The 72,089-nt window shown below is 46.0% G+C and overlaps 1 protein-coding gene across 1 annotated transcript; it reads right to left on the reverse strand.

The window, feature by feature from the left end:
* Positions 1 to 12,702: 12,702 nt before the first annotated feature.
* On the reverse strand, positions 12,703 to 44,161 carry LOC112899225 (nephrocystin-3). The gene is made up of 18 exons (XM_025967608.1): positions 43,675 to 44,161; positions 43,130 to 43,213; positions 42,824 to 43,014; positions 42,079 to 42,183; positions 41,488 to 41,588; positions 40,178 to 40,256; positions 33,514 to 33,525; positions 33,060 to 33,125; positions 32,203 to 32,271; positions 32,064 to 32,120; positions 26,409 to 26,486; positions 18,438 to 18,535; positions 18,307 to 18,352; positions 15,666 to 15,796; positions 14,880 to 14,979; positions 14,022 to 14,084; positions 13,502 to 13,561; positions 12,703 to 13,402 (listed from the first exon to the last, which is right to left on the reverse strand). Exons 1-18 carry the CDS (start codon positions 43,850 to 43,852, stop codon positions 13,232 to 13,234), a joined length of 1,689 nt encoding a protein of 562 aa, XP_025823393.1. The 5' UTR covers positions 43,853 to 44,161; the 3' UTR covers positions 12,703 to 13,231.
* Positions 44,162 to 72,089: the final 27,928 nt, after the last annotated feature.

The raw sequence follows: 72,089 nt of genomic DNA on the forward strand, positions 1-72,089 counted from the left end.
AAATTTAACATCTCCAAATAGTTTCATAATTTTAGAACATCCAGAACTACGGATATTAAATATACAAGGTTAAGTGGGCATTATTCATGATTAAATCCATTCATTATGAAAATATTACACAACAGTAGGTTAATTATTTTTCCTAAGTACTACATGCCCAAGCAAAACTAACACAATTGGTTTTACATTTTTACCATTTTTCTATTATTTACTATGCATTTTTGAAGATCCCAACTACTTAAACTTAACCTTTAAATTAGAGCATACACTACATAGAAATTGAAAGTCAACCTGTAAGGAAAGTTGTAGATCTTAAAATAAGGAATCCAACAAAATTTAGTTTGCATTTTTATGATTTTTTCTTGAATTATTACGGAATTTCAAATTCTGCAGCAGAAATAACAAAGGGGTCCCTATATGGCACTATTCATCTGAGTCACAGGTTTCACAGACAGCCCCCTGGGCTTTTGCATCTTCCAGTCCGAGGTCCCTGGCCGTGGTCAGAGAGGGAGGTGCAGGGTTGACCGGCCAGTTCCGGCGACGGCGATCGCCGACGGCGAGGGTGGAGGGGCGGGGAAGCATCACAAGGTTCTTGCGCACCTGTGGACGCTCGGGATCGGGTCGGAGTGGGCTGTAGCGGCGGGAGCAGTGCGGCCGGTGGCGGAGGTGAACGGTGGGGGCGGTGCTCCGGTGGTCGGGGGCGACGAGGAAGAGGTCGGGCAACTTTAGGGTGGTGTGGGGAAGCTCGGTGTGGGGCCAATTGGGGTCGAGAAGGGCTGGAGAGGGGTGCTCCACGGCGAGCAGGAAGCCACGGCGAACGGCGGTCAGAGAGCGAGGTGCGGGGTTGACTGGCCAGTTCCGGCGACGGTGATCGCCGGCGGCGAGGGTGGAGGGGCGGGGAAGCATCAAAAGGTTCTTGCGCACCTGTGGACGCTCGGGATTGGGTCGGAGTGGGCTCTAGCGGCGGCGCGGCGGGAGTAGTGCGGCCGGCGGCGGAGGTGAACGGTGGGGGCGGTGCTCCGGTGGTCGGGGGCGATGAGGAAGAGGTCGGGTAGTTTCAGGGCGGTGTGGGGAAGCTCGGTGTGGGGCCAATTGGGGTCGAGGAGGGCTGGAGAGGGGTGCTCCACGGCGAGCAGGAAGCGGCGGCGGACGGCGGTCGTCGGCAACTGTGCTCCGGCCGAAATTGGAGGGCGGCTGGGTGCTGGGGAGCACGAGCAGAGGTTGGGGAAGCTAGCTAGGGGGTTGGTGGGAGCAATGGGCGGTCGACAGTGGCTGTCCACGGCGGCCCGTAGTTCACCGAAATGGAAAAGCGGGCGGCGGAGGTGATCAGGGCTCGGAGTGCACACGGCAAGGGGGAAAAGAGATGCAAATGGATCAAATATGAGCTGCTGGTGTTGCTGAGCAGAAGGGGGATGGAAATAGAGCAAGCACGCGCGCGGAACACGACGGCGGCAAGGTGGCAGCCGGCGGAGGCTTGGGTGATCGTGGCGCGTGCAAAAGAGGACAGCGGAGAGGGGAAATAGGACCGGGACCGGGGGAGAGTGACGCGTGGAGGCCGACCAAGCAGGAGGTCGAGCGGCAGCGGCGGCAAAGCGGTGGCTGGGGGAGCTGCACTGCGCCGGCGGCAGAGGGGGGCAGAGCAGGGGAGCAGAAGATGCCAGAGGAAGAAGAAGGAAAGGGGGGTCCGGGGGGCCTGTTTGGAAATTTCAAAAACCTCAGGGACCTCTCGGTAAAGTAAAATTTCCTGCTAATCTAAAACCCTAATGAGGAAATGCCCAAAATAGAAGTTGGAGAGTTTTCCAAATTCTACAACATTGCTTTAGGGTTCAAGTTCAAAAACCCAAAGTATGCAGCTTTACATTTTAAATTTCAAACAAAGGTTGTATTTGAGTTACTTTTGTCCTTACTGAAGTAGATTTTATATAATTTTGGACACCATTGCAAGTTTTCATGCAATGTCATGATGACTTGCATTCTTACATTTTGGCCCTAAGTAAACTTTGGAAGTTACTTTTATACTTCAATTATTTTGCATAAAAGGATCCATACTTTTGCATTAATCACATCTAGGTCCCTGTTTTCACATAAAGTCCCATCTTTTTTAGAATTTAACATATCTATTGCACTTTCCTTCCTATGGTGATGTAAATTTGACATCTAGTGTCACATTTTTCCTAGGTTTTGACGCTACCTCCCATTCTTACCCAAGTAGCACTAAAGGGCCCATATTTTTAAAAAATTACATAAATGTCCTTTCTCCTTTTGCACTTAAATTTGGCACACATACACAATAACAAACATACACACCTCACATAAAATCTAATGTTTATAATCCTAATTACCTGAATGTCACAAGTCTTACTCTGAAAGATGACCAGATTCATTCGCTTGGACAAGGGATTGCAGGAAGGGATACTACCATTGGACATTTAGAGGTGCAGATCTTGGAGGGTGATGCTCAAATTCTCCAGCACAACACCGTAATTGACTTTTGCAGGAGCAAGTCCATGACTTGAACCAAGAATTAGGAGATGCCCTTGGACATATTGAGATGCTCCAAGAACAGCAAATGCCTCCTCTTGTGCGAAATGAGTTAGAAGAAGAAGAAGAAAATTCAGAAGAAGAACCTGAGGAAATTGAAGGCGTGTCTGAGATAGACTCAGAACTTGGAGACCCAGAACCAAATCATCAGCTCAATCATTCTTCATCCAGCAGCCATTCTTCATCTGGCAGCCAGTCTTTAGTGGGCAACCTCGACGACTTCTAATTCATCTTTGTCGTTGATATGTTAGATGTGTTTAGTGTACCATGTTGTGACATAGGAAGTGTGTAAACTAGCTTGACCTAAGGGCCACTTGTTGTACTATATGTGGCAAGAGTAGGTATGTTTGAATGGTAATGGGTAGATTACCAAGTTGTAATATACAGGCCACCAGTTATGATCTATAAACTTAAGTTTCTGTTCAGCTATCTATCGATCTGTCAATCTGTTGTGCTATCTTCATATGTTTTCTCTCTATGCGGTATATTCTGAAAATGGAAGCAAGGATAACTTGATGTAATGGACATCTTCCATGTTTTTCAGATGGTTGGCGCTACGCGTGGAACTCCTGAAGGTTTCAGGCCAGACCAGGCTAGCGGTTTCCAACAGCCGCCACCACCACCCCTAAATCTCACCGAGGTTAAGGCTCGGCAGACCGAGCTTCTCAATCTACTAGTACAGGCACAACAGAACCAGCCTCGTCAGCAATCACGAGGAGGTCGTGATGATCTTAATCCCCAAGTAGCAAGTTATCAGGATTTCCTTAGTACTCAGCCCCCATTTTTCAGTAAGGCTGAAGAACCTTTGGATGCCGATGCCTGGCTTCATACTATTGAGTCGAAGTTCGCTCTCCTTACTATACCTTGTGCGGACTCAAGTAAGGCTCACTTCGCCGCCCAGCAACTTCGCGGTGCTGCCCGCATATGGTGGGATAATTTTTGCGCCATGCAGCTCGCAGGACATGTTATCTCCTAGGAAGAATTTCGGACTGCCTTCAGGGCACGTTACATTCTGGAAGGACTGCTGGAGCGGAAGTTGAATGAATTCTTGGCACTCACCCAAGGCACTCGCACGGTACTGCAGTATGCACAGATTTTTAATCATCTGTGCCAATATGCAGGCTATCATGCGGACAATGATGCCAAGAAACAGGATCGTTTCCGTCGTGGCCTCAGTACCAAGCTCAAGGAACGCCTGAACTTTGTGAAGGCTACTACTTTCAGCGAGCTGGTTAATATGGCCTTAACTCAGGAAGATTGCATCATAGCACATCGTGCCGAGAAGAAACGAAAGACCCCCGTTGGACCCTCGAGTGCTCAGTCACCGAGGTACTATCTGGTTTCCAACGCACCGATCAGAGCACCGCAGCGGAATACCCCACCTGGCAGATTTGTCTTCCGGCCGCCCCAACCGCAAGGAGGATATAGACCTCCCATGCCTCCGCAACAGCAGCAACAGTTTGGCCCACGGCCAAATAATCAATTATTTCAGCAAAGGAGCAGCACCAATTGCTGTTTCAATTGCGGTAGTGCGGACCATTTTATCAAAGATTGTCCTCGGCCTAGGAAGCCTAATCAAGGGTAGATTTCTAATCAGAACAATCAGGGCAAGGGAAAGAAGCGAGTAATGCAAGTCCGGCAAGGGCGAGTTAACTTCACCACCCTTGCAGAACTTCCAGAAGGAGCCCCCATCATGACGGGTACATTTTCTATCGACTATAAACCCGTTATTATCTTGTTTGATTCCGGTACAACTCATAGCTTCATTAGTGACAAATGTGTTGCCCGAGTGGGACTCGATTCTTATCAAGCTAAGGGGTCGTACATGATTTCAACCCCTGGGGGAAAGATTGGTTCCAATCAATTGATTAGATTTGTGCCAATACAGATGGGTAGTAAGGAAATAAAAACTGATTGGTTTTACTCCCTTTAGAGGGTATGGATATCATACTTGGGATGGATTGGATGACAAAACATAAGGTGTTGTTAGATATCGCCTCCCGAGTTGTTGAGATTGATTCACCGTATAATGGAGCCACTACCCTCTATCTACCCCAACAAGAGTATTTTTACTCTTGCGTTTATGCAACCACAGATATCAAATTAGAAGACATTCCTATAGTCTGTGAGTATCCCGATGTCTTTCCAGACGATTTGCCTGGAATGCCACCAGATCGGGATATCGAGTTCATTATTGAGCTCCAACCTGGCACAGCTCCTATTTCCAAGAGACCATATCTAATGCCGCTCAATGAATTGGCCGAGCTAAAAATCCAACTTCAAGATCTTTTGGACAAGGGTTTCATTAGCCCAAGTGCTTCACCTTGGGGATGCCCCGCTCTCTTTGTAAAGAAAAAGGATAATAGCTTAAGGTTATGTGTCGACTATCATCCACTCAATGCGGTCACTATCAAGAATAAATATCCTCTTCCCCGCATTGACATCTTGTTCGACCAACTAGCTGGAGCCAAAGTCTTTTCAAAGATTGATCTATGCTCTGGTTACCACCAAATCAAAATCAAGCCTAGTGATATTCCAAAAACAGCTTTCTCGACCAGATATGGACTATATGAATATCTAGTTATGTCTTTTGGACTCACTAATGCACCGGCATACTTTATGTATCTTATGAATTCAGTCTTTATGCCGGAGCTTGATAAATTCGTCGTGGTTTTCATCGACGATATTCTAATATACTCTAAGACTGAAGAAGACCATGCTGATCATTTACGTGTCGTTCTTCAACGGCTACGTGATCACCGTCTTTATGCCAAATTCTCTAAATGCGAGTTCTGGCTTGATAATGTGAAATTTCTAGGACATACTATCTCCAGTGAGGGCATATCGGTTGATCCCACTAAAGTTCAAGAAGTTATGGATTGGAAGCCTCCAACTTTGGTCCATCAAATCCGTAGTTTCCTTGGATTGGCAGGATATTATCACCGATTCATTCCAGACTTCTCCAAAATAGCCAAACCCATGACTGAGCTACTTAAGAAAGAGATTAAATTCCATTGGGATGATAAGTGTGAAGAAGCATTTCACACATTGAGAAAGCTTCTAACCACTGCTCCAGTATTAGCTCAGCCAGATTGTACCAAACCTTTTGATATCTATTGTGATGCTTCCAGAATTGGACTTGGTTGTGTGCTTATGCAAAACAACCGGGTTATTGCTTATGCTTCCAGAGCACTCCGGAATCATGAACAAAATTATCCAACCCATGATCTTGAGTTAGCAGCTGTTATTCATGCTCTCAAGATTTGGAGACATCATCTTATGGGCGCCAAGTGTAATATTTACACTGACTATAAGAGCCTCAAATACATCTTTACTCAAGCTGATCTAAATATGAGGCAAAGGCGTTGGTTAGAACTAATTAAGGACTACGATCCTGAGGTGCACTACCATCCCGGCAAGGCCAATGTGGTTGCGGATGCACTTAGCCGCAAGGCATATTGTCATTGCTTATCCATAGGAATCTTTAGTGAAACTCTCTATTATCAGATGAGAAATCTCAATCTAGAGATTATTCCTCAAGGTAGCCTGAATCTCATATCTATCGAATCTACTCTTCAAGATAGAGTCATCATGTCACAATTGCATGATGAAGGTATCAAAATTATCAAACGGAAACTATCACAGGGAGCAGCAAAATATAGATGTTTCCACACGGATCATCAAGGAACTCTATGGTTCAACAACCGTATTGTTGTACCTAAGAATCATCAACTTCGTAAACAAATCCTTGATGAAGCACAGCTATCCAATTTTCTATTCATCCTGGTAATACTAAAATGTACCAAGACCTTAGGCGAAATTTTTGGTGGACCAGGATGAAACAGGAAATTGCTAAGTATGTATCCGAGTGTGATATATGCCAGAGGGTCAAAGCTAGTCACCTAAAGGTATCCGGTACACTCCAGCCATTACCCATTCCATCATGGAAGTGGGAAGACATCAGTATGGATTTTATCGTTGGTCTTCCCAACACATCTCAGAAACATGATTCCATCTGGGTAATCATTGATAGACTTATACTGCTAAGAAGTATGCCGAAGTCTATCTCGATCAAATTATTCGTTTGCATGGTGTCCCTAGGACAATCATTTCTGATCGAGGGGCACAATTCATTGCACGCTTTTGGGAGCAATTGCAGTCTTCTCTCGGAACCAAGCTTATTCGAAGCTCTGCATACCATCCACAAACTGATGGACAGACTGAGCAGGTTAATCATATTCTTGAAGACATGCTCCGAGCTTGTATCATTCATTATGGTACAAACTGGGACAAATGTCTCGCCTTGGCTGAATTTTCTTACAACAACAGCTATCAGTCCAGTATCCAAATGGCTCCATTCGAGGTGTTGTACGGTCGAAGATGTCAAACTCCTTTGAGTTGGTCTGAGACCGGTGAACGCCAAATCTTCGGACCAGATTTAGTTACCGATGCCGAAGATAAGATCAAGATTATCCAAGCCAACCTTAAGGCAGCCCAGTCTAGACAGAAAAGTTATGCAGACCAAAGAAGAAAATCCTTACAATTCCAAATAGGGGATCATGTTTATCTTCGAGTATCTCCTACTAAGAGTGTTCAATGTTTCGGCATAAAGGGAAAATTGGCACCCCGATATGTCGGAACTTTCGAAATCACCGAAGCCTGTGGCCCAGTGGCTTACAGACTTCATCTTCCTTCTCAGTTGGCCACCATTCATGATGTCTTTCATATATCTCAACTCAAGAAATGCATCAAAGTGCCTACTGAGATCATTGAACAACAAGCCATCGAGATCGAGCCTGATGTATCTTATGTCGAACGGCCCATTCAAATTCTAGATACCAAAGAAAGAGTCACTAGGAGAAAGAAGATTAAGATGTATAAAATCTTGTGGGACCACCATACTACTGATGAAGCTACCTAGGAAATGAAATACTATCTTCAGAAGAATTTTCCCGATTTTCTTAAAACTCCTTAGGTATCCATTTTCTTTTCCAAGCTGTATTATTCCTGTAATCTCGGGACGAGATTCCTTTTAGGGGGGAAGGTTGTGACACCCTAGGTGTCAAAATTGCAAAATACAAGGAAAGAATGTGTAATATATATATTGAATTGAGTGAAATTGGATGAATGTGTGGAAATAAGGACTTGTGTGTAATTATTTCAAAAATATGAGTCCTTTTGTGTAAAATGTTTGAATTACAAAGGTAACTCTTAAATTTCACTAGGGGTCAAAGTGTAAAAATGTTGTCATCATTACATTACCTGAACTTGCAATTAAGTCCAAAAATACATGTAATTTATCTAACTTAGGACAAAAACTTTGAAAAGTTTAAGTTGAGTCCAAAGTTTTAAAATAAAGCTCCATCCCTTGAGTTTTTGAAGTTGAACCCTAAATAGAAGTTGTAGGGTTTGAAAAGTGCTACAACTTTTATTTTGACCATTTTCTCATTGGAGCTTTAGAACAGTGGGAAATTTAGGTTTACAGTGAGGTCCCTCAAATTTCTAAAATCTCACAACAGCCCCTGGCCCCCCCCCTGTTCTTCCTCCTCTGCTTTCCCTCTGCCGCGCGACTGCACCGCCGCAGGCCGTCGTGCCGCGCCGCCCGAGGCCAGCCACTGCTCCAGCGCTGCTCCATGCGTCACCCCCGAGCTCGCCCGCCGCCTTAGCTCCTCTCTGCTGGCCCTTCCCAAGCACGCCACGATGCCCTACCGTCCTCCCGAGCTGCCTTCTCTCTGCCGTCGCAGGCCGCCGCCGCTCATCGTCACTGCCGCTCTGCCGGTGCCATTCTCTACCACTCTAGCTCCTCGCCTCTGGTTCTCTTCCGAGCGCGCCACGCCGCCCCGCCTCTGCCCGAGCGCCGCCCGGCCGCCACGATGCGCCGCCGACCGCCAACAGCAGCTACTGCGGGCCGTGCCACTTCTTAACCCCACAGCATGACTAGGAGCTTTCCTTCAACTACTTATATCTACTCGCATGGCCATTGTTTGCCTTTCTCGACTTCGTCTCCACTGGATCACCACCGCGCTCACCTTCTGCCGTCGACCGCCGCGCCGTCGTTAGCTTGCCCCGCTCCTTCTCAGACCACGACAGCCCCTGCAATAGCTTCGCCTTGATCCTTTGAAGCTCACCCACCCTTCAATTGACTTCCTTGAGCTCCAATTTAGCTGTCCCGACGATCGCCGGTGAGCTTCTCTTCCGCCATTGTCACGGTCGCCGTTGGTCACCTCCGGCCCATAGCGGTTAGCTTCAATTGTATGCGGCAATGCATCCCTTGTGGCTCACTAATGCTCATGTGCAGGACCTTTGCCACTTTGATCACCGGAGCATCACCATCGCCGTTGACCTCTCCGCCGCCACCTCGGTCTACCGTGGAGATCTACTTTCTCGACCACCCCGACCCTCGCCAAGGTGCTTAACCGAACCATCTTGCTTCCCTTGACCTCATGCCCAACCTCCGGTCCACCGCCGGTGAGCCATCACGCCGGAACACCGCCGCCATGGTTGAGCTCCATCGCCGCCGCCTCGGTTCACCGCCGTTCCACCCCCTCCGGCCAACCTCGACCTGCACATCACCCCTAGCAAGGACCGCCCTAATCCCCTAATCCTCCCCGACCGGTTCCCCCTCGCCACCGGCGACCATCGTCGCCGGAATTTGGCCAGCGAGTTGCAACCTCTCTGTCCTGATGAGCAAGGACCCAATTGCTTTGATTCAATTCTTTCTGAGGGCCTGGCTGCAAGATTCAAGTCCCTCCCCTCTTTTTAAAATTAGTGATCTTTAGAAATTTTTAGAAATTTGTAGAAAATTCAAAAAAATGTCAAACTAGTTTTGTTTGAATCCTTGAAGTAAATTCTACAACTTTTGTTACTAGAGTTTGGTTTGAAACCAAATACTTTTTGGGTTATTCTAAAGTTTAGCAAAAGGGTATCTTGTGTGTAACTTGTGCATTTTAGCTTACTTTCATGTGATTTTTGGTATGCAGCATGTTTAAGGTATATGTAAGATTGTGTAAAAATTTCACCTTAATTTATGCACTCTAGCTTGAACTAATTTGAATTTATACAAATCAAGCTTGAATTGGTTAAAGTTTATTTAAACATGTTACTAAGGTTTTCATGCCTAGATCTTTTTATCATGTAATGTTCTCTGTTTAAGTAGTTCATAATAAATATTTTAAGAATTTATGGCACTATTTTACCTAGGATTTGAATTCAAACTTGACATTTGAACTAAATTCAAATGCTTTAGTGTTTGTTTTTAGAAAATTATGAAAACTTCATAGTAAACTCCTCTATTAGAAACAAGTTTACCCACAAAAATTCAAGACCAGAACTTTTATAGATTTTAGAATAAAAATCCATCTTGTTAATTTCATTCAATTAACTCCATTGGTTAGGATAATTGAATGGAGATACAAATAATAGGTTTGAATGCAAATTTCTTATTTTATGACATTGTGTGCATCAAATTGTTGGATTACAACTTTATCGTGAATTAAAACTCTTAACTCAAGAACCTTCTAAATCAAATCATTGCATATCATGTAGATTCGACTACACTCGCTGACGGAACCTACGAGTTGATCCCGGAACCCGAGCAGGACATTTTGAAAAATCAAGTAAACGTCACCGAGGAATTAACTGAAGCCCGGAACCAAAGTTCGGGAGATATTGACATCTCTGACACCAGCCCCACCAACGAAGGCAAGCCCCGGACATAAACCGCTATTTTATTAAACTGCCATTTATATATATCTATATATATATATATACTTTTGCATTTAAGTTCTAGGAATTGTAATGAAACCCTAGTTGCATAATCCTAGGAATCTATGTGTTGAATTCTAGAACCAGAGTCCGACTAGCTGCTAAGCTAATAGGACCGGTAGAAGTCGAGTAATTTCCTGTCACTCGCGAGCTTTATAGGACTTGTAATGTTTACATTCCTGCAACCACTATAAGGATGATGGACGGGGTTGTGATTATGATTCATGACCTAGGCAGAAACCCCGTCTGTGTTGATGAAAATTTGATAAGGTCATAGTGTGTGGTAGCGGTGGTTAAGCATTTGAAAGTACTAGCCACATGCTGCGAAATATGGTAAGCGGCAAGCCTAGTAACCGATCGGCCCGAGGAGTGGACATACCCCCCACCACTCATAATTTGGTTTTTTGCACACGCACCGACGTGCGGGAGTACGTTCCGCAGCGGATGAGAGTACGTCCTACAGTCACGCACACTATAGGAGTACGTTTCGCATAGGTGGACAGGAGTACGATCATGTAGTCGCGCTACATACGTACGTCCTGCACATTGGATGTGCGTATGGTCCTACAGTCGCTTGTGGTGGCACTGATCCACGAGTCGGAATGAAAGGCAAACGGTTGCTTCGGAACTATCATTGGATGTTCCAAGCGTGTGAGTTAGGTTTGCCTTGCAAGGTTGTGAAATTCGATTCAGAATTGTCCGTTTCTCACCGGAGATTGAGACTGCTTGATCCCTTTGCCACATAGAGTAACAAGAGAAACCTTATGGTTATCAAAGATGATGTTTGTTTAAAGGATTATACCATGCTTGAATAGTTATAGTTGCTTACCTAGAATGGATAATCAACAAGAACCTGAAAGCTAAAATTTGAAATTAAGGACCTACTCTTTGTTGCTTTTCAGCTGAAACTCTACCTAGAACCATTAAAGCCTTCATAAGTCTAGCTACATGGAGTATACCATGAAATGGGTAAGCCTTGCTGAGTATTAGCATACTCAGCCTTGCATTGTGACTTTTGTTCCAGGTAATCCCCCTGAGGACTCTACTCTGCTTGTGCCATGGCCCTATGCTCTTCCCGATTGTTGGTCTGTGGAGTGGGATCCATCCCCGGCCAACACAGGTCCCTCCGAATGATGTTGAGCTTGGGCTTAGCTCCACATCCGTTCCGCGACGTCTGGTAGTATCGCGTCTTAAATTCCGCTGTAGATTCCCAAAACTTTGAACAGTTTGTATAAATTTGTACTAGTTAGGTTTGGCTACTTTATAAGTTGAAATACTTATGTAATATTATGCTTATGATGTAAAAATTGTAGGCGCTTGTATCTCTGGACTCGCCTTCGTGCGAGGTACCTTGTTTTGATCCTGAATTAGATGGTTTTATCGAAACTTTACCCGACAGACCACGGGATTATACCATTTGAAGTGCAGTCGAGCCTTTACTGACTTCCGAGAAAAAATCAGTGCACTTGAACCGGTGTAATTCAGGATGGTTCTGCTACAGTTACAAAGGATAAGCCTCCGCAGAAACCAAGGAAGATCTCTTCCAAAGCGGTAAATGCAAACCAACATCAAGTTGATTGACACCAATTGGATATTAATCCAAATAATATGGATGATCATCAGATACATCTCATACCCAGCATAAGTGCGCACAAAAATATAAGTGCTGGGACATCGGAAAACCCTGGCTCTAGTCTTTTGGAAATTGTGAAGAGTTACAATGGGTAGATAAAATTTCCATCAACTATACCAACTCTAGAGAATCATTCAATAGAAAGACTACAATTGATGACATTTATTTCTGCTCAAAGATTGCAAGTGACCTTCAACTTGATGCAGCCTAGTGGTGACGTGTCTATCTAATCCATGATAAAAATCTATCTCAAGTTAATCTAGGACGCTCAATACATGATGAATCTGAAAAATGTCGCACACCTCTTTGTGATGGATTTACAGTGATTTGTGATGGAATTTACTCTTCATGGATTACATGATTTGTTGTAGCGTATAACTTTTATATTGCTATAATTTTTATAGTATGAGAGATATTAAGAGTCAAATGTTAGTAGGGGAGACTGTACCAATTTGAACCCACCTTATATTTTGGGATTGATGGAATAAAATTCTACTACCCAAACAATCAAAGTATCGATTATTAAGATCCAATTATAAGAAATAAAGATGTGCAATATGAATTGTGAAAAAAGAATCAAATTATAAATTGGAGAAATAATCTTCCATCCGATTATAAAAAAAAGACAAGAAAAGGACAAGAAAACGAGGAAGGAAAGGAATAAAAAAAGGAAAACAAAAGAAAAGAAAAAAAAGAAATACTATCGACGGAAGGTGCTCTGTTGCGCCGGCAGCACTGCAGGCTGTGTCATCGCGGGACGGATATTTATGTGGAAAGAAATTGAAATCGAAAAGTACCTATTGCTGTGAGGCCGCGTCCTCCCTTCGTGGGCTGAGATGCTGGCCCACCCGAGATCCTTCAGGTGATCGATAGAAAGTTATCACCTGAGACAGTCTTCCGGAAGCTCGATGCCTCTATGATGAATAATGGCTCTCCAGGTGATCGATAGAAAATTATCACCTGAGCAACATATAGCCTTCCGGAAGCTCGATGCCTTTAGGATGAATAGTGGCTCGATGTTTTGCGTATCACTGGGCAAGTGATTATCTCTTGCAACCTTCAAACTCGTAGAAAATGTACATGCCATTGGGCTCTAACAAGTTGAAGTCTGAGGAAGCCCTTTCATGGTGATTAGATGACTGACTCCTGGCTGGACACACGGCATTCATGGTAATATGTGCCGTGATAGATACTAGAATATATCAGCAAAATGACATGGATACTAGCTGTCAATCTGATTTTCCTAATGTCCACATGTAACATGGTTTTCCCAGATAACAGTACTTACTACTTCTAACTCTCTTCTACCAACTCTTCTATTATTAATCGCGCCTCACCAAGCAACTCCTGCAACTCCATCGTCTGCTGCATGAGCAAATGGTCCTCAACTATATTTATGAGTAGCCTCAGGCACCTCATGTAGTCCTGCTTGACAATCTTTGTCACTAACCTCCGTGTACCAGGCTGCAAGAACAAATTTCGTATTAAAATCAAATCATTTCATTATGAAACTCGTGCTGGCAGACCGCTCAAATAAGCATGAATGAAGTGTCTAATTAATACCTTTCTGTAAAGTGAAATACATTTATTCACAGCGCCCTCAATAGATCTATAATCTTGATCCTGAAATAGAATAAACTTTGGTCAAGTAAGTCCTGAAGAATTTTGTTACATTCCATGGAACATGACAGTACCTTTCAGACACAACTATTTTGTCTGATTAATGACATCTATTATTACAACCATAGTTAAATCAAACGAACATCTGTGTCTAGTCAAGTTACAAGACGTGTAGAACTGTGCCAGACATTTCCAAACTTATTTTTAAAATAGATTCATAGTGTGGTATATCAGACACATGAGATTTTTGCCGGGCAATATAAATGACCGAGATGTGCATGATATGTTTGTATAGCATCAATTTTGAAGGATCCATGCTTCAAATGTTCCAGTGGAAACCTTAGCAAGAGTGACAACTACTACTAAAGAGACCACAGTATATTAGCAAGAAATTAACTTGCTTATAACAGGTATAACTCAGTAGTTGCCAGTGCACAAATGAATTCTACAAATAGAAAATTACCCCTTGCCCTAGCACATGTTTTCCTGCAATATCAATAAGTCCAACAACTTCGAGTGCTTGCAACTGCATGCATAACACAGTATTATCAGCTAAAAATCAATATATACAAATAGAGAAAGGTGAAAACATTTAGCACAAACAAAGCACAATGATACTTATTTCAACTACCATTTTCTTTTTTATTTTTTTCATGGGTAAACATATTAGTGCATGGTACATAACTATTCAGACACCCCTGATTTCACGTCCCCACACAATTAGCTTGTTGCAACAGAAGGCATCCACAAGTCAACTTCTCCTAATTTCTCCTCACCCTGCCCCTGCCTAATTTGACATGCCATGTGCGAACCATACTGGATCCAGTTAAGGAAACCCTGGTCCTAGGAGTCCACTATGTTCTGTGTTATTTATTTATATCTGCTTTATATGTACAGATCAGAGGTATAATCAAATTATCCACAATATAATCCTAATGAGTAAGTTCTTACCCAGTTTGTTAACATGTAATCTCCTCAACTTTTTTCAATCTAGTGTATCATTTGCCACTGGAAACAATGGGATTCAAGCCTTGAATAACTTTTATGGAACATAGGGTGGACTCCCTCTACTAACAAACTCTTGACAATTTTAACCAGGTAATCCAACTTCTCTGCACCAAATGTCTAAAACCCTGCATTGGGCATGGCAAGAGGCTATCTATTTTGGTTATACCCAAAACGGCTGCACATGCTGGCTAAGTACAATTAAAGCAGGAGCAGGAATATGGGAATGATAAAAAAAAGGTGTTGAAGATGCATAATAATAAAACAGAATAAAGAAAAATAGACCTCATACTCGTTAGCATGAGTAGAAACATACAAGAATAGCTGTTGCAGCAATCTTATCTCTATCTGTAGCAGAAGTGCTGTCAAGTTTGTTCTGGTCTTTGCTTGAAGAATTTAGAATTCCTTCTGTAATCCTGCAATACAAGTATTCAAGGCCTGTTAGTTATCAGCAATCCAACTTGAACATTTAATGCATGCCAATTTGGTTTTATAGATACATGATAAGAAAAGGTGGCGGTGTACAACAATATAAAAGCTAAGTAGCTAACCATCAGTGAAATAGATCATGGCCAGGCTTTGAAATCCTGACAGTAACCAGATTCCAGTTGAAGAAGTAAAATGGAATATCAAAATGGAAAAATATTAAGAAAATTGAATTAAAATTTCACTGGAAACAGTTTAGATTATCAGCCTTCATCATGTGTGTACAAAATAGTATAAACTACAATCATATTTTAACTATATACAACCAAAGGTGTCTCTTGAATAGAATAAGAGATATCAGTTGTCACTACATGCACCCATTTTGTTTCATAGCACAACTGGCTCACTATGACATTCATACTAGAGACAAGTAACCAGGAAGACCAATTGAATGTCTCTATAGCTTATCAGCTGTGCTTCCAGTAGAATCTCATCGAAACAAAGGTAGTGCAGTTTCTAGGCTATAGTGCTGAACTAAGAGCAGTCATTGGGCTCAATATAACTAACATATCAAAATACAAGAACTTTGCAAACGAAATTATCAAGATTCAAGAAGTGAAAACTAATAACTCAAAAAAAATGAAAGAAGAGGAATGAGGAATGAGGAATGAAAAACCTGATCGAATCATTGCTGTGCTGTTTTGCCCTAGCAAAGCAACGTGTAGCTACATCACTGTCTATGTTCTTCAGATCACTAGCAAATTTGTGCAATATTAACCTCGCCAAGTATACCAAACTAACGGCTACCTGCAATGAAATCAAGAAAGCAGCCACTGATCAATGTAAAAATACTTCAAATGTTAAGCAGGGTTTCTAAAATCTAGTTCAGGACTTGTCCCCTGCTAACTGGCACATACAAGATTCTGGTCCAGGATAAACTATATTAAATGAACCTCCAAGAAACATGGTTCTTGATTTTTCTCTATAAGGCACAGTTCAAAACATCAAATTTTATTTATTAGGATATGTACAAGGATGCGATGACTTGTGTTCGAACATGTGATGGCGATACCAGTGACTTTCCAATTTGAAATAGGACTACATCAGGGATCAGCATTGAGCCCTTATCTATTTGCTTTGGTGATGGATGAGGTCACAAGGGACATACAGGGTGATATCCCTTGGTGTATGCTCTTTGCTGATGATGTGGTGCTAGTGGACGAGAGTAGGACAGGGGTTAATATGAAGTTAGAGCTGTGGAGACACACGTTAGAGTCGAGGGGGTTCAGACTGAGTAGGACCAAGACCGAGTATATGATGTGCGACTTTAGCCCGACAAGGCAGGAGGATGGGGACGTTAGCCTCGAAGGTCAAGTGGTGGCCAAGAAGGATACTTTTCGGTATCTAGAACCAATGCTTTAGAAAGATGGAGACATTGATGAAGATGTTAAGCATAGAATTTCAGCCGGTTGGTTGAAGTGGCGGCAGGCTTCTGGCGTCCTCTGTGACAAGAAGGTGCCACAGAGGCTAAAAGTAAGTTCTATAGGACGGCGCTTTGCCCGGTGATGCTATACGGTGCTAAATGTTGGCCTACAAAAAGGCGACATGTCCAGCAACTGATTGTAGCAGAGATGCGTATGCTGCGTTGGTTCTGCGGGCATACAAGAAGGGATAGAGTCCGGAACGAAGACATTCGAGATTGGGTCGGGGTGGCACCTATCAAGGAGAAGTTGATTCAACATCGGCTGAGATGGTTTGGACATGTACAACGGAGGCCTCCCGAGGCGCAGGTGCGTAGTGGAGTTTTAAAGCAGGGCGATAATGTAAAGAGAGGTAGAGGTAGACCTAGACTAACTTGGAACGAGACGGTTAAGAGAGACCTTAAGGAGTGGAATATCGCTAAGGAATTAGGTATGGATAGGAGCGCCTAGAGATTAGCAATTAACGTACCTGAACTGTGACCTTTGTTACTTTTTATTTAACCACTAACTCTTCCTTTAGCTTGTGCCCTTTTTGTGTTTCTTATTCTTGTTTTCTGTGGGTTTCATCTCTAGCCTACCCCAACTTACTTGGGACAAAAGGCTAAGCTGTTGTTGTTGTTGTTGTTGTTGTTGTAGTGTTGTGGCAGCCTGAAGATGGAATCACCATTGAGGAAGAAAGAGTGTGTGCACTGGTTGAAGGAGCCAAGATGGCAAGGTGTCTTGGGGGTAAGCATTCCTTTCCAGATCTTGCAGCGGAGCTTTTGTTAGATCATCAATTTATTCAGAGTTTTTTCACAGTTACTATTGCAAATACCTTGTTTCCTTTTTTAAAAAAAAATCCCTTTATCAGTGGCTCGTGTTTGGTTTCATCTCTAGTCTACCCCTAGCTTGTTCGGTACTAAAAAGTCATTGCGGTTGTGCTTGATCTTTCCTGAGTCCTGACTGCATCATAAAGAGAATATGAATATGATGCCAAGGAGAGTTGTTAAGCGTCTAGTGTTTGGTGACAACGAATCGATGCATGAGCATTTGACAAGGAAACACTAACAAGCATAGATGGACAAGAGTCGTCACTGATCTAGAGTTACTCCCATATCCACATAAAGATTATGCGGGAAAAACATTATTAGAGATGAGGCTACTGCTACAGGTGAATGGTACAGAAACCACTGAAGCTGGGCCCACACAGTCATGAAGATGCCTCAAGGAACTTACAATGATCCATGCCAGCCAACCTATAAGTCACCTCAAGCATTGCCACATAGGATTTTAGGTGATGTGATGGAGGGTGAGAAAAGTTTCTTTTATAAGCACAATTGAGGGCTATGAAACTAGGGACACACTATGTACCACATCTCATTTCAATTGAGATTCCTTCTTGCACCAATATATAAATTAAGGACCTGTAGAGTTACTTAAAGACCACTACAGGAAAGAAAACTCAACCGACCTAGGAACAACTAGGCGGCTTTTTATTTAGGAAGAAATAGCCACCCAAATTTGGCTCAATGAGGACTTGAACTTGTGTGTTCTGGGCTTACATGCATGCCCTACACCAACTGAGCAAGGCTCAGTTCCTAAAGACAACTATGGAAACAGACCATTGCAAGAATTGTTATAAGTGATTAAGTTGTCTCAATATTGTGTGGACTAAGAGATTACACCATTATACATGTCCTAACATAGAAAACTCAAAATACAAAGTGATCAAGATGGAGCAATAACCATGCAAGGGAGCTTGTTACAGTACTTTCATTTGGTAACTCAAGAATATAGCTTATAAATATATTTCAACTAAGATAAGCTCAAGAAATAAAGTAGAGGCAAAGAACAAACCAGAAAATGACCTTCAGGAAGAACCTTTTTCCTGGCTGCCAGGCATCTAGAAAATCAACCATAGAAAAGATTAAGCAACAAAATTAAAACGATGGAAATGGACATACAGACAGCTGTCCGTCGAGTATCACCTTTCAAATAGCTCTTCTGATTCCTTCAACTTCTCCAAGGCTTGAAGAGTTAAACTTAGGACTTCAGCTGCATGTACAGTATGCAATGAATCCCATCCCTGTCATTACATTAAAAAGGTAAAAAGGGGTAAGAACCCTTACAACAGAACCAAAGAACTAACACACTCACACCCTGTTTTTGCAGGGATGAACCTCAGTAAGCTTTGCAGGGATTGTTAGGAAATAGATCTCCTATATCTCCTATTCCTATTCTGTTAGGATTCCTTGCCGTGGCTGGTCACCTGCCTTGCAGCTCACGCTTGGACCAAGTCGGCATCTCCCCCTGATTCTGTTTCTATAAGTCAGGGAGGTTGAGATTGCCTTGACTTGGGTCCTATATATTGTAATCCTAATCCCTCAGTTGAATACAATCCGATATTGCGTGAATTCATCCGCTATCATGGTATCAAGAGACCGTCACGATCCGTGACCTATTGCTTCCGCTACCCTAGCTGTGCGTGCCGCCGCCATTGTGCCAATCGCGCCGGAGCTCCCTCCCCTCGTCGATCGAGCCACTGCTGAACAGCAGCGCGCGAAGGAGGCCGCCGACGCCGAGCAGCGTGCGACCGACCTGGAGAAGGAGCGCCGGGCCCTTGCCGAGGCTGCCAACGCCGCTGCCAAGGCTGCCTCCGCCACGCAAGATCAGATGCGCTCTACCCTCGACGCCCTGGAGTAGGAATGCCGCGCCGATGCCGATCTCGAGCACAAGGTGGCCGAGGCCCGTAACCGGGCCAACCCGCCTGTCAAGCCCGACGCCCACAACGACGGCCAGGACTCCCACGACGCTGCCACCTACGAAGTTGTCGTCGTCGCCAACTTTCACGCGCAAGCTGCCGATGTCCAGAACATCCAGGCACCTGTGCCCATCATCCTCGTCCTCCTCACCCTCGAGCGCTACGCCCTCACCTCGCATGTTGTCTACAATGCAGCCCACCCTGACGACCCTGCCTGGCTGCATGGAAGCCGTCGTCCTCTCCTGGTTGTTCGATGCGGTCACCACCGAGCTTATGGAGACCGTCCACGTTCGCGACGGGACAGATCGCCACGCCTGGCTCGGAATTGAGGCGCAATTCCTTGTCAACCGCGAGACACGGGCTCTCCATCTCGACGCCGAGTTTGACGTCTTCGTCCAGGGCAAACTCTCCATCAACGACTACTGCTGCAAGATGAAGGCCATGGCGGATTCCCTCGGGGATCTTGGCGAGGTCGTCCACGACCGCACCCTCGTCCTCAACGTCATCCACGGCTTGAACGAGAAGTTTGCGCACATGCGCATCCACTTCCAGTGCGCTTGCCCATACCCAACCTTCAGCAAGGTGCGCAACGATCTTCTACTCGAGGAAATCTACATCGACTGAACTGAGATCGTGCCATCCACCGCACTCGTCGAGACGTCCAGGGGTTCCGTCGCCCCGAGCTCATCCACCTTCGATACTCCTGCAGGGGGCTCCTCGTCGGCCTCATCGGGCATCTGCAGGCTCCTCCAGCGGCTCGGGACATCATCGCTGGCGTAAAGGCGGCAACGGCGCAAACTGGCCTTCCTTCTACAACCCCTAGACGGGCAAGATCACCATGTGGCCCGACCAGGGGGCGGCCAGCAGCAGGGCCAACAGCAATGGGGGCAGGCTCCAGGCTTCCAGCAATGCTGCAGGCAGCAGCAGCAAGCTTTTCAGCAAGCCCTGCTAGCTGCCTCGCTGCCTTACTTCGCGCCGCCTCTTCCGCAGCAGTTCCTGCTGCCGATGCAGCTTCCTCCACAGGTGTTGCAGCCACCTGTCTAGCAGCAGATGCAGCCCCCCGTGCCTCAGAAGCAGCAGAACTGGACCCCTTGGTCTGGTTCATGGGATCAGCAGTCATTGGCTAATAATTTTAGCATCATGACTCTGGAAACAACCCCCCCCCCCCCCCGTTACTAATTGGGTTGTCGACTCTGATGCCTCAACACACATGACTCCCGACACCGGTAACATCTCCTTGTTGCATCCGGTCATTCAGTTCTTCCTAGCCCCTTTTATCTTAATAATATTTTTGTCGCTCCTGATATTATTAAGAATCTTATTTCTGTTCGCCAGTTTACCACTGATAACTATCAAGTTTGACCCCCTTGGCCTTTCTGTGAAGGATCTTCGTTCCAGGAACGTGATCGTCAGGTGCAATAGTGCTGGTCCCCTCTACTCCTTGCGGTTCCCGGCGCCCTCCACCTCGTCATGTGCTCTCGTCGCTGCTACTCCCACTTCTGTTTGGCAGTGCCGCCTTGGCCACCCCGGTCTCGAGGCGCTGTCCAAACTCATTAGCACTTCTGCCATTATTTGTAATAAAAGCATTGGAAACTCCGTTTGCCATGCTTGCCAACTTTGTCCTCATGTTTGGTTACCGTTTCATGCTTCATCTTCTAGAGCTGTTAAGAATTTCGACTTAATTCATTGTGATCTATGGACCTCCCCTGTGGAGGGTGTGACTGGTTACAAATACTATCTAGTCATTCTTGATGATTGCTCTCATTTTCTGTGGATGTTCCCCTTGAAACTGAAGTCTGAAACTTTTCCAACATTGGCTAATTTCTTCTCTTATGTGATGACCCAGTTTGGCTGCCCCATTAAGAGTGTCCAGTGCGACAATAGCCGTGAGTTTGACAACTCGTTAGCTCAGACCTTCTTCCTCACCCATGGCGCCCTCATCCGCATGTCGTGCCCTTACACGTCCGCGCAGAATGGTAAAGCTGAGTGCATGATTCGTTCCATTAATAACATTGTGCGCTCTACGCTCTTCCAGGCATCCCTTCCTGCGTCCTACTGGGTCGAAGGTTTGCACGCCACCACATACCTCCTAAACTGCCTGCCCACCAAAACCCTCAACTTTGGGACGCCGCACTTCTCTCTGTTCGGTACGCACCCCACATATGAGCACCTTCGGGTTTTTGGCTGTGCTTGCTACCCGAACCTTTCCGCCACCGCTCCTCACAAACTCTCACCATGTTCCACCCTTTGTGTGTTTCTCGGGTATTCTTCCAATCACAAGGGTTACCGGTGTCTGGACCTGTCCACAAATCGAGTTCTCATCTCGCGACATGTTGTCTTCGATGAGGCCTCGTTTCCCATGTCCTCAACCCCATGACTGGCTAATGAGTTTGACTTCTTATCTGAGTTTGAGGCTTAGGTTCCACCCATTGGATCTCGAGCTTTCCCTACAGGACCGACGACTCCGGCTTCTCCCTTGCCACGTGCGACCACGGCGCCAGCTCCATCGACGGCAGCATCACCGCCCATGCCCGCACCACGTGCGGACACGGCGCCAGCCCCGTCGACCGCGGCCTCGCCCCCGCTCACGATGCACGCGCCCACGGCCCTGGCTCCTTCCACGCCACGCGCAGCACGACTCCGGTCACGTTACCGCTCGCGCCACGCGCTGCCCCAACTTCCTCGCCTGCCAATGCGCCGACCCTCGGCACTGCTCCAGTGCCGATCTCATCAGCGACGAGCAGCCCCAGCGCCGCCGCCGCCGCACCCTAGGCTGATGGTACCCCCGCTGGCGCGTACCTATGTACGTCGCCCACGACCGACTGCTGCACCAACGTCAACTCCTCCGACACCAGCTCCTCCGAATCTTTCCCCGGGTGCAGTCCCGAATGCTCCCGTCATGAACCAGCACTCCATGGCCACTCGTGGGAAGCTAGGATTCCGACAGCCAGCTAGGTAATAGATCTCCTATATCTCACTCCTATTCTGTTAGGATTCCTTGCCATGGCTGGTCATCTGCCTTGAGGCTCACGCCTGGACCAAGTCGGCATCTCCCCTGATTCTATTTCTATAAGTTAGGGAGGTTGAGATTGCCTTGACTTGGGTCCTATATATTGTAATCCTAATCCCTCAGTTGAATACAATCCGATATTGCATGAATTCATCCGCTATCAGGTAAAAAGGGGTAAGAACCCTTACAACAGAACCAAAGAACTAACACACTCACACCTTGTTTTTGCAGGGATGAACCTCCGTAAGCTTTGCAGGGATTGTTAGGAAATAGATCTCCTATATCTCCTATTCCTATTCTGTTAGGATTCCTTGCCGTGGCTGGTCACCTACCTTGCGGCTCACGCTTGGACCAAGTCGGCATCTCCCCCTGATTCTGTTTCTTTAAGTCAGGGAGGTTGAGATTGCCTTGACTTGGGTCCTATATATTGTAATCCTAATCCCTCAGTTGAATACAATCCGATATTGCATGAATTCATCCGCTATCATGGATGATTCATGATAGGGGTGATCAAGAGAGCTTTGTCAATTAAAATTAATAGTGCCTGCACCTCATTCTTTATCTTTTCTTATCCAACATCATCATCTCTACCCCTATAAATCCACCTAACTTTTCTTTCCTACATCCACAACAACAAATGTCCCACACAGAGATACATTTTCCTCCATACACCCCAATCTATACACCGAGAAATCAAACTTCATTAGATTCAATCGTTCAGATTTGTTCTCACCTCTTCTCTCTCCTTACTCAAATCCAACGATCCACGTTCTTTGGATCATCTTTGTGTTCTTCTTTTTCTTGTGTTCATGTGTGTTAGATCCTGGTGAAAAGCCAACGGTGGTATCAAGAGCTTGGTGACGAGAAGATGACGGGCACGTCAGGCACGGTGGCAATAAAGGAGAGTTTGCTGGTGTTGCTGCACTATCCGATGCTCACGAGGAGTAACTACACAACCTGGGCGATCAAGATGAAGGTGTTCATGCATGCGCAAGGTGTTTGGGACTCCGTCAAATCTGATGACTCAAACGACAAGCTTGACGTGAAGAAGGATCAGACGGCGCTCGCTGCCATCTATCAAGGCATTCCAAATGAGACGCTGCAGGTGGTGTCTGAGAAGAAAACTGCAAAAGAGGCATGGGAGTGCATCAGGACAATGTACCAAGGTGCACAACATGTCAAGGATGCCCGTATTCAAACCCTCAGAGAAGAGCTAGATGCCCTGCGGATGAAGAGTACAGATTCAGTTGACGACTTTGCGATGAAAGTGAACTTGATCGTCAGCACAATTCGTGGGTTGGGTGAAAATATTGAGGACTGGTATGTGGTAAGGAAGATCCTCAGGGCCACACTGAACAAGTTGTTGCAGATTGTCGCTTCAATCGAGCAATTTGGAGATATGAAGATGATGAGTATTGAGGAAGTCATCGGAAGGCTCCGTGCATACGAGGAAAGGCTATGTTGCAGCGATGATGCTGATGATGGTGCTGAGCACTTGCTGCTCACCAAGGTCCAATGGAAGGCTACGGAAAAGAAGGATGATGAGCATCTGTTGCTCACCCGAGCACAATGGAGGGCTAGGGAGGAAAAGGAAGGTACTGATGGTTCTTCCGGCAGTGGAAGTGCCGGCAAGAACCGGAAATTTGACAAGGCTAAAGTGAGATGCTACAAGTGCAACAATTATGATCACTTTCAATGGGAGTGTGATGAGTTGAAGGAAGAGAAGGCACTATTCATAGCTCCGGATGATGACAACTCGGCACTTCTTTGAAGGCAACAAGATTAAGGGGTGAATGTTGGATTTCATCTTGATTTTTATTAAGTCTTAGCATATAAGGAAAGTATACTAGTATTTGCATGTATGCACGTAGGAAGCAAGGTAGGAAACATAGTTGGTTTTTGGTTGGTAGGTGACATATACGAGCGCATATAGGAGGAGATCTACAAGCTCGCGGAAAGTGGCAGCCGATTGAGTTTGAGTAGGAGAGTCTTTGCTTATTTAGTAAGTACACGTGCAAGAGCATGGAGTCCGAATACGAGTCCGTAGCTCGTAGGTCTGGCCGGTCATGTACTCAGGACTATATAAGCAAGAGCATGTAATAGGATTCTCAACATAAGAAATAAAGAACAAGAAAAGGCTATGCTATCACGGCCTTGGAAATCTTTGTGTTCTTCTGTTTCTTGTGTTCGTGTGTGTTAGATCCTGGTGAAAAGCCAACACTACTTGCTTTCTGTCTGAGATGCAGTTCTTCGTAAGCTGTAACAGAGTACAATGGTTTCTGCTCAAGGGAATCGGGAGGAGGTCCTTGATTGTTCAAATGCACATTGGTTTGATTTATGATACTATTAATTAAAAAAATATGTTTCCAGAAAATTTTGTAGCTGAACCAATGTGTTCTGGATCTACACTAGCACTCTGTTGTGTGCAGAAAGCCAGAAACTTGATACATCAGCAAACAAGCACAAAGACAAATGATCAGTGGGCACAACAATCAATCCTAAGTTGAGTGGACCTAGATCGACATGAAGACCGCTTGATTCTCAAAATGCAGAATTTGGCGCTTTAGGAAAATTTGACAGATGATGAATTATGAGTGAGCTTAATTCAAAATGTGATCTTATGGTTGGTTTGTTCTTCTGAAAACATGCAGGTCCGTAATAATTTTTGTGTGTTTGGCAATTAGTTTGGTATTTGACCAAATTACTGTCGATGTACAGTGTGAGCACTCTCATTTATTATGTAACTTGGTCTGTACCTGTCAATAACTGATATTTTCAGACTATGATTTGTAGTGATGCATGCACAATATACTCACAACAAACATAAGACAACATACTAGAGAAAAATATCACTGTAGCGTTAGCACAGGCAATATACTAGTCCTAGTAGACCATGCTAAGACTAGAGCCAGTAGGGCAGAGAACACTTTCGAAGAGTGTCTACATATTCCTACGTGCAAATGTGGGGCAAGATAATTTCTAAGACCAGAAAAGATTCCTTTCTCCTTTTTTGAGACTGGTGGTTACAATTCCAAGCTGGAAGTAGGAATATGCATCAGCAAAGCTGATGATGAAATGAAAAGGCATTTCATTTCTCTTTTTCCCCCTTCCACATGAAAAGGTTGATAGGAAAAGACCTTGTCCTGCCTTTTGATTGAACCTTACTAAGGAGATCATGCCATGGCAAGTCGTGAATGCCTGGCAGTAAATAGGATGTGCCCATGCAACTAGTTGGTCTAAGTTGGTGAAATGTACTGTAGTAGGTAGCTGTTGGAGAGCTCGGTGTGCACCGTAGCCAATATAGCAAACAGCACTTTTGTACTTCTTCCATTGCATATAAGTATGAAGAATAGTTCAGCTGGGCCTTTTGATCCAGCAGAATACAAGCTCTAGTTCTCTCCTACCTCTAGTTCTTGCTCATGTCCATGGGCATTTCTAACAAAGGTGCCATAGTCCCCAACTTAAATTTTTATGTCCATACAAGGTGAAACTTTTAAGTCAAATCATCTCTCATGCTTTCAGTGGAGATATGTATGCCCGGAAGCCATGGACGCATGACTAGTGCCATGGTCGGATACCCAGTTGTGGTGCTGATCAACCAGGGCTCAAACCCAGGGTCACGTAAAAAGTAAAAAAGGCCCCTCGCCAAGATTCTGTCTTCTGAAGGCACGACCTGGGCCGCCGGCTTTCAGGGTTTTCTCTTGACCCTGTAGGTCTAGGATACCCTCATAGTGGACATGTAGTTCGACCAGCGAGTTAGAAAAGCAATTTGCTACGGAAGTTCAATCACCCCTTTGGTCCTGATAACTGCATTACTATCATCCTGGCTATGCGAATGAAGGGTAAGAACTGATGCAAGACTTTGCCTGGCATTTACCATGTAATACAGTACATCAAGGTCCAAGGCGCGTGAATGAATATAATAGATGGAGTGATGTGCATGGAAAGCACATACTTTGAGGAATTTAGGTTAATCTTTCCTTCCAGACATGAATGGATGGACAAAAGAAACATGAAACATTGCGTTTAGAAGCAAAGATAGTGGAAAAGTCAAAAAAATTAGCCTAGTAATAACATAGATGAACTCAAGCACCAATTTGCATTCACCATGTTCCAGAATAACATCATACTACATATTGATGCCACAAGAAGGAATGTTGAACAAACAGTGGAAACATATTGCTGTACCTTTGAAAGCTCCAGAGTATGTAATATCTTCCTTTGCCAGATTTCAGCTTCACCAAGTCGTTTTGATTTTATTAATTCCTGTCAAACCAGAAACATAGTTTGATTTGTAACAAAATTAGTCCAGCTGGTATCCACTAACCTGCTACGACCCCAAAATGTAGACAACAACAATCTTCAAGTGAAACAGATCATATCATATCGATTTGGAGAAAACAAATGTTATTTAATAGATCATCATTTGATTAATGCTCAATGCACATTGGATTTTCCATAACATGACTACTAACTGAATAAGAATGGTTTGTGTCAACTATATTTATACATATAGTCCCTCAAAAAAGTCATAAAATTGAAAATCTAAAGAGATCATTTCTAATGCTTTCAAGCACCCCTTATTTACTGAAAGCAATGAATATTGCATGGAATAGTAGATTGGATTCATTCAGAGATAAGAGTATACATATATAGGGAGATGAGATCTTGGGCTTATAGAAACAGAGCTGGACAAGATCTCCTCCTATCTCTAATAATCCGAACCAAAGGAGGGGAGCTGGCTGGCCAATGCACGGCAGGGGCTCAGACCCTTCCATACATACACACAACTATGTCTAAAAGGAGGGGAGCCGGCTGGCCAATGCACAGCAGGGGCTCGGACCCTTCCATACATACACACAACTATGTCTAACACGCCCCCGCAGTTGGATCATCGACACAACAATGTTCAGACTGCACTTGGACTCCGTGAAGACCACAGAAGGTAATCCCTTGCTGATGTCAGCGAACAGAGAAGTCGTAGGCACGTGTAGAACACGGACATCACAAAGTGCAACACGCTCCCGAACAAAGTGTAGATTAATCTCCACATATTTGGTGCACTGATGATGAACGGGTTTCAAAGACATGTAGACAGTGCTGATGTTATCGCAATAAACCAATGTGGCCTTGCACAGAGGAGTGTGCAGCTCAGACAGGAGTTGGCGCCGCCATGTAGCCTTTGCAACAGCATTGGCAACCGCCCGATACTCAGCCTCAGCACTGGAGCGGGAGACGGTATTTTGACGCTTCAAAGACCAAGAGACAAGATTATCGCCAAGAAACACCACATATCCTGATGTGGACTTGCGAGTGTAGGACAACCAGCCCAATCAGCATCGGAATAAACCACCAAGTCAGATTGAGAGGAAGGGCGAATAACCAGGCTTAGATGCAAAGTCCCGCAAATATATCGAAGAATGCGCATTAAAGCTGCAAGATGTGGTTCTCTAGGATCATGCATATGTAGGCAAACCTGCTGAACTGCATAAGCGATGTATGCCTAGTGAATGTGAGATACTGAAGAGCTCCCGCAAGACTATGAAAATCCATAGGATCTGAAACAGGCAGTCCATCTACAGAAAGCTTAGGATTGATATCAACACGACTAGAACAAGGCTTGCAGTCTGTCATACCAGCTCGATCAAGAATCTCAAGCATATACTGATGCTGAGAGGACAATAACCCAACACCCATGAGCTGCACCTGCACATGCATCCCAAAAGAATGATGAAGCTCGTACAGATCCTTCATGGAAAATTCCTACTGAAGACCAGCTATAGTGCGACGAAGCAAGGTTGTAGAAGACGTAGTAAAGATAATATCATCAACATAGAGTAGAAGACAAACCATATCACCACCACTATGATAGACAAAATGTGAGGTGTGCGTCTTGGTTTCCACAAAACTGAGCTTCAGCATATAGGAGGCGAAGCGACTGTACCATGCACGAGGGGCCTGCTTGAGTCCATAGAGTGAGCGGTTGAGCCGACAAACATAATCTGGATGCACAGAATCCTCGAATCCGGCGGGCTGAGCACAGTAAACTGTTTCAGACAGAGTGCCATGGAGCTGATGCATAGACCAACTGCGAGAGAGCCAAAGATAGCACTGTACGGGCAACCGGACAGAGGCTTTCCGCAAAATCAACACCAAGACTGAGTGGATCCAGGAAGAACCCAACTTGCCTTGAATCGCTCAAGAGTACTATTAGCCTTGAATTTGTGCTTGAACACCCACTTTCCTGTCACCACATTGGATATAGGAGACCAAGGTATGAGATCCCAGGTATGATTCTCTAGAAGCGCCAAGAACGCCTCCTATATAGCTGCTCGACAATTAGGACCAGCAAGAGCAGCACGCTATGTCCGTGGAACAGGAGAAAGCGGTGTAGCGTGGAATGCTGCGGGCTGACGAAAGCCGAGCTTCCCATGTGTCATCATGGTATGTTGATTGGCCCGTCCGGTGACAGCGCTAGGAGGAAGACGAGGTGGACCAATGGGTCCAGGAGCGTGAAAGGGCAAGTGGATCGGAACAAGTCGTTGTGGAGAGCAAGTCGAACCGTGGATGGGTCATCTGGTGTAGAACCGTGGTAGAGGGGTCACAGGCAAAGACCAACCGAGCTGAGGGCGATGGGCGCGGCCGGCTGGGCAGCCTACACAGCCTGTTGTGCAGCCGGCGACGTCGCAACAGCCGGTGATGAGGGGACTGGGTTGTGTTGTAGAACAACAGGGCCCAACCCAAGAACAGCCAAGCCAGCAGACCGGCGAGCCGTAGAAGCAGCCGTGGTGGGCAACAACAGCACATCATGCCCAGTCGCATGTGGCTGTGTGCTAACAACACTGGGAGATCCTGTAAAAGAGAAAAAGTGTGTTGGAACTATGGGGGCCGGCACCACATTAGTGCAGTCCATGAGAAACTCAAATCCTGGTTAGTGGGATAAGATGGATCCTCGGAGAAGAGAAAATTGGTCTCCTCGAATATAACATGGTGGGATATGATAATGCGATTGGAGTAGCGATCAAGGCAACGATAACCCTTGTGGTGAGGAAAATAGCCAAGGAAAACACATAGAGCTAAACGAGGAGCAAGTGTGTGGATGGTTGTGGCGGAAAGGTTGGGATAGCACTTACAACCAAAGATGGACAGTGTGGAGAATGTGTCAGAGTTGAGTCGTAAAGGGAAAGTCTATAGAAAATGCAAGCAGCCATCGAATAACAAGAAAATATTTGTAACCAGAGACACTAGCTACGGTGATGTCCAAAGATCACAATGTACTAACTGAAAATTATGTGTAGCATGAGATAAAGATGTATGAAAAGGAAGACGAACATGACGACCAAGTTGACACACATGTCAAAGAGAGTTACTAGCACTTTTATTCCAAGAGATGATTGACGACTGTGCTAGTTTAGACAAAACTTCATGACCAGGATGTCCAAGACGTTGATGCCAAAGTGAAGTAGAGGTGGCAACACTGAAGGTAAATGCCAAAAGCTGCAGAGGATAGAGAGGTCTGGAGCTATTGCACCTGATGATCTCTCTCCGAGAGGGAAGATTCTTCACATAAGCCAAGGGGGTCAAACTCCACATAATAGTTATTGTCAGAAGTAAACTGGCGAATAGATATAAGATTCTTAATAAGGCTCGAAGAGACGAGAACATTATTAAGATGAAGCTTATGTGGGAGGGTAACGGTGCCTATAGAAGTGACAGCAATAGAATGTCTGTTTCCAACAACCATGGATGAAGGAAAAGGATCATGTGGAGAGTGAGAATACCGGCATCGGATGTCATGTTGGTGGTGGCGTCGGAGTCGAAGTGGATGAAGGAAAAGGATCATGTGGAGAGTGAGAATACCGGCATCGGATGTCATGTTGGTGGTGGCGTCGAAGTCGAAGTACCACTCATTTTGTTGTGGTGGCTGAAGCGTCATGGTGTTGAAGTTGGAGGCGAGGGCCTGCAAGTCCAAATCCATGCCTAGAAGGCCGGCTGCTAGAGCATACAGCCATACAGGCTGGGTGGGGGAACGGCCCACTATCCCTAGGCACCTGCCAAGAAGGCACGGAGAAGCTGAGCTGGCCCAACAGACCATGGTGCCACCAAGGGAGCCCTCGGTCAAGCCACATCTAGATCGACCCGGACCAAGGGTTGTAGTAGCTAGGCTAGCAACTGGAATAGGCCTAGCCCGACCCGACGGAGGGTGCTTGGGGAGTGCTGTTGGACGCTACGCCAAATGGACTGTCCTGGGAGCCGCGGCCACCGCGACTTCCGCGCTTAGGCACGTCGCCTCACGAGATAGCCAAACCAGAAGGCTGCTGCTGGGGTGCCTTCTGGTGCTGCTGGGACAGTGCGTCGGGGCCGGGGCCGAGGCTATCTTGGAGCTACCGAAAGCTAAGGAAGCGATGAGGGCGGTGGCGAGCGCCAATTTCACCACAATGAGTTCTTCGAGCAACAGGTGGTTCCGCACCTATAGGAAGGTGGGGAAGGGTTGACCATGTCGAAGATGATGACCGATGGCAATGAAGCGCTCGTTCAGACCGCGGATGACGTTGAGGACAAGTGTGCGGTCGGAGACATGCTCGCCAAGGTCGCGAATGGAGTCAGTCGTGCCCTTGAGGTGACGACAGTATAGGTGATGGAGAGGTTGTCCTGAAAGAAGTTGCGGACCTTCGCATCAAGGAAGAGAGCCTGTGTTTCTTGATTGCTGAGGAACTGGGACTCGATGGCGAGTCAGGTGGTGCAAGCAGAGGCACCACGCCTTATGATGGCATCCACGAGGTCGTCGGAGATTGTGCCAATGAGCCATGTCCTCACGACTCAGTCCATACGCACCCAATCAGGGGAGTCGCGTTAGGACGTTGAAGAGGACATGACTCCGCAGGGGAATACTTCCCAACAGTGAGAAGAAAAGACTCACACCAACGAGCGTAGAAGCTCAACGACATGTTGAGGACAAGCAGTACAAGGGCACGGATATTCTGCACAATAGCTTCTGCATGCAGATTCATGAGGGCAGCGGCCTCGTGGTGAAGCAGGGTGCTACGAATGTTGTTGTCACCAGCGTCAGAAGCGGTGCCAGAGACATCACCATCCGGTTGCTAAGGATCAGCCGCTGCACGCTCACGAGCGCGCGGTCAAGGCAGCGCAGATGCGAGCGTTGGCCGAGTCGCGTTCTGCCTTAGCCGCGTAGGCAAAGGCAGCATCGCGAGCGGCCTTGGCCGCGCACCTCCATTCCTTGGGGGTTGCGTGCTCGACATCAGCGCGATTGGAGTCGGGAACGTTGGCGGCGTCAGGGTTAGTGACACCGGTTCGGACACCAGCGGCGGCCGCGTCGAAGAGAGCAACAGCAGCGGGTTCGGTGGAGGGCCGCGGGAGTTCGCCGGCCATGGCACAGTGCATCGGAAGCGCGCGCATGGAGCAGCGCCGCAGACAGGGAGCACTAGGGTGTGGAAGAAAAAATCTAAACTAGTGATATCATGAAAGCAATGAATAATGCGTGGCATAGTAAATTGGATTGACTGAGACAGAGTATACATATATATGGGGGGATGAGGAGATTTTGGCTTATAGAAACAGAGCCGAACAAGATCTCCTCCTATCTCTAATAAACCAAAGGAGGGGAGCTGGCCGGCCAATGCATGGTAGGGGCTCAGACCCTTCCACACGTACACAAATATGAACATTTACCATATTACAAAACTATGAATTATTATATATAAATGGATTTTAACTCCTAGGGAAGGTTTAAAAAACACGTCATGTCCATTGACATTCATGAACGCATAAATTTTGAAGAAAAAAATAATAACTTCCAGTGACAATTTCAGAATAGGAGCTTACCGTAGAGAGATATGTCATTCTTTGTATACATGTTGGCGACTCGCCAAGCCCGGCTTCCTATGACAATGCCATAACTCAATGAAATACTAGCATGCACATTCCACAGATTCAAACCTACAAACTGTAATGTGAAACATACCTCCAGTATCCTTATAGACTCTTCGGTAAGGGATTCTGCATCCCTTCTTTTTCCTTGGAGACTTAGCACCTAAGAGCATAAAAGAAGTTAAATACGGGACCAAACCCAAATTCAAAGTTAGAAGGGACCAATTTGTTTGGAAACCATATCAAATTAGACAGTAGGGGATCAGATTACAAGATCCAATTATAGGGTTGCTTCGCAGCTCTCCTCTATAAATAGATACCCCTTGTACCCTTTGCAATTCAAGTAAGATAGAGGGAAATCCCTCTATCTCCTGACTCTCACTCCCTCTCTCTCGGGTACTGTTCACGTGAGAAGTCAAAATGTATTTAGGAAAGAAAGAGACTAGATGGTGGCAGCTTAAAATCAAGTGGATCAAGAAAAACAATATAACCGTGGTCATGATAAATTCATAAAATGTTATTGATCAGCAAAAAAATCATAATTGTTAGTAACAATATTATTCTTGGTATAGAGGATAATTTCATCCTTCAATAGACATTTTATAGCCTAAAAGATAGAAGTAACTCAAAAGAAAAGATATCAACAAACTACAAGTAATAGTGAACAGAAATTATTTAAATTGCTGCCACTGCTGCATGCGCAAAGAACTGTTGCTTTTGTATCCAGCTGGGTTCTTACACTGGATAGATGAGACAAAATGATTTTAGGAGAAAGATTACAGACAAGAGAACGGAATCTAAAATGCAGAACAATAACTTAAACAGCAAAACAGCAGCAGTAGTACCCTTGTTGGATACTACTGTGTTGGGGAAGGATATGTATCAAAAAGGAGGATTAATCTCAAGAAAATAATGAGAACACACAACTTAGGCGCAAAAAAGCAGTAGTACCTTGGCGAGAAGGTACATTGTACTTGCATACTCTGGGTGACCGACCCCCATAACACGTCCTTCTATCTACAGATTGGCAATTAGAAAGAATAAAATATATACTTCAAAAGGTCAATGAAGACCATATTGGCATTTCCGTTATTTTGCAATCATTCTTTCATCAAACAGGTACAAGTGGTAGACAGCATGGTGACAAGTGGAGTCGATGCAGTGATAGATGACAAGCTATATTCATATATTTCTGACAGATTATATTTAATCTACTTGTATATGATGATTTGATAATGAACAATTATGTGTGGTCATTGGTCAAGCATGATAGTGTAAGATTAACTCAAGTATTGGTAATGTGGACAGGGAGGTATATACATTTATGACACGTAGAGAGCATGAAATTTTAAGAATAAATGTTGAACATGGAAAAACAAGAGCTGAAAAAGTTGAGGTACCATACCTTCAAAGCACGCTGCAAAAAGAAAAAAAACCAACAGAAACAGAAAAGGGTATAAGAAGCAAGTTCGAATGAAAAAAATCAAGTGCAGAAAGCATAGGAGCTGACACAAAAGATTTACTGTGCTACAAAATGCAGTTCATTTACCCTTTCATGACTTTGTTACTGATTTTTCTTTTGAGGGAAAGACCTCTACTGTGACTTCGTTAGTAAATTTCATTATGCGCACTTCATACTAATGCTGCACACACTCAGAACTAGCACAGATCAAACTAAAAGTTACAAAGAAAGGTCCAATCGAATATGTTGCATGCTCCCCTTGCAGCTTAAACAGATTGTTAGCACGGAACCTTTTTTTTCCTTGAACACATGGTAGAGCTGTGTATCATTATATTATAGAAGAAAAGGGGGAGAAAACCCCAAGTACACCACAACACACACAGGTTTTACAGATTACATGCGTGCTCATTATTAGATAGATATGTATAACTATAGTTGGTTACTTTCCTCGGCGACAATTTGATTTCTTGGTCCTCCAAGCGTCAGACCACTGTCTCGTTCCAATGCTGAAGTAGATTACCGTGCAGTGGCTCATGCTGTCACTGAATGCTATTGGCTTCACCGGTTACTTCAGGAGTTCCACGTCTCTCTTGCTTCTACGACGGTTGTCTACTGCAACAACGTTAGTGCGGTCTACATGACCACCAACCTCGTCCATCATTGTCGCACGAAGCATATTGAGATCGACAATCACTTCGTCAGCGAGAAGGTTGCTTTGGGACAGATCAAGGTTCTTTATGTCCTCTCCTCGCACCAGTTCGCGGACATCACGACGAAAGGCTTGCCTGTACAGTTGTTTACTGATTTTAGGTCCAGTCATTGCGCCCGGGATCCTCCCGCTGCGACTGCGGCAGGTATTAGATATGTATAGCTATAGTTAGTTATTTGCCTTCTATATATGTTGTATTCCTTGTATACCAAGTCAACTTGGTTATGTATATAAAGGTCCCCCCCCCCCCTCCATTAGTAGTGTGTGTGGTGTTTCCCAAAAACCTGTGTGAAAGCAAGTATGGCCAGGAAGATAATAGATTGATTGTGGAGGAGGACCCCTCGTACACATATATAGGCAAGGAACCCTAGCGTATTGGCTTATAGAAACAGCACATCCTTGCCTAACTAACAATCCTTATCATAAAAGGAAGGGAGAGGCGCCCTACCAAAGGCAGGTGCAGCCGTGTGCCCCAAGGCCCATGCAGCATGACTAGTATACCCCTGATTACCATGCTAACACGCCCCCGCAGTCTAATCGCCGGTGCCACAGACGTTTAGACTGGACCGGAACTCCGAGAATACGAAGGACGGAAAACCCTCAGTGAAGATGTCGGCGTACTAAGATGATGTAGGAACATGCATGACACGGACATCACCAACTGCAACACGCTCCCGAACAAAGTGAAGATCGATCTCAATATGTTTAGTGCGCTGATGTTGGATTGGGTTGGAGGACATGTAGACGGCACCGATGTTGTCGTAGTAAACCAATGAGGCGCGACGAGGAGGGGCATTGAGCTCGAGTAGGAGCTGCGGAGCCAGGTGACTTCGGCAACACTGTTGGCCACAGAGCGGTACTCAACCTCAGCACTGGACCAAGAGACTGTATTCTGGCGCTTCGATGACCAAGAGACCAAGTTGTCACCGAAGAACACGGCGTAGCCCGAGGTGGACTTGCGCGTGTCGCAGCATCCTACCCCATCAGCATCAGAGTACACTGTCAAATCCCCAGAGGATGACGGGAGAAGAAGCAATCCCAAGTGTAAGGTCAAGCGAATATAGCGCAAAATGCGCTTGAGAGCCGCCGGATGAGGTTCCCATGGCTCATGCATACGGAGACACACCTGCTGAACGGCATAAGCAATATCAGGTCGAGTGAAGGTGAGATACTGCAGAGCACCAGCAAGACTGCGAAAATCCGAAGCATCATGAACAGGAGGACCAATCTCGGCAAACAGCTTGGGATTAGTGTCCACTGGGGTGGTGCACAGCTTGCATTTAGACATCCCTGCGCGAGCCAGAATATCCAACATGTATTGCCGCTACGAGAGAAGACTGTCACCAGAGCGCTGAACATGCATCCCTAGAAAATGATGGAGCTCGCCCCAGATCCTTCATGGAAAACTCCTGCTAGAAAAGTTGTAATGGTGCGCTGGAGTAGTGCTGGAGAGGAAGCTGTGAGCACAATATCATCAATATATAGGAGCAAGTAGATGAGCTCGGAGCCACGGCGATAGACGAACAACGAGGTGTCAGACTTGGCCTCAACAAACCCCAAGAGTGAGCAGATATGCAGCGAACCGACTGTACCAAGCCCGGGGCGCCTCCTTCAAAGCCGTATAAGGACTTGTTGAGGCGGCAGACGAAGTCGGGGTGAGCTGGATCCTCGAAGCCTGCTGGCTGAGCGCAGAAAACAGTCTCGGATAGAGTACCATGCAGGAATGCATTCTTCACGTCCAACTGATGAATAGCCCATCCTCGAGAAAGTGCCAAGGACAACACGGTGCGGACTGTGGCAGGCTTGACGACAGGGCTGAAAGTCTCGTCAAAGTTCACGCTGGGGCACTAAGTGAAGCCGCGGAGGACCCAGCGAGCCTTGTAGCGCTCGAGAGAGCCGTCGGAGAGAAACTTGTGCTTGAAGATCCACTTGCCGGAGACCATGTTGGCTCGAGGCGAACGCGGGACCAAATCCCACATGTGGTTCTCCATGAGAGCAGCATGTTCCTCCTCCATAGCCGCCCACCAATTCGGATCGGCGAGGGAGTTACGGAAGGTCTTTGGAACAGGGGACAGCAGCACTGCATGAAACAGTGCAGGCTGTCGAAACCCCAGCTTGGCCCGAGTTGTCATCGGGTGCTGGTTGGTCACAGGGGGTACCGGCACAGCGCCCGTGGGCAGCACGACCGGGGCGGCAGGTGGTGCTGGTCGCGGACGGCGCGAGTACACCAAGAGAGGAGCCGGTCCAGCTGCAGGGGTCGCAGGTGTCGGGGCAGACCCGGCAGCAGGAGCCGTGGAGGATGTTGGAGTAGTCGCCGTGGCCGCCCCGGGCGTGGGAAGGCGCGGTTTTTTGGGCTTCTTCTCATTCTTCTTTGGCGCCCCGCAGCATAAGGTACAAGCACATTATTTAGTATTTGATTAATTCTGAATTCGAATTGATAGTTATAGCTTTTTTGTTTGCTGCCGCTATTATCACAATATCCCTCCTTTTAGGTGCGGGCGGCGGGCGATGAGCTGGCCACTGGCGCGAGGCCAGTAGGAGCCGGGGTGCCGGCAGGAGCACGGGCCATGCTGATGTCGACCAGGCCGGTAGGAGCGCTGGCAAGAGCCAGCGGAGGGGCGCCTGTAGCCGCGGCTGGCGCTGCACCGGGTGCTGCAGGGGGGGTGCGCCAGGTGCCACACGTGGCGGTGCGGAGGGACCTGCAGGCACAAAGGAGTGGCGGTCCTATAGGGGCCAGCACTGAATTAGATGTGTCATCCAGAAAATCAAAAGCCGTCAGAGTGGGAGGATTCGGAAGCTCGGCAAAGGTAAAAGCGGACTCATCGAATGTGACGTGACGAGATATGAGGACCCTGTTAGACAAAGTATCCAGGCAGCAGTATCCCTTGTGATGAGCGGAATATCCCAAGAACACACACATGGTGGATCGAGGAGCGAGCTTATGCGGTGCAGTGGTAGACAGGTTTGGATAACACTTGCAACCAAAGACACAAAGATGGTCGTAGGTCGGTGCAGCGCTGAAGAGGGCAGTGTGCGGAGTGGAGAACTCGAGTGTTTTGGTGGGCAAAATGTTGAGAAGGTATGTTGCCGTGCAAAGGGCCTCGACCCAGTAGGACGGTGGAATAGCGGCCTGAAACAGGAGGGAGCCAATAATATTGTTTGTGGAACGAATAATACGCTCGGCTTTACCGTTCTGTGGGAGGTGTGGGGACACGACATACGGAGGTGGGCACCATGGGTGAGGAAGAACGTGCGGGCACTTGAGTTGTCGAACTCGCGGTCGTTGTCGCACTGGACGGCTTTGATGGAGGTGCGAAACTAGGTGGCCACATCGGAAAAGAAGTTAGTGAGAGTAGGAAACGTGTCAGACTTGAGCCGCAGAGGAAACGTCCATAAGTAATGCGAAAAATCATCAAGTATAACCAGGTAGTATTTGAACCCAGAGAGACTGAGAACAGGGGATGTCCATAAATCACAATGTATGATATCAAAAATACTAGTGGCACGTGATAAAGATGCATAAAACGGAAGGCGAGTGTGGCAACCGAGCTGACACGCATGACATAAATCTGAGCTAACTTCTTTGGTACAAAAAGGAAGGACAAGAGCGAGCTTCGAGAGGGCTTCATGTCCGGGATGACCAAGGCGGCGGTGCCAGAATGAGGAAGTGGACCCTGCGATGAAGGTGGCAGCCGGAAAGCGCAGGGGATAGAGTGGCCCAGAGCTATTGCACTGGACGATCACGTTCCTGCTGGTCTGGAGATCCTTCACAAAGCAACCAGCGGGGTTAAATTCGACGGAGCAATTATTGTCGGAAGTGATTTGGCGCACAGATATCAAATTCTAAATAAGATTTAGGGAAACCAGAACATTATTAAGACGTAAAGAAGTAGGTAAATGTGCTGCACCAATGGAAGTAACGGGTAAAAGAGAACCGGTTCCGACAAAAATTGATGAAGGAAAAGATGAACGCGGTAAAGCAGTATGTGTAAGGATGCTAGCGTTTGGGGTCATATGAGAAGTAGCACCTGAATCAAAATACCATTCGTTTGTCGGAGCTGGATTGAGGGTCATGGTGCTAAATGTGGAAGCAAGGGACTGTTGATCCCATGACGGAGACCCGGTGGCGCTGTAGAAGCCGGGAAGCCCAATCCATGCATCAGGAGGTGCCCAAGGATGAGGCGGAGCCCACTGAGGAGCGCCTAGGCCGGCAGTGGCCCACGAGGCAGTGGAGGACAGCGCAGCGGCGTACTGGGCCGGTGCAAGTACGGGCGGGCCCTGTTGCTAGGCCAGCATGGCCTACTGCTGTTGCTGGGGAGGCCGGGCTCCCGCTTGGGGTAGGGGAGGCCTCAGTCCGGGCCACATCTAGGTGGACTCGGCACAAGGGTTGTAGAAGGATGGCCACTGGCCGGCCGGCGTGCCGCTAGAGCCCTGCCCAGCAGAGGTGCCGGCGCCGGAGCCGCCCCCGCCAGCAGATGACGGCCGATGTCGGTGTTGTTCTCGTTGAGGCCGCGGATCACATTCAGTACCAAGGTGCAGTCGGTGACGGGCTCGCCGAGATCTACGAGAGCGTCAGCCATGGACTTGAACTTCCTACAGCAATCGGTGATGGACAAATCACCTTGGCAGAAGTGGCGAAATTGGGCGTCGAGGTGCAGTGTGCGGGTCTCTCTGTTCCCGAGGAATTGCACCTCGATGGCGAGCCAGGCCGCCCGAGCAGAGCCACCGCGCCCCATCACGGTCTCGGCGAGATCGGCGGAGATGGTGCCGTGGAGCCAGGAGCGGACGACGTAGTCCATCCGCACCCAATCTGGTGAGGGCAAGGGCGGAGTGTTGAGGAAGACGTGATCCTAAAGGGCGAAGCGGCCAACAGTGAGCAGAAAAGAAACTACTCGCGCCACCGTGTGTAGGGGCCGGTGGTGACGTCGAGGACGACGGGGATCAGGCTGTGGATGTTCTGTATGCCTGCGGCCTAGGCGTGGAGGTTCAGAACGGCAGCAGCCTCATGGAAGAGCATGGCGGTGCTGACGTCGTGCGTCGCCTGGGAGGTATGGTCGGCGTCGTCGACGACGTCGGCGTCAGGTGCGGGCTCCTGTTGGTCGACAGTAGCGGCGGCCCATTCCTCAACCGCACGGGCGAGGGCGGCGCGAACACGAGCGGCGGTGGCGGTGGCCTCCTCCTCGGCCTTTTGAGCGCGGACCAGGGTGGCGTCGCGCTGCGGCTGGCGAAGGTTTTGGTGGCATCTGCACCACCATCGTTGGGGGGAATAGCTCCGGCCATGAGCGCAGCCAAGGACGGCGCGCGGCGCAGCCAAGATGGCGCGCAGCTAGGGCAGGGGAAGGAGAAGAATCAGGGTGAGAACCCGGACTCTTGATACCATGAAAGCAAGTATGGCTAGGAAGATAATAGATTGATTGTGGAGGAGGACCCCTCGTACACATATATAGGCAAGTAACCCTGGCGTATTGGCTTATAGAAACAGCACCAATCACAGGATCCTTGCCTAACTAACAATCCTTATCATACAAGGAAGGGAGAGGCGCCCTGCCAAAGGCAGGTGCAGCCGTGTGCCCCAAGGCCCATGCAGCCTGACTAGTATACCCCTGATTACCATGCTAACACTATGTCTCTAGACCCATGACTTATACAAAGACAACCATAAAAGCAACACTATTAACTAGGGACACAACTTTTAGCAATAGATTTTTTTAGATGCCTGAAACCTGATTCCTCATAGAGATATGACCATTACTACAAACTATTGCCTGCAAACTGTTTCATGATATTCACCAAAAAGAAAAGACAAAACAAACTTTTCAGATTGTGCTGCACAGCAAAATTACAGAACTATAAAAACTGAACAAAAAAATAAAAACTGATGAGGGCACAAAAAGTTACCTCATAACATGTCTGTGCTTGAGCAAACTTGTGCTGAAGATGATAGCATATTCCAAGACTATGCAGAGCTGTTCCCACACTACAGCGAAATATATTTCATGAATGACCAAAATTAATATCATGATTCATCATAGAAAATTTAAAAGAGACGTCATACATTTGGTGTTTCACCATATGTGATCAAGCATAGAAACCCATATAGATAGATAGGAACTTGATATAGAACAACTTGAAAACAAGCATTCTGCCTGCAGCCCGTACATTTGCTGCTTTGTCACTAAGGATGTTATGGAATGAGCATTGGCCTGGGGCCATGCGTTCGGCAGCTCAAGGCCAAGCAAGAGCTGCATATCAACGCAACAAACTAGCTGTCTGGCTGACAAGGAAACATGTGAAGATTAGATATGGTTTGTTAGATAAGATCATTTAATTGTAGCTGTTAGCTAGTTTGTTAGGAGATAGCCTATAAATAAAGCCTGCATTTGGTAAGCTCTAGGGTCAAGAAAGAACCTCAAAGAAAGGCATATGGAAAACTCCACAAGGAGGTGGACTAGCTGATTCTTCCTGCTATTCCATCTATCCCAAGCAATTCCACATCAGAGGACTATGTTGAACCTTTGCATTTGGAATATCATCACTATCATGCTAAAATGCTGTTAATTGTCAAGCCTACAACTGCTGTGACAAAAGTGCTCCAGTCCACTAGTGCAAGTGTGTGATAGACCTACAACTGTAATAGCCCTATGCTCCAGTAAATTTCTGCAAAGTATATAACAAGCCTACAACACCTAGAGCTATCAGACAGAACCCTTTTTTTGGTAGAGTGTCCATGTGGTATAGATGCCCCTGAGGTTAGACTACCAAGTGGACCAGGTCACTTGGGAAAGGAGAGATACAAAAGCATGCATAAGCAGAGTAAATCATCGAACAGAAACATTCAGGTCTGATATTTCCTCCTCCATTCATTGCTAATCAAAGTCTAATTCCTCTCTAGAACCTATCACAAAGCAGGTACCAGCTACATGGGGTCAAAACAATTCGTGTCAGATAAATCCATGACAGTTGACACCTCAAAACATCTATGGTTACCAAATCACATACTCTGGCTGATCGCAATCAAGTGGACCGGTGGTACTAGAGCAGTCTGGTAAACCCTTTTAAAGCGAATGACATTTGGATCGCTTCAACCCATCAAATATGAATACAGGAAATGTGACACTTATGGCTAGAAACAAATACTGTTTTATCTAAAATGAATTAAAAATCTGCACAGTAATGCAGAAAAAAAATGAAGCTGTAATTAAGTGTACCGTATATCATCAGATTGAAATGACTCCTCCAGGATTTCAATTGCTTCCAGATATAGTAGTTCAGCTTTTTCATACTCTTTCTTTAACCTATAAAACTCTGCCTGCAAAATTCAGGAACAGGAAATGCTAAGTGAATGTCATTTAATCCAAAAATAGTGTTAAGACCAGTTTATGAACAACAAACAAGACGAAGTCAAACTGATAGTCTAAACCTGTAAGTTTGCAAGCTTGCCCAATTGTGTGATCCATACGATGCAGTGCGTAAAACAAGGCTAGAAGAATGAAACAATAATACAAGGGCTTGATTGAACATGGAACAACAGATGAGAACAAAATAATGGAACTTGTGACACACAAACTGAAAAACAGAACCATGATACAGCAGATACACTCAGAAATTACCAAAAAGCTGAATCACTGTTTCTGATAACAAGAAGCCAATGAAGTCAACTTGTCAGGTAAACAAGAATATGGAAGCTCAAAGCCATCATTTCGGTTGAGGATTCAACATAAGTATTGCTGATCAATTCAAAAGATAAATAATGGCAGAGTCCAATTCAGTTTCTAATACATAATCAACATAATAATTACCAGATTGTTAAGTGCTGATGCAACATGTGGATCTCTAAGTCCAAATCCTTCTTTAGCTTCTAGCAGGGCTGCCTGGAATAACTTCTCAGCCTCATCCAATTGTCTCTACAAAACGGGCAGACAATGTGAACATCAAAATCAAGAGTAAAAGAGAATCAAGATTCACCCATCGCTTCCTCAACATCCTATTGGTGCTGATTACAGAAAAATGTCCAACTTTTATTTCCACGCAACTCCAAGATAATAACTATATGTGTAGCAAACCAGGAAAAGCGGTGTATGATAGTTCTTTCAATGGAACAGGCTGAAACAAATTTGACTTGTGGACCAAATGAAATTTGTTAAAATGACAGCAGGCCAAATTATGGAGTTCATTTGGAGAGCTAGAAAGATAAGTATGGGTGTGAATAGATGCATCATGTTTGAAATAAATACTTATTAAAAATTACTAAACCTAAGCTTTATATAAATAATGGTCCATAGTAATATGCTAGATAACCTGGTATTCAATATCACATAAAAAAGCACATGACCAAGCCTTACCCAAAGTTTCCAACACGAGCATGCACTGACTAGGTACAGAAAACTAGATGAGTACAGGAAAACTAGGGTACCGTTCTATAGCGTTGCTCATATGTAAAACATCTTAAGAATAAATGTGGAACCTATGAAAACTAGGTTCTCTTATAAACTTGACAAACCTAAAATTTATCTTAAGTGAAGCTAGGGATAATGTGTTACTTGCTTTCTGGAAAAATTCCCGCCCATTATCCGTGAAAATTCTCCATTTGACCGTGTGTTCATTTGAGACCACTGATCCATCTTCAATCAGTTGTAGACCAGTAGCATTTCCCTCAGCTTGCTCACTAGATGCAGCTTGGCTAACTGAGTCTTCCTGGGCGAATGCATAGCCGTTGCTCAGACCAAGAAAAAGGGCTGTAATAAGATTTAATTTAGTACAATATGCATGTGAGGCACAAACAGAGTGCAGATTTGGAGAACAAATATATGAAATATAAGATATGAACCAGAAGTGGTGCAGAAAATAGACCTGCTTGTCCAATCAGTATAGCACCAACTGACGAACCCAACTTACGAAGCAAACTATGTTTGAAGTTACTGTCAGTTGTAAAACCTGCACCAGAAAAGAACTTTTTGTATGAGTGATTCGCAATGGAAACTGAAGCAATATCCCTCTCAAATGCACTGGAACAGAACTTCACAAGTGGAAGGGGAAAAGCTTGATCCATTACTATTCTCGGCAGCCCAGTAACGAATTTGCAAAGGACAAGAAACAACTATGTTTGATTTGAGAACATGGTTCCTGGAATTGAAAATGTGACAACACATTGCAGGAATGAATTATGTTATTTGTTATGGTCTGCGTCTTAAAGCAAGCAAACACCCTGATTTGGGGGCAAAACCGTGAGCAGCAGGTAGCCCCCACCACGGGCACAAGCTGATGATGTACCCTCCATTTCAAATTGAGATCAATACACACGGGATGGAACACTACTGAACGCATTAACCGAGCTCAAGCAAATAGCCACTGGCAATCGGGCTCCATGAGCTCGCCAGGATGGAATCGACACTCACCGGATCGGAGGTTGTTGAGCGGTGTCTCCACGCGCTCGGCGGCAGAAGGGCGCGACGGCGAGACCAGAGAAGCCGCGGCCGCGGCGGATGGGGAGAGGCAGTGAGTGGCTGCAGCAGGCTGGAGGTGAGGGTGGGGGATGCGTTGAAGGAGGAGCAGACGGCGGTACGTGGCGGCCATGGTGGGCGGCGGAGGCCAGAGGGTGCCGCCTGGCACGTCGGGGTAACACGGGGTAACACGCTCGGGCCGCCGGACGTGAGGAGGCGCGCGGGGACTGGGCGCGCGCGGCTGCGACCGGGGACTGGGGCGCTGGGCCGGCCGTGGCGGGGACGAAGCTACTGCCGGCGTCGATCTGGCGGCGGGGACGGAGCTGGGGGCGGCGGAGATGGAGCGGGAGCGGCAGGGGAGAGGAGATAGAGCGGGAGCTTCCAGGATTTCGAGAGTCCAGAATCCCTACCCCTAGAATCTAGGGCAAAATCAGGGCTGTTTGGAAGCCACGCTGATTCTGAATTTTGGATTCTTAGAATTCGGCAGTTTTCAAACGGCCGTATAGACGACGTACTTAGTAGAGCTCCACTTCAACTTTTCTAACTCCGCTCCACGAACTTCCCACCAAACACGTCTAGCTCTAGAAACTCCAGATCCGAAAACTTCAGAAAAAACCTCGAGTTGGGGGCCAACTCCATATTTTTCATGGACCTCCTCAAGGGGTGCTCCAAAAATACTAGTTAGACGTCCTCATGAAGTTAGGGTAAAATTAGCCACCGCTGCCACTAGTTACGCAACGTACCAGTTCGCTAAAAAAAAGAAAGATGGAGAGGCCCGTCTGACACCGCGCACCCCTTCATTTCTCCCTGCGCCTTTCTTCTTTCTCGGGCGCCGCCGTTGCCCGTGAACCCTAGGCCGGCGCTCTGGGGAGACGTCACAGGCGGTCTCCTCTCTCAAGCAAAATGGATTCCCAATAAGATGATCTCCCTTCGAACAAGCTCGTTCTTGAGGGGGGTTTGACCTATCGGGCTGCTTGTTCGAGGATGGCGAGGCCATGGGTGGCTGCGGCTGCTCGGAGCAGCAGCACCACCATCCGGCGGCGGTGCGGTTCGTGTTAGCGGCTCCGGTGGAGTAGATCCTAGCGTCGGCGGCTAGTCTAGTGGTGCGCGAGCTGGACGATGGGTCGGTCAGCATGGAAGGGACGCGGGAGGGCGAGAAGGCGCAATGGTGGTGGCCGCGGCCTGAGCGACCTCGTGTGCGACGAGCCAACGAGCGGTCTCAGAGCCTCTAAGCTCTAAGCTGTGATTGTGGCAGCCGCCACGCCCGCATCAAGGCATTGACCATGCGCACACGTTCATTGTCGACCATCGTATGTGGCTTCATGCCGTGTACCATACTTGATAAATACTTGCCATATATACAAGTATACAACTACATGCAGAATTTTACATACGTATAGTATGCAGAATTTGAAGTACTCCCAAATAGATCTATAATATACAGTAAAAGTGCTCGTGTGTTAAAAATAGAAAAAATCTTCTTGTAGCTGGTAACCCCAGCAGGTACTCTCAGATGTTGTACTACCAGAACTTTGTATGCTTTCTATAAAAGCAGGGTTAATTCTTTTTAAAAAAATAATCATGTTGCCAACAACGAAACAGGCACTAGTGGCATGAATGCAGGCTCAGCCCAGAGGGAGGGCGAGAGGGGCGGCTGCCCTGGGCCCCCAAAATCAAAGGGTGCGTCTGTGGGTATGTATACAGTGAAGTGGGTATGTATACAGTGAAGTAGTAAGTAGATGTTATTACTATAGAAAATATTTTTATTTTTATGAGTGGATAAAACAGCATTTGTAGGGGTGGATATGGTACCCACCCCTATTTCTCGCAGTTAAAAGTAGTTGTTTGCAGGGCCCCTGAAAACTAATTTCTGGGGGCAGGTCATGCCGTAACCCGCCCCTGAAAATTGATTTTCAGGGGCGGGTTAGGGTATAACTCGCCCCTGAAAATAGATTTCTAGGGGCGGGTTAGGGCATGACCCACCCCTGGAAACATCCTTCCCACCTAAAATTTCACTTATTTGAATTTAAATTTTTCAAATCTGTTTTCCGCTACCTTTTAAAATTTTATTTTCCACCAATTTTTATCTATCAAGCTAGTGCGCGATTGACATGAATATAAATAATTGCACACACAAAATTAAATCATAAAGTAGTGAAGCATATATATATATATATATCATTACAGTGCATCATTAGAGTACATCATTAAAAGTGCTGCTTGAATACATGTTTTTCTTCTATTTTCAAATGCTGCTTGAGGTGGCAAGGTGCTGCTGGTTCGTCCAGTCACAAATACTAATGTATTTAGGATCCGTTGCTAATTCGTGGTCTTTTTGAGAAAATGTGCCTTTTGGGTGGATCACTTCATGCACAATGAAATGACATAAATTAGCTACTACTTCTAGGAGTTGTTTCTCATGGAGTGCCCCCATGTTCCTTCTTGGATGAATCTTCAATTAATGAATCCACAGAAAGATTAAGCAAATGTTAGATAGACGCAAAAATAATATACACATATACATCTATCCCTAATAAAAAGTAGTCCTTTACACGTTCAGAATCTGTTGTGTATCCCTCTTGCACCCTCATACGCTCGCACATGTAATACCCGCAGTACACGAAATTTATAGGTTGCTTGTGGCATAGAAATTTTGTGCGTAGAGTCATTGCTGAATCTTTATTGGCGGGATAAGCACATCCTTTTTTTAATGTAGTGCTCGTAAGCCCTGTTTCAAAAAGAAAGAAATGAGAAGTTAATTTATAAATATTTACGTTTATGGAAAAATTAGCATGATGTACATATGGAAGATAAGAAATTCGTTAATATTTTGAGGATGAATAAGAAATCATTGTATCTAGTCTTTGGCCAATCCCAGGAGTCCAATACGAGGACGCTTCCACGCTTTGGCTGTATCATAAAAGCAATCTAGTGACCCCTGCAAAAATATTATATACAATTTTTAGCCATGTATCGGAGCAAGTATATATTGTAACAAAAGATTGAAATTAGACTTACCCGATGTGGTATGGCACATATATGGTATCAACCATGGCTTGCCAGTTTACCATCATAACCCCTATGTAGACCGCAATCCTCTTCATGGTATCTCTGTGATATGACATTCGTTTCTCATTCTTCTCCTTGGGCCTTTTACACCCAGCTAGCATGTCATCATAGTCTGCCCACTTACTTGGCCTGTCGTGCCTGGTCTCGCAAATAATTGTTTCAGCTAAAACAATAGCATAATTTGTTTGCATCCTATAGAATTGAATGTATGACAATTAATTTCCGGAGTTTATGCCACAGAATGGTATTGCCGACGCATTCTCCAAGGCAATTCTTCCCATCTGCAGTGAGGATGCCTATCTCGTTATCCTCATAGCTTGATTTCAGGAGTTGCTCCACTTGTACGCATGCATATAGGGGCGGGATCGGTTTTCCCTCAAACAAACCCCCACCCGGATACACCTGGGCCTTGTCAACTTCCTTTGTCTTCCCAGCTCTGCCGATCAGAATAGCAACAAGTAGGGAGTAGTAATGGATATGCAATCTACCGGGTATGGCTGTGCTGTGGTAGATGCGGCACTGCTCTGAGCACATGCCGTATTGTCTTGGCTCAATACAGTAGGGGGCATCATCACCATCTGTTGTTACCCCACCTCTAGCGATGGGTTAATCCATAATAGCCCGGACTGCTGCTCCTCTACAACTGCTGCCCGGAAATAATGCCTAAACTTACTTTATAGGGCTTTCTCTGCCGCTTGTTGCAGTTTTTTCTTGTAGCGGTCATGCTTCCTATAGCTAGCCCGGTCCTGCTGGAATCCATCCTTGATGGTCAACTTAGATAAGCCTCTTTTGCAGCCTCTATGCTCTTTGGACCCATTGGCTGTACTGAGCACATTCTTGTCCCTCTTTTCTTTGAACTTTCCTTGCTTTTGGAGCTTGTTAAGTTCGTACATTTTTTTTGCCACCGCTTCAGTCTTGGGTTGGTCAAACTACGGCTTGCCATCCACTATCTTAGGCTTTCTTGCTGCCACATCCAGACACGTTCATCAAGGCTTTGAAAAGTGTCGGGTTGCCCGGCGGCTATTGCTGCCTCTCTTTCAAGCCGCCACTTCTCGAGCTGCCTTTGGTATCCACCCGGCCCAAGATGAACTTTATGTATGTTGCTCAATGCAAGTTCTCTATTTCTTTGGCTTAGGGCTAGACCTTCTTTAGAGGCCTTTTGCTGAACAAACTCCTCCCATTGTGCCCATGTGATTTCCCCGTACTCCACAAATGGCTCTCGGCCCTTCTGCACATACTTGGTATTCAAATCACTCTTCCACCGGCGGAAAGTTTCACCCAGCATCTTCTTAGCATAATGCTTCACTCTTTCTTGAGTTCCTCGTGGGAAAATAAATATTTTGCACAACAGTGCCCACATCGCTTCTTTCTTCCCCTTAGGAATCGTTAGCCAATCGGGTATCGTTGGATCCAAAACCATCTTTGTTCTAATTATAGACCGATTGTGTTCTAAAACTTTGCACGCACCTCAGGGGGCTCTATGGATTCGCCTGCTATGTTAACTGCATTTACCGTCCATTTGCCTTTGGGGTACTGGTTTCTTCCTCGTTGGCCCCGTTTCCTTTTGTTTTGGTTGCTAGAGGCCGTAGTTTGAGGTTCTGAATCGGAGCTATCATTTTCTTCAAGTTCTTCTCTGTGGGGCTTGGGGTCGGCGTCGGTGTTTACTCCTTCCTATCAGAGCCACCTATACGAATCATAGGATTTCGGCTGGTCATTATGCGTCTATGAAAAACATATACTAAAAGCTAGGTGGTAACTAATCGTGTGTAGTCATTACCTGAACTGGATCCGGAATGTAATCCGGATCGAACTCTGACCTTGAACAACATTCTGTTGGAGCGATAGGATGTGGATCTATCAGATCGTGCCACTGACCGTCTACCCAACCCCCGTGTTCAATCCTAGGTCCTTCATTTTCCAGGTCGTCGGCATCATCATCCCCAGATTGCACACCGTCGTCGGCATCATCATTCCCGAATTGCACACTGACATTGGCCATGTTGTCCCACGCCATCTGGGATGCAATTCGGTTGACTTCATCGATTTCAGGTGCTGTGTCCTCCCTGTGCGGGGATGATGACGACGGTTGATCCATTTACGAGTTCAACATATTTCAATAGAACTTGTTTGAATATATTCACTAATTACACTCATTTTTACTCAGATATTCAATTAAAATTTCATTCAGTATTCAAATTCAAATTTCACTAATTCAAATGTACATGAAATTTCACTAATTCAAACAATATAGAATAGACTTCTCATTTACTAACTAATTCACTAACTACTTTATTAACTAAATCACTAACTAATTTGAATACACAATTTGCATAGAAACATATTTGAATACACTTTTATGAGTTCACCTGAATATGAAAGTTAATAGACAGACCTTGTACTTTCTTATAAGAAGGACTGCGCAATATCCACATTATCACTCTTTCTACGTGTCTCTCTATGTATGTGTCTATGTATGGGTGACAGACCTCGTACATGAATTTATTTCACATTCACTAACTCACATTCTCAATATATTTCACATGCACATACTCACATTCTCAATATATTTCACATGCACTTGAATACATGAATATAATTTCTTGCCGTTAATTCACATTCTCAATATATTTCACATGCACATATAATTTTTTTGCCGCTAACTCACATTCACTAACTCAAAATTTCATTCACTAATCCTCATATAGATGAATAATATCCATTTATAGAAAAATATATTTCATTAATTCACTAGCACATGTGTGTGTGCTAGTGTGTGCATTGAAATGGAAAAGAAAGAAAGAAAAAAAAAGCAAAATTAAGAACTCACCGAGTGAGTTGGAGGCGCCCGATGGGAGGAGGACATGCCGCGCGTGTGGAGGCGGACAGCGGGGTCGAGGCTGGCAAGGAGGCGCGTCGAGGGCGGCGCGGCGAGGGCGGTGCAGCAACGAGGAGGGTGTCGGTGTTTTACCGCCGCGCTCACCAAGGGATACCCACGAGGTGGTGATTTGTAGGTAGGGTATCGCCGAGATCAGAAACTCAAAGATGCAAAGGAACACAAGGTTTTAGACAGGTTCGGGCCGCTGAGAGCGTAATACCCTACGTCCTGTGTGGTTTGTATTGTCTTTGATAATGATTGTCCCCAAGGGGGTCCCTATCCGCCCTTATATAGCCTGGTCTACAGGTTTACATGAAAGTCCTAGTCGGGTACAAGTCTAGGAGTCCTACCCAAGTACTTTTCGGGTAGTTTCCTACCGTGTCCAACTAGTCTATCTATTATACGAGTAATCCTACTGTATTACAAGTAGTTACAACAGATGTAGGGCATGGGTCATGTCCCATCCCGTATCCTAGGTGGAGTGTGCCACGTGAGCAGTCCTATGTGCCCGGGTCTGACAAGCCCCAAGCTCTTCGTAGGTGAGTTCTGCAGGCGTCCGAGTACTTCTGAAGGCGTCTTCGAGTTCTCCTGAACTTCGTCTTGAAGGTGTCCTCTAAGTACTTCCTTGGCTGCATCGAGGCTGTGAGGTGCTCTTACCTCGAGTAATTGTCCAGTCTTCTTTATATGGGGTGCGATTAAACTCGCACTCCATATGGAGTAGTCCCCGAGCCTTAAGTTGACTCGTAGAATCAGGCTGAGGGTCAACTTAATCTTGAATTTTCTGTCCTTATTTTCTAGCAAATTTGAAAAATAAGTCGTTGATGACACGTGTCCCGCAGCCCCCGAGCCTTGAATCCAAATTTCCAAGCTTTGGAATAAAGGATCCGAAGAGTCGTGGCATGCAATATATGACGGTAAAGATTTGATAATAATCATGGGCAAATTGGTATAGTAAATTTCAAAACCTATTTCTTCCGGGATGAGTTCCCTGGAAAAAATGGTGAAACAAATAACATCCCTAACAAACACCCAAAATTACCTCTCAAACCAATCTTTATGCCCTGAGCCAATGACTAGATGAGACCACTGGGTAACAAGTTGAACAAACCCCTTATTTCGGAATAAAATCACTAAAATAATGGTTAACAAACATCTACCCTAGATAAATCTTAAAAAGCCTCTTGGATTGGGTATTGTCAAGTAGATGTACAGCATCCAACATGTAAGCTTGAGAGCTATCTCTCAAGGCAAGCTGAGTGCCTTATCGCATCAAGCTCCCGAACCAGGCGCATAAAGTAGTCGTAGCATAACGGTGACGCTAGCCCCCGAGGCCAATCATTGAGCAAGTAGCCGCTGGTGCTTGAGCAGTCGGTGAAGCCATCTAGTCAGAATCGATCCCAACTAGGATTGTAGTCAAGACAAGTAGTCGAACAGGTGTGCCACCAGTCGTAAACAAGTAAAGTTCTTGTCATGGGAGCAGGGCCCCTTCAATAATATAGTGTACAAGTCGAAAACAAGTAATATGTTACTGGAAAATAAGGGAGCAAGGCCCCTTCAGTAAACTTGCACATGATACCGGTCGTAAACCAGTATAATGGAGTTGTACTGGAAATATGAGCACAAAAGTCCTTTAGAAACCCAAAAGACTAGTCGTACTCTAGTAATTAGGTACTGGGAGTATGGGAGCGAGGCCCCTTCAGTAAACTTGCACGTAGTACCAGTCGTAAACCGGTAAGACGGAGTTGTACTGGTAGTATCAATCTCCAGGCACCAATAGAAGGTGTCCCCAGTTGATCAAGGATGAAACCGACATAGATGTTCAATATTCCATGAATTTGGTACCTCCTGGCCATCCGGGTACTGTAATCGATAAGATCCAGGGCTGTAACCTTGTGCACAATGACCGTGAGTTGAGCTTGTGCAGCCCGGTACCATCTTGGATTCGTCGAAGAACCATATCTCCAACATTGAAAGATCGTCGTTGAATGTTCCTGTCGTGGTAACGACGAACTCCTTGTAGGTAACGGGCTGACTACAACAATGCATTGCATCGGATTTCCTCAGTTGAGTCAAGTTCAAGCTGTTTTGCAGTGTCAGCCTTGCCTTCTTCAAACATCTCCAGTCGTGGAGACTTCCACATCACGTCAACTGGTAATATGGCTTCAGACCCATATACAGGAAAGAAAGGTGACTGGCCTGTGGCTTTGCTTGGTTGTATGCGAAGCCCCCAGACTACTGATGAGATCTTATTGATCCACTTGCCACCCTTTTTACTGTTCTCGTCATAAAGTCTTTTCTTCAATCCATCAAGAATCAAGCCTTTGGCACGCTCTACCTGGCCATTGGCCCATGGATGAGCCACCGAAACATATTTGACTTCAATAGAGCTGCGTTCACAGAAATCTCAGAAATGATGCGAGTGGAAATTTGATCCCAAATCTGTGATGATGGTGTTGGAGAAACCAAAGCGGTGTAAGATGTCACAGATGAAAGTGACCACTTGATCTGCATTAAGCGTTGTGATAGGTTTGTACTCGATCCACTTGGTAAACTTATCAATGGCCACCAACACATGTGTGAAATCTCCTGGCGCAGTTATAAAGGGCCCTATCATGTCCAAGCCCTAGCATGCAAACGGCCATGAAGGTGGTATAGTGATCAGGTTATGAGCCGAAATATGAGGCTGTTTGCCAAAGAATTGGCAATTGGTGCACCGGCGAACGAGTGCTTCGGCGTCTGCCAAAGTAGTCGGTCAGTAGAAACCAGATCGAAACGCCTTGCCAACTAGTGTGCGAGAAGCCGCATGGTTCCCGCACATGCCTTCGTGAATCTCTTGGAGTATCTCTTTGCCCTCCTCCTTGCTGACGCACTTCATGAGTATGCATGATGCTGATCCATGCTTGTACAGATTGCCCCCAACTAGAACATACCCCTTGCTGCACCGTAGAATGTGAGTGGCTTCAACACTTTTTGGGTCGATGCCAGGGGTAGTTTGTTGTGGCAGAACCAACCTGAATTATACCGGCTTAAGTACGTGAGTCCACTCCCGAGGGCTCCAACGTGCTTCAAACGGTATAATCGTTTGGCCTGTCGGGTAACGTCCCGATAAACCACCGATACACAGGATCAAATAAGGTTACCTCACACGAAGGTGAGTCCAGAGATACAATCACCATCACGTTTTACATCATAGAGAATTACATTACAAGAGTTTCCAAAAAGAATTATGAAGTTTCGAGTTTAGAGAAAAGATTACAAACTGTAAAGCTAGGGTTAAAAGCAGCGGAAAACATACGCGAAGAATTACAACACGTCGTCAAGGTGGATGTCATGCTAAGCCCAGACATGACATCACTCGAGATCATCAGTATTGGTCGGGGACGGATCCCATTCCTCGGACCAATCTTCTGGAAAAGCACAGGGCCATGACAAGGAAAGAGTAGGGTCTTCAAAGGCTTTACCTGAAAAATATAAAGCTAGCAAGGCTGAGTATACTAATACTCAGCAAGGCTTACCCGGAATTGGGTATACTTTAGCCCATAACTAGACTTATGAAGGCTTGTAAAAGTTCTGGGTTTAGTTTTAGCTGAAAAGCAACTAAGAGTAGATCCTTATTTTCAACTTTTAGCTTTCAAGTTCTATGTGATTATCCATTCTAGATAAGCACTTATAACTAAGCAAGCAAGGTAGAGCTCTTTATCTCATCCATCAGTATTGCTTATCATATAGTTGCTCTTCTTACTCTGTGTGATAAAGGGATTAAGCAGTCTCAATCTTCGTGAGAGGCGGACGATTCTGAATCGAATTTAACCTTGCAAGGTAAACCTAACTCACACGCTTGGAATATCCAACGATAGTTCCGAAGCAACCGTTTACCTTTCATTTCGACTCGTGGATCAGATCCACCACAAGCGACTGCCGGAACATACGCACATCACTCGTGCAGGACATACGTCTGTAGCGCGACTACAAAACCCGTATTCCTGGTTGCCCTTGCAACACGTATTTCCTCAGTCGAACATAAGTAACCAGAAGAAGCAAAACGAGTGATGGGAGGTATGTCCACTCCTCGGGCCGATTGGTTACTAGGCTTACCGCTTACCATATTTCGCGGCATGTGGTTAGTACTTTCAAATGCTTAACCACCGCTAACACACCCTGCGGCCTTATCCAATTCAACAACACAGACGGGGTATCATCTCAACCATGATACCTCACCAAACTCCCGTCCGGCATCCTTATAGTGATAACAGGAATGTAAACATTACAACTCCTATATCGCGCGAGTGACAGGAAATCACCCGACTTCTACCGGTCCTATTAGCATAGCAGCTAGCCGGACTCAAATACTAGTATTCAATACATCGGTTCCTAGGAGAATGCAACTAGGGTTTCAAGCAATTCCTAAGAACTTAATGCATAGAATATGTAAATAGATATAGATTGCAGTATAATTAAAATAGTGGGTTATGTCCGGGGCTTGCCTTTACTGGTGGGACTGAAGTCAAGGATGTTAGTATTGTTATCCTCCGAACTTTGGTTCGGGGCTTCAGATAATCCGTTGGTGATGTTCGCTTGGTCTTCAGAAACATCCTTGGCAGACTCCTGGGAGATCTTGTAGGTACCGTTTGCTGAAGTAGTCGTATCTACATGCAATGCGACATCACATTCAAAGCGTGCATATAAAACTACCTTACTTCTCAATACAGTTGCAATCCATCACTCATATAATACACTATTCATATAACAACCAAAAAGATTTGAAGCTAAACTTAAATAGAGTTTTAGGAGGACAACTAATCAGGATCAGCTATTTGTTGAGGGTTACAACAGAGCTAATTGGAAACAACGAGGGTTTAGCTGATTGACGAGTGCATCAGGTTCCTAGACGATCGATGAAAGCATCGATTACTTCAGCAAAGGGGTGATTCCTAAAACAGTTGTCTTAACTGAGATGTGCTTAAGTGTTATTCTAGGTAACTAAGTGTGGTTATATCGACTCGATTACGTCAACACAACTATTGAGTGACGTATAGCCGAATGGAGTGTGGTTAAGGGTATGTGACTGATAAGTATAAAGCCGACCTCTCAGTCGATAAATTGACTGATAGAAGTGTGTGGATAAGAAGATGGGAAAACTAAGGATCGATCGGCCATAACCGATATGGAAAAGTAACCAAAATCGGCTTGGGTCGGCCGATGGCAAGAACCCTAAGATTGTGTGTATACCTTTGATACATCGACTCTGTGCAGTCCATGTAGGACAGATAAAAGAATTGTATCGACAGTAGCCGATACTAGAAAGGTAACAACCGTATCAGTTAATCAGCCGATGGTAGAAGTATCGACTGACAGCTGTTACACAGAAACATCCTAGACTCAAGGGAAACGGATGCTTAGCGGCTGAACTGATAGCCGACGTTGAAGCATAGCCGCAGAGGTGTATAAGCTAAGCAACAAAAGTACATAAACTAACAGGGATCCTTATACGAAAAGGGGCCTTAAGGAAATTGCAATCAAGACGGGAACAATGTCTTGATGGCAGGAATATGAACACTCATATAAAAGGTTTAACGAAACATCACATATTTCTATTTAAGATCTATATTCTATGGCTTACTTTTTAGTTATAACTCAAGCATACAATATAAAGCACAATAAAACATTCATGCCCTACATTTGACTTAAACCACACATCAAAGACTTTCACTCAAGATCACAACATAAAACTTGTATGGTTTTGACTTAGGGTTTCAAACGAAACTGATTTTACACTTTTATGCACTTCTTACGAAAATCCATAAAATGTAGAAGTTTATTGGTTTGAAATACAGGAAGCTTTGGAAATGTTACAAAGGACACCCTAGAACTTTCTAAAATGAAGCAATCAAGTCCCTGGTTTGGGAAAACAGATATCAGGAAGTTAATGACGATATTCCGGCAAAGAAATCGCCGGCATTAAGAAGATCTAGTAAAATAGGGCAAACCTTGGGTAGCTTTGGTTATGAAGGGGAATACGCGGAAAGTGAATTCCCACGGTGAACAGGATCGGCAAAGAGAAAAGCTCGACGATGACGAGATCCCGTGGATGACGAAGAAGTTTGCCGGGAATAGTGGTCGTGGGTGGAAGATGGCCGAAGAGGTAAACTCCATGGTGACTTGTGGTCTTGCTCGGCGATTGACGAGGAAAAGGTGCTGTTGGACGCCGTGAATTCATGGGAGAAGCCGATAGGGCCGGATTGGTTCGCTATACCATCTCTTCCGCGAACCTCAGGGTTTTCCGGCTCACGGGCTGAGTCTTCTCTGCTCATGCACATGCACTGCAGAAACATATCCGGTATGCCTGTGCAGTCACTTGCAGGGCCGCCGTACCTGGCTGCAGCTCCTGTGCGTCACTCTCGCTTGCACAAGGTGTAGCTCTGCCTCCTTTTTCTGCTAGCTGTGACGCCATCCGAATTGGCCTACCACTGCCATGGCAGAATGCTTCTGCTCCATACTTGCGGATGCGCTAGTCCAATTCAGTCCGGACCTCCGCCTTCATTTAGCCGTGCCACACTCGCCCCTTCTGCCTCCGCGAGAACCGAAGCCCGCTCACACCGGGGCCATCTGCATATCCTCCGCGAGCAGTCCGCAGTGCCGCTTGACTTCGTCCGCGGTTTCCTTCTCAACGATCCCCGATGTTCTCCACGCGCGACTCTACTGCTTCCTGGGCAGGTCCGCCTGCAGCCGCCGCATTGCAACTTCTCTCTCATCTCGCGTGACCTCCCTGCACATCGTTGTCCTGCACGCCGTGCAGCTGCTCTTCTGCTTCCTGCTGCCGAACCCGTGTTCGCCCGGCCTTGCCGCGTCACTCCCGCGCTCGCACACGCGTTCCAGCGCTGCTCGCGCAACATGTCCTCCGGTCGCCCAGCGCTTGCACTCCAGTGCGCTGCGTGCCGCTCGCTCCTGCACGCGCCGCCACGTCGTGCTCCACCAGCTCCCGTACGCCACCGCGCGCACGACATCACCCTGCGCTGCTAGCTCCTGTGCACGCCATCGCGCACGCCTCCCGCGCGCCCGCATCTGCGCGCTCCATGCCGCCCGCCCGAGCCGTTGCCGCTCTGCCAGCCGAGCTCCGCTCTTGCTTCGGCCGAGCCGCTCCTCGTTCGCCCAATGCACTAGCGCCGCGCCGCTCTGCCGCCCGGGACCTCGCCCGAACGCTTGCACCACGAGCCACCCTCGCTGCGTCGCACGACACCCGCTCGCTCCACTCCATCCGTGCGGCGTTCACCCCTTGCTGCCGCGCACCTGCGCTCCGCACCCGAGCCAGCGCGTCCGCGCGCCGCTGGCCTGCTTCCGCTCGCCCCAACGCCCGGCGCGCGCGCCTCCTGGGCCCTTCACGCGCTTTCTTTCCCCCACTCGCGCCACCTCCTGGCTGCGCTCGCCGCCGTCGCTCGCCAGTCGCCGTGCCAGCCCGCTCCTCACGCTGGCGCCCGCAGCCTCCCGCGCTCGGGCCGCGCGCGCTCGCCTGCCTGCCGTTCGGGCCCAGCCGAGCCGCCGCCGCTCCAACGCCCAGTGCCTGGGCCGCGCGTCCGTGCGCTTCGCCGCGTGGGCCGCTCGCCGCTCGGGCTGGCCCCGCTCCGCGCGCTGCCGCCTGCGCCTGTGCCCGCGAGGGGCCGCCGCCGCTCGCGCCCCGCTCGGGCCTGCCTTGCTCTGGCCGCGCAGCCTCCCGCGCCTAAGAGCCACTGGGCGCCGCCCGTTCTGCGTATGCGCCCGCGCGCAAGGAGCCGCCCGGGGCTGCGCTACCTGCTGCTGTGGCTGCCTGAGCCAGTGGAGGAGAGGGAAACGGAGGAGAAAGAAGGAACTGATGCAGCCGCCAGTGAAGGAGAAGGCCAAACAGGAGAAGAACAGAGAGAGAGATAAGGACGGGGCTGCCAGTAAAGAAAACAAAAGGGGCGCTAGGATAAGGGAGAGCAGAGGAGAAAAACAGATGGAACTCTCCCAAGGATTTATGCGTAAAAATAGAAAACTGCAAGGGTCTGACTGTAAAACAAAATTTCCCGTTGATTTAAAACCCAACTGAAGAAATGCCCAAAACGAAAGTTGGAGAGTTTTTCAAACTCTACAACATTACTTTAGGGCTCAAGTTCAAAAACTCAAAATTTATATTTTTACGCATGAATTTTTGAACAAGAGTCGGATTTGAATTGCTTTTGTCCTTAAAGTGTAATTTTATAAAATTTAGGACTTAAATGCAAGCATTTATGACATGTCATGATGACGGGATAGACTCGTCATTATAATTGGATAGACATGTCATGATGACTTGCACTTTTACACTTTAGCCCTGAGTAAACGTGAAAATTACTTTTGTAAATCAAACATTTGCATAAAAGGACTTGTACTTTTATAAAATCACATAAACACCCTTACTGTTACCATTTTACCCCAAACTTTTTACACACTTCACCACACACATTTCAAATTAAACTTTTGAATAAATATATATTTTTACCAGACATAAAGTAAGAAAAACATATTTCACTTATTTTGAAATTACCCTAATCCAAATACATTTTGCAAAAACAACCCTGGGTTTTCCTGTAATTACAAAAATACCCTTTTTACTTGCATTTTAAATTTTCAAAAGCTTCACACAAACACACATGAGCTTTATACTAACAAACACATAGCTCACACTAACAAAATATATTTCTAGCATTGCAAGTACACGAACTGTCACATTTGTGCTCCTGGATGTAGTCGATGAAGGCCACCCTCCAGTCGACCTCGATCATCAAGACCTCTCGATCGGGTTCCTTTGGACCCTGAGCGATGGAACTTGAGTCTGGTGCCCTGATGGAAGGGTGATGCAGCTCATGAATGAAAACTCCCGGTGGGATGTTAGCTCGATCAGAACCCAGTTTGGAGAGCACATCCGCGCCCACATTGTTGTCACGAACCACATGGTGAATTTCCAACCCCGAGAACTTTTTCTCAAGCTTTCGCATTTCCATGACGTTGGCATCCATGGTGTCCTTATTGATGTCCCACTCCTTGTTGACTTGTTGAACCACCAGTAAGGAGTCACCATAGATGAGTAGTCACTTGATGCCGAGGGAGATTGCCAGGTGTAGCCCATGCAACAAAGCTTTGTACTCGGCCTCGTTGTTGGAGATCTCGAACAGTATTTGAAACACGTACTTGAGTTGTTCTCCTCTTGGGCTGATGAAAAGTACTCCTGCACCACCACCACCAAGCTTGAGTGAACCGTCGAAGTACATGACCCAATGCTCTGGCTGGTTGGTTGGTGCTTCCACTTGGTTTTCTCGCCACTCTGCCATAAAATCAACTAGTTCTTGTGACTTGATGGCTGTCCGGGGCTTGAAATCGAGCCTAAGGGCTCCCAGCTCCACTGCCCACTTGGAGATGCGCCCGGTAGCATCCCGATTGTGGAGGATATCAGCCAATGGGTAGTTGGAGACCACCAGGATATTGTATGCATTGAAGTAGTGGTGAAGCTTCCTGGAAGTGATGAGTATACTGAAAAGTATTTTCTTAATCCTCGGGTAACGAACCTTAGATTCAGAGAGGACTTCGCTGATGAAGTAAACTGGTCGCTGCACCCTAAAGGTGTGGCTTTCTTCCTATCGTTCCACCATGATTGCCGTACTGCCGACGTGGGTAGTCACAGCGATGTAGAGCAGCAAGTTCTCTCCTGGTTGGGGAGCCGTTAGGATGGGTGGCAACTACAAATGGTGCTTGAGATCTTGCAGCACCTGGTTTGCTTCCTCGGTCCACTTGAACTTGTCGTGGTGCTTGAGAAACTTGAAGAAGGTTAGTCCCCTTTCTCCAAGTCAGGAGATGAATTGGTTCAAAGCTGCCATGCAGCCAGTGAGCTTCTGGACGTTCTTGACCATCTTTGGAGCATCCATGGCTGTGATGGCATTAACCTTCTCTGGGTTTGCTTTGATCCCCCGGTGACTGACAATGAACCCGAGTAGTTTGCCTTGAGGCACGCCAAAGACGCACTTTGTCGGGTTGAGCTTCCATCAAAACTGTAGCAAGCTGTGGAAAGTCTCCTTGAGATCAGTGATGAACTCATCGTGGGATCTGGTCTTGATGACCACATCATCCACATAAGCTTCAACATTGCGGTATAGTTGGTCCGTAAGGCACAGTTGGATGGCCTGTTGATATGTGGCTCCTGCATTCTTCAACCCAAAAGACATTGTAGTATAAGCATATGCTCCAAAGGCGGTGATGAACGCTGTTTTGATCAGGTCTTTCTCCTTGAGAGCTTTCTGATGATAGCCCGAGAAGCAGTCGAGGAAGGAGAGCATGATGCAGCCAACTGTGGAGTTGATGACTTGATCGATGCGTGGGAGCGCGAAGGGGTCCTTCAGGCAGTGTTTATTGAGATCAGTATAATCCACACACATCCTCCATTCATTATTGTTCTTTTTTAGTGCGAGTACAGGGTTAGCTAACCACTCGGGGTGGTATATTTCTTTAATAAAAACCAGCCGTGGGTAGTTTTGCTAGCTCTTTCTTGATGGCTGCCCTCTTGTCGAGGGCGAAACATCATAGTCGTTGCTTTTTTGGAGTGGCTTTAGGGTCGACTTTTAGGCAATGCTCAATCAACTCATTGGGCACCCCTGGCATATCCGCTGGTTTCCATGCGAATATATCCCGGTTATCCTAAGGAAGTTGATGAGCGTGCTTTCCTATTTGTCGCCTAAGCCACCCCCGATCAAAGTGGTCTTGGATGAGTCGCCTTCTTGGAGCTGAATGGTCTTGATGCCCATGTCGCTGGGTTGGGTTTCACCCTGGATAGGCTTGGCCGCTGGTTGGAGATCTCCATCTCCGTGTTGGTCAGCTTCAGCGCAGCAGCGAGTACTTCTGCAGATGGTTCTGGCATGCGTGAGGTTGTGGCATACTCGATTGCCTCCTAGTCGCAGGCGTACGACTTCTTCAGGTCGCCAAGGAGTGTGAGTACACCTATCTTGCCTGGCATCTTGAGTAGTAGGTAGACGTAGTGGGGCACGGCCATGAATTTGGCTAGTGCCGGCCTGCCGGGGATGGCATGGTACGATGAGTTGAAATCCGCCACCTCGAACTTGATGTACTCGGTGTGGTAGTTGTCTTTTGTCCCAAAGGTGATTGGCAAGACCACTAACCCGAGTAGTGTAGCCGCATTACCCGGGACGATGCCGTAGAAAGGAGCTTTGCTGGGGGTGAGCATCTTGGAGATGTCCAGTCCCATCTTCTTGAGAGTACTCGCTAAAAGCAGGTTGAGGTCGCTCCCGCCATCGATGAGTACTCGGTTGAGCTGTGAGCCCGCCATGACAGGGTCTAAGACGAGCAGAAATTTTCCCAGCTCGGAGAAGCTGGTCCATTGATCATCCCTGGAAAAAGAGATCAGGACCTGGCTGTATCTCAGAGGCCTTGTCGTGGCTAGCTCCACCGAGAGTATTTCGCGCAGGGTTGGCTTCTGCTCGTGCTTGGAGGGGAATCTGCTGTCTCCACCAAAGATGATGTTGACTATGTTTTTCGGATCTTGGAAATCTTGAGCCCCCGACTTGTCACCTCCTTCTTCGTCCTCCTTGTCCTTTCGCTTTCCTGCTTGATGGAGGGGTGGAGCGTTGAGTGATTTGCAGATGGTGACACACTCGAAGAGAGTGTGCCGCGACTTCGGGTGTTTTTGGCATTGCTTGTGCAAGACTTGCTCGTATTCCGAGTGGTTGTTCCCCGACTTTTTACCACGCGGGTTGCGCTCGACAGCCGTGACTTCATGGTCTGGCTTGCACTTTCAGGTGTTTCCCGAGTGGTTCCGCTGGCTTTTGTCGAAGTGGCAGGTGCAATTGCCTTGCTTGTCGTGGTTACGCTTGGGGAAGCGATCGTTTTCCTCATCCCCCTGGTCATCCCACCTTGCCATCATGTCGCGTAGCTCCATAGCAGTAGTCGGGCGGTTACGCCCGAAGTCGTGGTACGTGTTCTTTGAGAAGAGGCCCTGTTGGAAGTAACGGATGACATCCTCATCGGTGATGTTGGTGATGGTGGCGCGCGTCTCAAAAAAACGCCATGTGTAAGACGTAGAGTCTCATTCATCTCCTGATTCACCTGGGACAAGTCATGGCGAGTGCCCGCCCTGATCATGGATCCCTGGAAGTTGTTGATGAAGGTCCGCTTGAGGTCTTCCCACGAGTCGATCGAATTTGGCTTGAGGCTTTCAAGCCACGTGAGGGCGTGGACTCTAGAGCCACCAGGAAGTAGAGAGCTTTTGTAGAGTTGGATACCCCTGAAACTTCAATGGCGATGGAGTAGCAACGAAGCCATTAGTGCGGGTCCTGCTTACCGTCATACTAGGGATTCCGACTGGTTTGAAGTCCTTGGGGTAGGATTTGTCGGTGATGCTGGTAGTGAAGGTAGGGAAGCGGTCGTTGTCGTTGTCGTCGTCGTCGTGGTGCCTACGAGGACGTTCCCTTCTCTTTGCTTCAATAACAAGCCGCATGTCCCTTGTTGATATTTTGCCTGACGTCGACCGTAGGAGCATCATGGTGGTTGGCCTCGACTAGATCTTGGCCGTGGTGTTTTCCCCCATGCTTGGCCGTGGTGCTTTGCCCAACGCTTGTTGCGAGGGGGTTGTTGTACTTCTTGTTCATTGTTGCCATGCGGGGATGGGGGGCCCTCATTGTGTTGGCGGTTGCTGTTCCTCTGACTCCCGTGTGCTCCTCCAGGGGTACGACTAACACGCGCGGTATTGCCATGGTGCTCAGATCTCGAGAGCTGATTCCGAGTGGAGGACACTGGATGTTGCCCATCGAGTTGCACGAGCGTGCGCTGGGTCAAGTACTGCAGCCTTTGTATCTGAGGATTGGATGGGAGTTGTTGAGCTAGTAGTGCTGCTTTTGCTATGGCGCCAATCGGCGTACGGTACTCGCGATCCACGACTGCTGCAAAAGTGTTGTTGACATCCCTTGGTTCGCGGGTGCGATTCTGCGCGTTGCGCCTGCGTTGAGCACACTTGGCGTTCTTTGCCCGCCGGATCCGCCGGTGCTCCTCGTCTTCATCTTGGGGGGCGTCGGCTGTGGGCTCGTCAGCTGAGATGTCCACGAGTTGTTCGTTGTCGTACTGGGTGCCCAGCTCATCTTCTTCCGCGTTGCGAAGGGAGGCTAAGTATACTTGGTGATCCGGCGAGTGGTTAGCCCTAAGGCTGTACTCGAGTAGCTCTGTGCTACTCTCTCCTTCTGCTATAGGAGAAAGGGGTCTACCCTCCTGGAAGGGTAGTTCCTGCACGAAGGCCACATGGCGGGATTCGCAATCGAGTAGTTCGGAGGGCTCAAAGCCCTTCTGGTACACGAAACGTCCTTGTGGCGTTGATGTGATTGTTAAACCTAGAACGCTACCTGAAAATATTTCGGTGTGGCCGTTGGGTTGCAAGTGGTTTTCGAGGGCGGAGGCTGCCCGACGAGTGGTGGCTCCCTCGTCTCCGAGTCCTTTTCGGGTCCGGCGTGAAGTTGTACTACTGCATGGGGATTACACTTCATCGAAATCCGAGTAGATGTCAAAATGGGGGCCTCCTGTCAAGCGGTGGCACCCACGTCCTTGATCTTGAGTAGCAGATCCAAATCCTCCTCCAAGTCGGAGAGGGACTTAGATCGTGAGGTCTTTTTAGGTCGGTTTGAATCTGACCCGAGTAGATCTGGTGCGTCATGAGTGGAAGTCGTGTTGAAAACGGACATCTTTTCGATCTGCTAGGCTAGATCAGGAAGCAGCATGTCATCGGGGTTGTCGATGAAGTCGTCTAGATCGCTACTTGAAGTTGATGGAGAAGCCTCCGGCTCCTTGGAGTTGGCCAGGTGGCTGTTGAAGCCACCCAAACCGTCGGCGATGCAGATCCAGGAGCCAAAGATGAAGGTCGTGCCCTCATCGAGCATAGCGCTAGTGAAGTTGAACGATGCCATCAAGTTCTCCAGTGGATCTTTGATGAGCACTCCTACTTGGTGCGCCAACTGTCGGTGTTTTACCGCCACGCCCACCGAGGGATACCCCCGAGGTGGTGAGTTTGTAGGTAGGGTATCGCCGAGATCAGGAACTCGAAGGTGCAAAGGAATGCAAGGTTTTAGACAGGTTCGGGCTGCCGAGGGCATAATACCCTACGTCCTGTGTGGTTTGTATTGTATTTGATTATGATTGTCCCCGAGGGGGTCCCTATCCGTCCTTATATAGCCTGTGGAGACAGGTTTACATGGAAGTCCTAGTCGGGTACAAGTCCAGGAGTCCTACCCGAGTACTTCTCGGGTAGTTTCCTACCATGTCCGACTAGTCTATCTACTATACGAGTAATCCTACTGCATTACGAGTAGTTACAACAGATATAGGGCGTGGGCCATGTCCCATCCCGTATCCTATGTGGAGTGTGCCACATGAGCAGTCCTGTGTGCCCGGGTCTAACAGAGGGCACGGTGGCGAAGGCGTCGCGCGTAGGACGACTGCGAGGAGGAGAGTGAGCGCCGCGAGGAGGGGAGAAGCGGCGGTGGCGCGCGTTGAGGAGGGGACGAGGCCGGTGGCTCGCATAGCGAGAGGGGCAGGGTCGGCGGCGAGTCGAGGAGGCCAGCCGCCGTGGAGGAGGTGCCGCCAGGGCTCGTGGCTGTAGATCCGCAGGGATAAGGCCAGTGGAAAGGAGGAGGCCGGGAGGGGCTGAGGAGGACCATGAGGAGGCGCCGCGAGAGGAGGTGGCCAGCCGGCGGCGCTTGGAGCGACGGCGTAAGGAGGAGAAGGAGCCCGGGGACTCAAAATTTCAGCAGCCTGACGGCGTCTCCGCGCGCAATCGAAATTTTACCAAGTTCCTGCCCCCTTTCGTGCTTAAATGGAGGTCGATTTGTAGGGGGCAGGTGAGCCGGTAGAAATCAATTTGTAGGGGGCGGGTGATGCCCCCGCCCGCCCCTACGAATGATTTTCAAATTATTCTGCAAACTCAATTAATTCCAAAAAAATAGCAAACCAAATCCATCAAAGTGAAATTTGTACCCTAAGACTATTGTGACCTATAGAACTACAAAAGAATATGAAAACCACATTTTAGTGTATATACTAATTAGAAGTGTGGAAACCACAATGTATGGCTCACCCACACTAGTATCGTATAACTCAAAGCACACTTTGTGGTTTCAAACCCTTAAGCATTATTTATATTGAAATACGCTTGGCATATTTTTTTTTCCTTTCTACAGGGCACAATAATCTTAGCGTACAAGTTTCACCTTTTTTGATGTGTTTCGCTATTTTTTATGATATAATCTGTTCAGAATAAAGTTAAAAATTATTTGTAGTGGCGCGCTCCCCCACCCGCCCCTACAAATCCATTATTTATATAGAAACTTGTACACTAAGGTTATTGTGACCTATAAACCTTAATAAAAATATGAAAGCATATTTCAATACATATTTAGGTTAAGAATGAGGAAACATCATTGTATGGCTCACCCATACTAATATCTCATACAAATCATGCCATACATTGAGATTTTTCACACCCTTAAGCATTATTAGTTCTGAAATATGCTTTTCATATTTTCTTCACATTATGTAGGTCACAATAATCTCAGGGTGCATGTTTCAACTTTTTTTCGATTTGTTTTTCTATTTTTTATAATTTAATCTATTTTTACATTAAATTTGAAAATCAGTTGTAGGGGCAGATGGGTGTATAACTCGCCCCTACAAATCAATTTTCAAGGTGTGATGATGCCCCCACCCGCCCCTGAAATTGATTTTTATAAATAATTCTAAAAATTCAATTAAGTCAAAAGATATAGCAAGTCACACAAAAAAGTGAAGAAATAAGATTATACTTTGGGGATCAGATTCTATGTTGTATAATAAAAATAATACATAAGAAATAAGATATAAATATTATACTAGTATTTATATTTAGAAGGTAAAAAGTTGAGGCCTGCAGGGTCAACCCATAAGGAGCTAATAAGCATGAACAGAACGAATGAGAGGGACGCATGGAGTTGATTTTGAACGTTCGGAAGCAGCGGGGAAGTCCTGCTATTTAAGTTGGTCGCATCGTCCTTGCGAAGGCAAGGTGGGATTAATCCCTTGTGAGTTGTGGAGGACAGACACGTGCATTGTCTCCGGGCCGAATTCAGGGGGCATAGAAAACGGCCCATTTAGCAGCGCCCGCGCACACTTATTTGTAGGGACGGGCGGTGCCATCATCTGCCCTTACAAATCTATTTGTAGGAGCAGATAAGGCCATCACCCGCCCATACAAATAATATTTTTTTTGAAATGATTTATTTTTATTCTGAAATTTTATTTAAATCATAAAATATACCATAACACATCAAAAAACTATCCTTGTCCTTGTCATATGTACTAATTTAAAATTATATATATAGAATTCATAACTTCTGAAATTTTGTTTAAACCATAAGTAAAACAAAATATACCTATAATTCATTCAAAATACATTGATGCACGAGATATTAGAGAGATTACATAAATCCGAAAATAATTTACTAGCTACATATTTAAGCGGTAACAATTCTCATTTCTGCGTCCTTGCGTGCCCATGGCTTGTCGTCTTTTCTTGTACTTGCTTCTATAATTCTCATCTTCTGTGGCAGGTATGTGCAGAGGTTCATTTTATCGTATTGATTATATTCTTCCACATCATCGATACTATCAACTCCTATGATATCTTGTTTTCTAGGAACGACAACGTGCTTTGTCTTTTTTCGCGGGATCAGCTACGTACAATACCTGTGCGACCAGTGAAGAAAATACCCATGGGTCATCTTTTTAACCAATATTGTTGAGGTCAACGATCGTACGCCCATAGCCGTCCACCTCAACACCTCTTGGGTGTTTGACCCAACGACACCGAAAGACTGGGACTAAACCATAGTGCACTTCCCATATATCATCTATGACGCTATTGTATGCGGTACTTTGGCCTGTTCTCTCATCTAAGACCTCAGTACGAACACCACTATTTTGAGATACTGTTTTCTTGTCCTTTGCGGCAATATAAAATAGATATCCATTAATATCATACCTTTGCCATGACGTGACCTGGCTAGATGGGCCAGCTGCCAATTTGTTCTTCCATGGTTTCCCCATCTGGTAGATCTAGGTCCTTTAACCATGCAATCAATCGACGCTTGTGCTCTCTCATGATCCAATCATCCAAGTGGCCATTACTTTCTGCAAGAATCAGGCTGTGTTCATTGACTAAAGTTGTCATTATCGTGACTATCGTGACATGCTGCAAGATGCTATAATATGTTTGTTGCATACCTTTGAAATCCTTATCAATAAAGGTTTTTTTCCCAACTGTGCCAACCCCTTCCAACCTCCCAAAAACCATGGAATAGGCAAACCAATGCCTACTTTATCCTTTAGGTAACTTAGGCAACACTTGATGATTTTCTCCATGTTGTATGCCTCTATCATGGACCCCTCAGGGTATGCACGATTTAGTACGTACCGATTTAGAATGGACATTAAACTTACTGTTGTTTTTCCGGTGAAGCTAGTACTTTACTTGAGTATACCATACTTTTTGTGTTGGAAACACCATTGTCACACGGGTCTAATAAGAATATTGACTGGCAGGTGAGCTAGAAAAGAAAAATCTAGTTAATACCTACCAGAAGCATAGCAAGTAGCAATATACAATAAATAGGGAATGAGGGGGCGTGGAAGTTTTTAGTATTGCGGTCTAGCACTGAATCAAAGTAGATCAAAGTAGCTGATATGCATGGGCTCCACTACATATTATATTAGTAAAGTAAAACACTCGCTTACTCACCTCAGGTAGTACTAGCTTTTACTTCCTTCCTTCCCTTGCATTAAACAGACTGAACGGGTGGGCTCTGAACGATCTGAACGACCTTGATTTTTTAAGATTGTATCACCTAAAAGTTATGATAACATTATGCTTTTGCATATCTAGAAGAAGTTATCGGATGAAATCGATATTATTTATGTATATCATCAACAATAATTTCACATCTTCAAATATTAGATGAAACTTTTAAGATAATTTGTAGAAATTATTCGATATGAATGTATTTTATGCATAATGTTTGTTGTCGTTATCATCATAGGGGCTCCGACTTTTCGTTCGGCCCCGGGCCCCTAAATACTCAGGACCGGGGCTGATAACACATGAACTTGCACCAATTGTAGCACTCCACATAGTCATTGGAGAATAGCTTATGAATGGACTAGGCTAAAATGCTACGAGCATACAAAGTAAAGAGAGCTACACTGCAGCAGGTATGATATTTGGTGGCGTTTTAAAACGCCTCATAATACCTAGGAAATGCCTCAAAACAGTTTAAGATGCAATTTTTAAAAACGCTAAGAGTATCAGTGAAGGGAAAGGTTAGCCTTGGCGTTTTCTTTCTCCTTTCTGAAAACGCCTGAAAAGGTGTGTATTTAAGATTTTTTTAATGTCTCCGGTGATGTTGAAGGCGTTTTACAGAACGCCTTCGAACCTTTCTATAGGCAACTTTAGAAATACCTTTTAATTGTTTCAGGCGTTTAAAAAATGCCTACATTGGCAAAGCGTTTTGCACCCCTCGATTTCACATAATGTACCACTGAACTCAAATATATGGATATACAGTTTACAATCAAATAACACAAGCTACAGTACATGTTCCATCAACCAAAGCAGACATACTGTTACAGTGAACTAAAAATATCTTCTTGCTAAAATCAATCCTAGACTATGAGCCGACCATCAAAGCTTTCCATAAAGTGTTGAAGCTCCTGTTGCATGAAGACCATATTTTTTTGGAGCTGTCAGAACTGCAGATATTTACTATTAAGGATATGAGAAAAAACATATCTAACATGTGTGACTGAATGCTGAGATATGTCAAAGTATTCACTTATTGAGTTCTGCAAATTCTGATAGCTATTTGCAAAGTAGCAGGAAAATTATTCCAGGACTCAGGTGTCAGGTGCACCGCAAGTGATAGCTTAGAAAGATATGTTCCCTTCTCAAACACGAAAGCCAAAAAAACTTAACAGAAGAAAGACATAAACAGCAGTAATTGACCCAACAAAAAAAATTATATTCAGAAAGAGATGTAATCAACAATAAGTGACTAATCACTATTGTTAGATGTACAACAAGGCTATTATTAGTGGACTGTGTAGGGAGTAGGGACTAAATATTATTACCAACTCCAATTTCAACATAACATGCACTACAGGAAAATAGGACATTTTCGTCGGCCAGAAGCCGACGAAAATAGGCCCAATGCCAACGAAAATAGCCGTTTTCGTCGGCCTCCCGACGAAAATAGGCCGACGAAATAAACTCGACGAAAAAAGGGTCTTTTTCGTCGGCAACCGACGAAAATAAAGCTATTTTCGTCGGCCCAAGAAGCCGACGAAAATATCCTCATATTTTCGTCGGCCCACTAAGCCGACAAAAATGAGTTACCTATTTTCGTCGGCTGAGCGAGCTGACAAAAATATATGGCGTATTTTCATCGGCCAAAGGCCGACGAAATTAACGTCATCTATTTTCGTCGGCTACGTGGGCCGACGAAAATAATGTAATATATTTTCGTTGGCTGTACGGCCGACGAAAATACTGGAACCTCCAACCAGCAGCTGCAGCTACCTGATACCCTATATAGGTCCTCCATCAACATACAATCAGATCAGAATTATGAAATACATCAACATCAAATAAATATAATTGAAGAACGAGATACGATATCACATGATGTCGATAACCTCCAAAGCAGTTACTTAACATACATAACATACATATCCATAAGCATAACATATCCAAAGCAAGTTATCCACCGAAGGACTTTCGACACGCTCCCCTGCTAGGCCTACTTAACATACATAACATACATATCCATAAGCATAACATATCTAAAGTAAGTTATCCACCGAAAACACAAATCAAGGAGGAGGGGTAATGTTATGTCCGCTGCCGCAGTCACCTCCAGAAATGTTACGCGGTGCCGATGGTGGCGTGGACGGGCTGGCAGAAACTCCTCGAGGATGAGTATTCGTCGAACCCTGATTATAGAAAAAGTTAAATCTATTTAGTACGCATATGTAAGATAATTTGAGCATTGCTAGTTATACGATATAATTACCACTTGTGGAGACGGTAGACGCACAAATGGTACAAAATTCGGTGGTGGAGGAGGAGGCGAAGGAAGAGGTGGCAAATTAAATTATGAGCCAAGAGTAGCCGCTAGCATTTCCTAAAAACCGGTAGTAGATTAAATATCTTATAGCAATGAAAAGTACATAAAGACTTGAAAAAATATAAAACTTGCATAGTACCTGAATCTGTCGATGCTGAGCGAAAAAACCTTGCATGTACTCGTGCTGTTGCCTTACCCACTCCTCTTGCCTCTGCATCGCGTCTCTATGCTGCCTTATCTCCTCCTGCATTACAGTTTCCCTTTGACTTTCCCGTTAGTAGCCCCGAGAATTCTGAGTGGACTGGGAACACCTTGCCTCACTCAAAGCACCACTTGTATCAATAACTCCATTCAACATGCTAAACCTGCCATGTTTCTTCCCTCCCCCGCTTGAGTATAATGCACCGACATCCACATCACTCGTCCTCCAATCATACTCCTCCCCATGACGTGCCACCATTTCATCGCCATATCTCACCTACCATTCAGGCAACCAATAATAAGATTATATTGAAATCATCGCTTAATTGAAATCATATTATTTTACTAACAAGAGTCTGCGTGGCATTCTCACTGCAAAGCAAATCTGGTTGTGTAGGATCTGGGCCGTGGTGGCCTCGAATGTATGTTTCAATATAGCTTGGTGCCACCCCACTTTGTGCCTCCTGATAAATAAAAAATTGTGATATTGCAATTAAGCACATAATAAACAAATTGAAATAATAAACACGTACCATTCGACGAGCCAAACGAAGATGTCCATCAGCCCCATATCTTTGTGTAACCCGTGGTCCTGCTTGACGATTAGCTCTCTTCATTCTAGATTTTTCCACAAAGCTAGGTGAAGCCCAATAAGCACAAAGTGCTCGCCAAGCATCCGGACACTTTCTCAACCAAGGCAAACCGCTAATATCAACTTCAAGGTACTCATCCTCTCGAAGATATATCTCAGAAGCACCCAATTTCTTGTTCATGTCTTGCAGCTTTATTTTCTTGTAGTATAAATAAACGCACTGTATACGAGCATTGGACATCATGTCCCTTACCACCTTCGTCGCTGCCTTGTCAAACACAGAACGAGCCCTATCTTGGAGGCACCGCTCCTCCCCCTCCGGCAAACGATACCTCTCCTAAAAAGAAAAATTAATTCATTAGTCAACTCATAAATGAATCAAATAGATATTAGTTATACAAGTTAGACAAGTTAAGATAAAAAAGTACCCAGAACTCATTCCAAACTCTCACTGCCGTCATGACGCCCTGGTCATCCGATTGCAGCTTATAATGCTCCCACTTCAATGCAGGCTGAAGCACACCTCCAACTGTGACCATTCCTGGGTAGTGAAACTGACAAAGTGTTCCCAATATTGCATTCACAGGTCTTAACCTATTTCTTCCCTCCCAACAAATATCATCCCACTGCCTGCAATTAGAACATGATATCCACCATGTTTCTTACTTGAACTATATAATATATTAAATAAAACAATCATAATAATAAAATATATTACTTACCAATCCCCATGTGGCCTAATCTGTCGACGATTTGCTGGATTGGTTGCTGCAGGAGTCATCACATTGTTGCCTCTAAATCTAAATGTGGTGTATTAGTTAGCTAGCTCATACAAAATTTTTCATGAAATGATCGTAAGTACCTGAACACATTTTGTGCAGCAGTATCCTCCTCTTCATCCTCCTCCTCCTCCTCCTCTGCATCTCCATCATCTCCATCCTCGCACTCTTCTCTGTCCTCGCACCCATCTCCCTCTCCACTACCTCCATCGCCATCCACGTTCGCGACATATTCTTCCTCATCCGCACCCCTACCTTCCTCTTCTTGCTGTTCAAATACAAATATATATTTATTGTTATTAAAAAATAAATTACACATGCAAACTACATATGACTTACTTGCATAGCCTCATCTAGACATCGCTGAAGTGCACTTCTTCGGCTCAGATGAGAACTGCTGCCCCTAAAGAGAGAAGGCCTATCCGAAGATGCGGATCCATCATTCTTCTTTCCCTGACTCCTTGAAGACGAGGATACATCCTTCTTTCCCTTCCCCTTCAGAGCGTGCACAAATGACCTCATCCTAAAAAAATAAAATATGGTTAGTTAATATCATATGAAGCAATGGTAAATAAAAGATAACAAGTTTCCTAACAAAAATTACCAAATAGAACACTATTAAGAAAAACTACATATAACATCACATTACATGTTAAAATTCCTCGGGG

Source organism: Panicum hallii, chromosome 7 (assembly GCF_002211085.1).
Source record: "Panicum hallii strain FIL2 chromosome 7, PHallii_v3.1, whole genome shotgun sequence".
Lineage (NCBI taxonomy): Eukaryota > Viridiplantae > Streptophyta > Magnoliopsida > Poales > Poaceae > Panicum > Panicum hallii.

Excerpts from the sequence above, each read along its gene's own strand:
- LOC112899225 (XM_025967608.1), bottom strand. The coding sequence starts at position 43,852 with ATGGCCGCCACGTACCGCCGTCTGCTCCTCCTTCAACGCATCCCCCAC. Across the intron at positions 18,353-18,437 it reads TCAGAAGAGCTATTTGAAAG|ATGCCTGGCAGCCAGGAAAA; the intron begins GTGATACTCGAC and ends TTGATTTTCTAG. Across the intron at positions 15,797-18,306 it reads TTCCTGAAGGTCATTTTCTG|GTAGCCGTTAGTTTGGTATA; the intron begins GTTTGTTCTTTG and ends ATTTCATTGCAG.